Raw genomic sequence first — 72,089 nt, forward strand, 5'->3', positions numbered from 1 at the left:
GACGTCTTGAGCTGTAGCCAAGATCGTGTAGACAACGCTGTACCGTTCTCTTGGATATCTTAATACCAGAGCTCTCCAACTTCTTAGTGATATCATCATTTGATGCTTGCCTATCTTCCAATACTATTTTGTTAAGAATTCTTTTACCTCGTGGAGTAAGAATTCTTTTTTTACCACAATTCCCAGTCCTTTTTGGAGTCAGGTTTTCCATGTTGACAATTTTTTTTTGGATATTCTGCACTGACACTCTAAAAACATTACATCTTCTGGCAATTCCTCTTTGGGAAAAACCAGTATTTGTAAGAAGTGCTTGGATTTCACTTTTTTTTTCTAGAGATAAGTCCTTTTTTTTGCCCATTTCTAAAATAATAACCAATTTTAGTACGAAAATTTCTATTATTACTTAAAATAATTTTAATCACAAAATACTGAGTGAAATAAAAATATTTTTATGTTAATTTATGTAATGTAATATTCTTAAAGTAATATTAGTCGATTTGAGTACTTACTTTAAGGATAACTTTGAAAAATATACCAAAACAAACAGAGAGTATTCACCACGTCCACTGTAAGAATAGCGGTCTCAAGTTGGCGTCACACAAAATGGCTGTCAAAAATGACAGTGTTTACACCAGCATAAAATTTTAAATAATTTTGTCAACGTATAATTATATTGCATGCATCCAAATAAATTAAATTATATAATTTTGAACTATAATGCCAAGAAAACAAAAGATAAGCAAGGTATGTTAAAATTTATTGGGTGGCCATAATAAATTGTCATACGACTGTATATATATATATATATATATATATATATATATATATATATATATATATATATCCCAGATAGCACATAGACGTTGGCCCAACGTTGGATCAACGTCGAAAAATTCGTTGGCCGTTGGTCGGCAACCGACATCGAGCCAACGTGGATTTGATAGTCGGCGCGACGTCGCAACCAACCGTTGGGCTAACGTTGGCCCAACGTCGGATTTCGATGCAGGGCGAGCGTCGCATTCTGACGTTGGTCCAACGTATAATTTAAATAATATTATTTTACTTGTTTGCAAAAATTTGATTCAAAAGGTGTGCTCATCTTTTCAATCAAAAAAAAGCTTTTGCAATCAAATTAAAACTATATATTTGATTAAAGTGTAACTTTTTTCAACTAAAGGGTAACTATTTCTTTAAATAAAGCACAACTATTTCTTTGTAATGTTGAATAAAATGTAATGTCCAAATAAGTTTGAATAAAATTTGACGCTGATGAACGAAAATAAAACATTGATTAATGAACCAACTTAAATTAAACAATTACTTAGAGAAAATCAATGTTTGTTGTAATAAACAATATAATTATATCATAATATTTGTACAAATGTTCAAACAAAATGTTCTTCTCGACTGCTAAGCATCCTTACGAATCTTGCATCTTTACTTCACTTGAGACTAACAACAACGTTGGAATGCTCCTCATTATACAATTTGGTAGAAATCTTTGAATTTGCATCTTTCGTTTGATGAGCTTTAGGCATTGCCATAACTACTGCTAAAATTATAGGTATTCATATATTTTTGTGTTTATATATATTATTAGCAAACTCAGTTTCTATTTTTTTACACTAAGTTTTGTCAATAAAGATTGTTCAGGAATCTGGAGGGGCAGTATATATATATATATATATATATATATATATATATATATATATATATATATATATATATATATATATATATATATATATATATATATATATATATATATATATATATATATATACACACATATATAAATATATATATATATATACATATATATATATATATATATATATATGTATATATATATATATAAATATATATATATATATATATATATGTGTGTGTCTGTGTATATATAAACACACACACACACACACATTGAATATAAAATCTATATTTAAGTAATAAAATAGTTAATAACAAACATATGTTAAATATAAGCACAATATACAAATAAAATGTCCATAAATAAAAACAAATTTTTTTTTGGATATATTACCTGCATTAACATGGCGACAAAATATTTTTTTTTTAATAATTACTACATTCGTTGATATTTCGCTTTCATTTTTTAATACCACATCTAAACAAGAAATTATTGAAATATTAAAATTATTGAAAATTATTAAAATAGTATCAGTATTTTACTGCAAAAACTAGAAGTAATATGCTTCAAAATTCTCTTATACAAATAATATATGAATTCCAATCACCATTAAAATGCTACAAATGCATATAAAATACATTACCATATCCCTTTTTAACAGCTGTTAAAGAGGGATATGGTAACAAATGACGAATTACAAAACAAATGCTTCACAAAGACATAATTGAAAAAAAAATTAAACTAAAGTTTCATTCAGTAAATAATGACATGTGTTAGTAAATAAGAATGAAACAATGAACAATCAAAACTTTTTCATCAGGATTGCTATTCAGATCACTTTCATTTTCTGAGTCTGATGTGAAATAGCGTTTATCCTGATCATCGTCATATTGATTATTAGGAATTTGAAAAGGAAAATTATTTTCATCATTGTCATTATCAACCTCATATGCATTGTCATCATAATAAACATTTTCACAATCATTAGAAATGCTACAGGTAGACACATTACTTTTCTGATAATAACTTTCACCATAAATTTCTTCCATATCTTTATCAACTTGCTCTCTCACTCTTCTTCTGTTTGTTGCATATGAAGCAGCCATCTAAACAATTATCAGTTAAATTATAACGTATAATATTAGTAGCATAATATTATTAATCATTGTTAATACAAAAAAACAAGATTTTAAAAAGATTTAACTTGACTACTTTAAAAATTGGAAGAGCAAGAGGTGATTTGATTTAATTTTATAAAATAAGTAAAAATATGGATAAAGTTAAATGGAATGATCCTCCTAAAAGAATTAAATATGCAATAACGAGAGGTCATACTCAGAAAATGCAAAAGCAATTCACACATAAATTCACTACCACAAGATTTAACTTCTTCACAAACAGAACAGTTAACAATTGGAATAATTAAACAGGAGAGATAATCAACTCTAATAATGTGAATGTCTTCAAAAACAAGTTTGATTGTTTCAAAAACAAACAAAAGAAAATTAAAAAAAATAATGAAAAAATGAAAAATAAAAAATAAGCGCTTTTCCAAATGCTGTCAAAGTTTAACATCTACATTGTATGTTAGATTCACCACATTGTATGTGCACAGTAAAAAAAAAGTTTATTATTATTATTATTATAACATTCTAGCATTTTACATCTTTTACCAATTTTACATCCTATTATAAATATATAAAAACAGTAAATTACTTAAAGTTTTTTAAGAACATTAAGAAATTTACTATCAATATTGATTAGTCCAAATATTGATTTATCAATTCAATTTTAATTAAGAAACATATATCTTTTAAATAAAATAAAAATCTAAGAGCATAAAATGTAGTCTTGATGCATGATATGGTAGCCTAATAGAAACGTTATAGCACAATTTTGTAGATTCTCCTGCAATCAGTGCTGCTCTGAGGAGAATTCGGTGAAGCAGCACAAACTTCGTTCAGGCCATGATAATAAATGGGGTACTCAAGTTCTTGATATGAAATTAAAAATGCTACTATCTTTAATGTAAAATAGACAAGTTTATTTACAAATTATGTAGCTACATAACTAGTAAACTACTAGTATAAAGTTAAATAAACACAAAAATGAAAATAAATACCTGTATCTCTTTAGCCAACTGGATTCTAACAAAGGGGATTTTTTTCACAACCACTTCTTCGCGTGATTCAATCTTTTTTGATTCTTTTAATACCACTTCTTCTCGTGATTCAAACTGTTTGTTTTAGAATAATTTCTTTACAACTTCTTTGCATAAACCACAGCTAACATTAAACGGGATTTTTTTAAGAACGGCCGAAATTTTTTGTAAAACCTGTAACACACTGAACGTATTCAAAAAAGCAAAAATTCAGTCGTATTCCGACGTTGGCCCGACTTTGGTTCGACGTTATGAATTGAGTGATAAAATAAACCAACGCCTCCGACGTTGTGCCGACGTTGGCCCAATGTACGTGTGCTAGCTGGGATATATATATATATATATATATATATATATATATATATATATATATATATATATATATATATATATATATATATATATAAGAGTTATATTGACAGTTATTGTTTTTTATACTATATATTATTATACATATATTATATTTTATTTAATGAATGCTAAAATGTTAACTTGTTAAGGTTAACTTTTTAGAAATCATTAAAATTGTTAAGTTTACTCTCTTAAGTTAATTGCCACATATTTAAGTGGCCGTTTAGCAGTCATTAAAACGGCAACACACAAATAATATAATACTGATGTTATATTCCATTAGATTAATAAATATTACTTATTTTATTCTTGTTTCTTTTTATAATAATATTTTAATATTATTAGTTATAATACTTAAGAATAGATGGCATATTATGGCTTATGGCATAAGTAGAATTTTTATTAGTAGGAATCCTGGATTTATATCAGTTATAAAGTTTACTCAATTAGGCTTATTCTGTTGGATAAACCTAATTGAGTTAACTTCATCGCATTCTTAGCCAAAGCCATATTCTAAAATATTAGCTTATATTAAGTTATTTTTAGTGCAATGATTAAACTTATTGTTAGTATTGTCATGACATACATTACAAGTTTTAAATGTCTTAATTTTACTTATATATATCATATAAGTAATAAATTTAAAATTTTATATTATCGTTTGATGGCTCCATTAGTATTTTATAATATAATTGTGCAAATTGTATAAGTAAAATATATTAATAACATATTTTTCAAACTGTCGTAATATTTTTACAACATTTTGAAAAATTCTAAGCTGATTAGAAAGCAGATTCTATAATAACTATATTTTGATAAACATTTCTTGTAATATTGATAAACACATTGCCATTTATTTACTTAATAATAAATAAGTTAACGATATGTAAATAAACTCACTACTCATTCTTTAGATATATACTTATTATAACTAATATTACCGACTTAAGCAGGAAAATTACCGACGTTAAGCACGAACATGCGGCTACATATCTAAAAATTTCAAGACATATGTTAGATAAAAAAAATTTGTATCTCTATTCAAAGTCCATTTGCTACTCACGATGCATTGTAAATTTAAAAGTACTATATTAGTCTAAATGCCTGATACCTAAATTGTTTCTATCATTCATCAAATGTTTAATATATATCCGTTAAAGTCCTTAAAAGCAAGTATGAAACTCAGTGTCGCCGTATGGCAGCTTTTAATTGCTTTCTTGAAAAAAACTTGAATTATACATCGTGATTTTTACTTTTGAAATAACTTTTGAAAAAATAATTAACAGTGTTATAAACTTTTTTCAATGTTTCCTTAAACCGATATCTTTAATAACGCACACCGAAATATTAGTTTTATTAAGTATTAAACTCATAATTTCCGATTAAAACGTTGCGTCGACCGTAAATAGTACCCATAACACATCTGTTGCTTTATAGTACCTTTTTTTAGCACGATTTGTTGCCATTGCGCAGCTCTAGTGATATATATATATATATATATATATATATATATATATATATATATATATATATATATATATATATATATATATATATATATATATATATAAATAAAAAATCTGAATTAATTTCTAAATGCAGGCACGAAAATAAATATCTCTTTAAAAATTATAAAAACAAATGACCAAATTAAACTATCCTCATTCCAAAGAAAATTATTTCATAATTACTTTCTGTAACTTTCCGTTAACAAAAAAAAAAAATAAATAAATAAATAAATAAATATAGTAATTAAAAATTTTTTATAATAATTTATAACTTCCTGTAAAATATTTTTTTCTATAAATCGAATTTTTTTTGAGATTTAGTAACTCTTCCTGATGATCCAGCAATGGTGAAACTTCAAGTCGAAGATAAAAGTTAGATAAGTGTTTTTTACTAATTAATTAATTATTGCTCTCTTCTTTAAGAACATTGAGCACTCTATTTGTAAAATACACTAACATAATTTACATATATATATATATATATATATATATATATATATATATATATATATATATATATATATATATATATATATATATATATATATATATATATGTATGTATATATATATATACACAGCGGTGGCCAAATATTAAAGACCACTCATTTTTTAGTTGGTTTCTTAACCTTTAAATTAACATTAAGAAGATTCTAATTGACATATCGAATTTTTTTTTTAATATCTTGTTAACTAAAACATGCGGATTAAAGTGGTATATTTTTTTAATCTAATTCTAATTAAATAGCGTTTAACTTATTAAAAAACATATGAGTACTTATTAATCTTCTTTAAATAAATCGGACAAAATTTAACGACCACTTTCAAATCTTTAATTTGCTCTTCATAAAAATAATAATCCATTATTTTTTTTAACTGTCTTAATTGCTTATTACGTTGGCTATAAAATAAACATTTATTTTTTGAATTGCAATAAGGATATAAAAATATTGCAAAAATGCGTGCAAAGATCGAAGAAAAAGACAGATACGCGGCTCTTGTATTAAAAGAAGAAGGCTATAGCATCAGACAAAAAGCAGAAAAGCTCGGAAGATCTCACTCTTGCATTAATAACATAATTCAACGATACAAAGAGACCCGGTCAATTAATGATCGTCATAGGATTGGACGCAATAAAATTTCAAATGACCGTGATGTTCGCTCGTTAGTGAGATTAATGAAAGAAAACAGACAAACATCATCTACAGACTTGTCTACGAAATGAACACTGTCAAATGGTCTGAAAGCAAGCCCTAGAACTGTGCGAAGGGTCCTCTACATTTTAAACTATTTATGGCGTGCTGCTGCAAAAAGCCACACTTAAAAACAAAAATTTGCAAGGAAAGAGTGGTGCAAACTACATAAAAATTGGTCAACAGATCAGTGGAGCCGTGTGGTCTTTAGTGATGAAATGAACGTTGAGGTAGACAACAGAAAAGGTCGCGTAATGCTTCGATGAATCATGCATTTTGAAACGAACAAAACAAGGCAGTGGTTCAATAGGCAAATGGGCCTGTATGAGTGCCTGTGGAGTTGGCGTTTTTCGTATATTCAATGGTAGACTCAACAAAGAAAGGTACATCGAAATTTTTGAAACCTCGCTTATTCCTATCATTGATTTATGGCAGTTGCAAGATGGATTTATTTTCCAGCAAGATAATGCGCCGTGTCATAAAGCGCGTGTTGTTAGTGATTGGTTCAATTCTAATAAAATTCAAGTGCTTTTATGGCCTGCCAATTGTCCAGACTTGAATCCAATAGAGATTTTATGGTCGTGGCTTGATCACAAGTTTGGTAAAGAACAACTTTACAATTTGGAAGATTTGAAAACTCTCATCATTTGAAAAATGTGCCTGATGAAGTAATCAAATCTTTAATGAATTCAATGCCAGAACGAGTACAAGAGTGCTTGAAAACCAATGGAGGAACAACACGTTTCTAAATTATTTTTTTATTGCTTTTTGAAGTATTTTTGAAACTTGACTTAAAATTTTGTCCAATTTTTTTTCCCATTTATATTTTTTACTAGTCAGTTTTTTAATTTTTTAACATTATTTTGTAAAAAAATCATAAATTCTTTTATAATAAATATAAAATGCAATAAAAATTCTTTCTAAAAATGTTTTTCTTTTTTTGATACCTTTTTCCAAAATAAAATTATACTAAAGTTAAAAATAAATTTTGAAAAAAAAAAAGTGGCCTTTAATTTTTGGCCACCGCTGTATATGTATACATAATATATACGTAAACATTGATATCTTTTAAAACATTATCAATGTTATGTTACATAAATCAGTTAAGTTACTCTAATTCCAACAATTTTCAAATATTCTTTTTCAATTTATTTACTTCAATTAATTTAATATTGTGAAATCGCATTTATTTCTTTATATCTTTACTTTCTTTGAGAATTAAATTTTATATAAAAAAATCATTTTGATTTCTAAACAAATAAAAACTTTTTTATTTTATTTAAAACTAAGTAACATACATCTAAGAGTAAAAAAGTCATGTTCAGTTTTGTAAAAACATGATTCAGGGTTCCAAGGCAGAAAGAAGCTGCAGAAAAAGTTGTAAAAGAATACAAGAACAAACGTACAAAGAAAGAGTGTGGCTTCAAAAATGTTTAAAAAAAAGCATCTAATATCTCTAGATCCGACCAAGTAGTCAAGGTATAGGTTAACAGCTTTATTTTTTTATTCGCAATCTTATATTCATAACTTTATTCCAAAACTGTAAATGTTATTTTTTTTAAACGGATCATGCTACGAACAGTGTTGATAAACCCTTGAGTTCGAGTGAGCTATCTTAACCTTAAAATGCGGCATTTCTTCCTAGAGATTCTGCAAACAAACATATTTCTGCCTCCATTTTTAACGAAACTTCTCTCAACGGAGACCGCATTATTAAAGAGTGGCTCATCTGAAGTGGAACTGCAAAAGCTTTTCTTTGTTTACCCTGCTCTGTTTTTGGACAAAAGCATAATTTTGGCCCTAGATTTTCGTCTTGATGTAGAATGGCGGAACAAAAGATAATTAACGAAAGCTGGGAGAAATAAGTAAAAGCCATTTGTGTAATGTTCAACACAGAAATCACTACATCGTACGGAATATCAGCCTTTGAAGCCTTGAAAAACCAGACCGGTATTGATTCATAACTTGAAAACTCAATGAGAAATGAGGCATCTAAGTGGTACAAAAATTCACGCTGCCTCTTGGGCGTCACTCTCCATTTAACTTCGAGAAATTTAAGTTTTATGGAGGTGTGTTTGCAGTTTACGTTTACAAAATAATTTTAATACTGCTTGTATTTTTTTTATACATAAACATTTCACATTTTTTTATACATAAACATTTTACATTTTTTTATACATAAAAAAAAATATTTTTACATACATAAAAATATATATGTATAAGAAAAAAGAAAATAAATACAAACTTAAATGAATAAGCGAAAAAAAATATGTATTGCTTTTTAGAAAAGGAAAGAAAATTTAAGAATTAAAAAAAGAAGATATTAAAAATAAAATAGAATTTGAGATATGTCATATTCAAGTAACTGTTTTTTTAAAATAACTTTTAAAGTTTGAAGTGAAATTATAGTTTTATTTTTAATTAAAAGGAATGATTTCCACAAATGTGGCCCTCGGTATGTTATTGAGAAATTAGACTGTTTTAATAAGGTTTTTGGTACCTGATAGTTATGCAATGAATGCTTTGTTTGATATTTATGATTTATAATATCAAAAAGGTCGTCAAAAATATTTGGCAGCATACGTTATTTAAATTTAAACATGAATAAAAGAATACTGCTAATATTTAATTAATGAATATTAAGCACTCTAAGCTTTCTAAGCAGTGGATTGGCACTGGTGTATTTATTAGCAATTAATATAAGGCGGCTGGCTTGTTTTTGCTTATTTAAGATACGCGTTAATTTTGATGGATAAGTGCTGGCCCACGCAATTTTACAATAACTGGTATAGCAATGGATAAATGAAAAGTAGATAAATTTAAGCAGTTTTTATCCAACATATGTCTTGTACATAATTCCAACACTCTTTGAAATTTTATTTCCTATTAAATTAAGATGGTCTTTCCAACTTATTTGTTCATCAAGTAAAACGCCTAAAAATTTAATGCAGAATGTCCGTTGTAAATTAGTTTTTTCTATTGAAATATTTGGAAGTTTTAGGAGCAAATTTTTAGATTTGGAGGATATAGAAAAAAGAATATTTGCTTTTAGTTTTATTTAGAGATTGTTGGCTTTCAACCATTTATTGAGGTTGTCAATCTCACTATACATAGTGATAAAGATGGACTTTAAGTTTGAATGGGTATTAAATACCTGAGTGTCGTCAGGAAAATGATTGAAGTTTAAAACACTAGAAGATAAGTAAATATCGTTTATTTAGGTAATAAATAATATAGGCCTTAGAATAGATCCCTGCGGAACTCCGCAAGAAATGTTTTCTAGTTTAGTACAGGTTTTGTAACATAATGAAAAATAATTTTGTAACATTCTTTGCGATTATTAAGATAGAAAAAAACAATTTATAATTATTATTTTTGACTCCATAATTTCTAAGTTTGTAAAGAAGCATATTATGGTCCACAGTATTAAAGGCCTTTGAGAGGTCAGTAAAAACCCCAAGAGTATATTGGTTGTTTTCAAATCTGTTAAAAATTTCTTTAACTAATTTAGTTACTGCATGTTCTGTCGAGTGCCCTTTTCTGAATCCGTTTCTCATTATTATTAAGCAATTTTTTTTTTATAAAATTATTTTATAGCCTATTATGCATTACTCTCTCTAAATTTTTAGAAAATCATGGAAGTTTTGAGATCTATAGTTAGATCTATTATTAGATAATTTAGAAAAATCACCGTCTTCAAAAATTGGAACTACTCTTGCTAGTTTTAAAAAGTCAGTAAAAGTTTCATTATTAAATGAAAGAGTAAAAATAGTAAGGAGTTTTCGATAATATCAAAAACTTCCTTAACAACCCTAGGGCTAATGTCATCAAGACCTGAGCTTTTTTTTTGGTTTCAACATATTAAAAGCAAACCGAAGTTTATTAGGAGATACTTCAAGCTCATCCATCATTAATTACTGTCTTTCATATTTAGTGTATACATATTTTGGTAAAGTATTAACATGATTTTGTTTGTTATATATATCATCTTTGTATTACATATCACATTTAAAAACTGTATGATATAACATATCAAAAACTATATTATATAAAAGTTGTATCATATCACATATCACAAACAAAAACTATACAAAAATGTATATTGACTTGTATTTTATTAAAATGATTTCGTCTTTCGAAGTTAAATAATTTTTTTTTTTTTTAACATTATAATTTGCCGTTTAACAAACATAACAGCTTCCATAAATTTGCAATTAAGTTAATGGCCTGAGCAAGAAGAAGGTATGGATTTGCCTTCTCATTAAGCACCGTGTTACAATTTACAACTTTTTCAAAGGTGTTTCAAGAATATATAATATGGAAGAAAAGTTTGATTAATGTTTGCAAAAAATATATAAAAAATAAAGTAAGATATCGTTTAATACATAATATCATAAATAGATAGGCTAAAAGTAAGTGTGAATATATAAAACTTTATATAAGTTTAATAAACTTTGAATAAAAATATATAAAAGATAAAGTAATATATCGTTTAATACATAATATCATAAAGAGATTGGGTAAAAGTAAAAGTGAATATATAACAACTTTATGCATACATATATATAAATATATATATATATATATATATATATATATATATATATATATATATATATGTATATATATATATATATATATATATATATATATATATATATATATATATATATATATATATATATATATATATATATATATATAAATACCCACACAAAAAATAAAAAGCGAGAAAATATGATTTTTGATAATGGCTGTTGTCATAAAATTTTAACCGTTTTTTAATGATTTTAAGGAATAATTAATTGCTTTGTTTTTTAGTTTTTTAATTATATATCTGATCTATTTTTAAAAGAAAGACTTATAATAATATTAATCAAAATCTGTGTTTAATAAAAGCTGTTTTGAATCAGTTTTATTTATGGCGTATTTCTTTAAATTAAGTTTCAAATACTTTGGGGGACAGTCCATAAGCGTTGAGAGAGGGTTATAACCATAATCAAAAAAAAGTTATTAACCTCCTAAATGTCTTTGCTGCCTTGAGGAGGTGAGTTAACATATAAAAATTTATAAAAATTAAAAAAGTTGTTTTTAATTTTAATTAGAAAGGTCAAAATGGAATATTTGTTTCAAGTCTGAAATTTGAAAAATATGAGATTTCCAGATAGCTCATATTTTTAGTTTATGTTGGCCCATTGTCAAATGCCGACATAATGCCAATCAAAAATACAAACCTTGCGTTTTAAAAGGAAATATGCATTTTAAATTATTACCAAATGTTATATTTTACGTTTGAGCATAAAAATAAAATAAATTTTATTATTTGACAACCAATTTATACCGAATTATAAATAAATATAATTTTAGACTGCTGTTGGGCCAACGTTTGTCCTAGTATGCAAACATGATTCTTGAAACGTAAAATTTATAAAAAACGACCTTTTGGACCAACAATGGTCTTTCGTTCAAGTTAAAAATACTCCATGTTGTAGATACACGTAAATAGTTTTAACGAAATTTAGACTTTTACTTAGGCGTGCTGTTGGCATCCAGCATATAAAATTTACTTTATTATTTTAAAGTGCTTTTATTGAGACATATTTTTATTTAGAATATACTAAAATAAGAACAATATCAAAGATGTGAAATCAAAAATTCTGAGGTTTTGAATCTATTCTTTAAGGTACTAAACTTTTTTTGTAAGTATATATATATGCAAACATTGATTTTTATTTATATATGAGAGTATATTAAATACTTTATAAAAATATATATATATATAATATATAATCATAATAAAGAATATAAAATATTTAATATAATATGATATATAATAAAAATATATATATAATAAAAAAAAATATATATATATATATATATATATATATATATATATATATATATATATATATATATATTAGGGTGGTCCTTATTTTCGAAAAAGTCATATTTTTTCAAAATTATTTGTAATTTTGTTCAGTTACACCAAAACATTAAAAATACAAAATTTCAGCTCAATCCGATAATATTAACATGTGCCGCATTGGCCTTAAAGTTTCATTCATCTAACTGTCTAACATGCTATGACGATGCTATGCGCAACTAACACCTAAATGCATTCTGAATTCGCTACAAGCGCAACTACAAGTCTCTAAAAGTCAATTTTGTTTTTACATATTATTTGTTCAATGCTACATTCGTTTTAGTTTCGTACATGAAGTGCATAAGAAAAGAAGTGCTATATAAGTAATTGATAAAAGTGCTAAAATGTCCACTGTTCGGAAAAATATTTATCTAATTGGAGTGATGAAAAATCAAATCTGCGGTAGTAAATTATCATGTAAACGAGATGTTTTGAGTGTACTTTTTTATAACATGAGAGTGGTAAAATTATATTTTAATGACAGCAGTGCTTTAGTTATTGATGAAGTGGTCGTTTTTTGGAAAAAAAGCAAGAATCCCAGTTCAAAACCGTTCATACTGTATTTCGAAATTAAAATCATTGTGCGATGTCAGAAATTTAGAAAAATCTAAAAATAGAGATACTGAACGGCAGAGAGAAAAAGAAAATGATTTTAAAGAAGATTTAGATAACCTTTTCAATATTGCCACCTTAAATGCGTTAAATGAGATTAAAATCGCCGAAGATAGAAAATTTTTAATTAAGCAAAGGGAGAAAGGTAGAGTAGGTTGTATGTTGGGAGTAGATATCAAATTATTACGTAAGGAAAAGCGGAAAGAAGAACGCACAGCTGCAGAGTTGAAAAGAAAAGAAGATTTGTTGGAAAATTCAAGTTGTTCGATTGCATATTTTGAAATGGAAGATAAAGAAAACGAAGATTCACAGAAAAAAGTGATAAATCAAGACAACAGTGAAGATGACACATATTTAATATCGGAATTTGAACAGGGTCCATCTTCAAACCAGAGAGGACGAAAGACGTTAATGACACCTTGCCTGGACGCTGCCTTGGACAAATGTAAAGTGAGTGACAGGGATGCAATGCAGATTATTTCTGCCGTCCTAGAAGCTCCTAATATAGATATCACCGAGTTTGTTCTAAATAGGTCGTCTATCAAAAGAAATAGAGAGATTTTGCGAAAAATAAATATTCATCAATAAAATCGGTAGGAAATGATGCAAATTTTATTGAAGTGCATTGGGATTCCAAATTATTACCTGATATCACAAAAGCTGAGAAAATTTATTGGCTTCCAATGATCGCGGTTGGTTTAGATTTTGAACAATTATTAGGAGTACCTGGAATTGCTTCATCAGGAGGATCGAAAGTTTGCTCTGCTGTGTTCCATATCACTTATGAATGGAATTTAACCAAAAAAATTCAAGCCTTTTGTTTTGATACTACAGCATCAAACACTGGACGTATAAAAGGAGCTGCAGTTCTGCTTCAACAAAGGTTAGGGCGAGATATTTTGTGGCTTCCATGCCAACACCATATATTTGAAGTCGTTTTGGCTGATGTATTCACGAGGACAAAAGCAATTGTAGCATCCGGCCCTGAAATTGCTCAATTCAAAGCACTAAAAGAAAACTGATAAAATGAAATTTTTAGATTATACGGATCAAATGATATTTTTAGATTATGAAGCCGTTTATAATGCACTGAAAGATGTAGCGCCCGAAATTATTTATTTTGTGAAACAGAAACTTGCAGAAGAGCAACCACGTGATGACTACAAAGAGTTTTTGCAATTGACGCTCATTTATTTGGGAGATAAAACAAATGTGAGTTTTAGGGCCCCCGGCACATATCATTTAGCGAGATGGATGTCTAAAGCGATTTATTTTTTAAAACTTTTTTTATTTCGCGATCAAATGAAAATGAGAAAGGATAATTCAAAACTGAATGCAGAAATTTGCGTTTTCGTTGTATACTGTTTTGTAAAGGCCTGGTTTTCAGCAATGAATACTACACGAGCTCCCCTAAATGATATATATTTTTTGATAAAATTGGTTAAATTTAAAAATATTAATGAAAACATTGCAACCATTGCAATAACAAAATTTTTAAACCATTTATGGTATCTAAGTGAAGAGTGTGCTGCCATGGCAATTTTTGACGATAGAATTGAGAGAGTTGAAAAAATTGGAATGGCTCAAAAAATTATGGAATGTGCAAGTAAAAACATAGAGACTGTGAATGAAAAAGAAGAAGAAAATGAAGAGACAGAAGTCATTGAGAAAAAACTATCGTTGCATATCCGAGATGTCCAAAATTTTGTTGAAAAAGATCTCCCAACTGAATTATTGTCCACCAATTCACTACAGTTATTTAAACAATTCGGTATTTGTCTTGAATTTCTTCAGGACGATCCGCTGAATTGGGAAAACGGAGAGGATTATCGCACAGGAAAAAATATCATTTCAACCTTAAAATGTACAAATAATATTGCAGAAAGAGGAGTGAAGTTGATTGAGGATTACAATGAAAAAATGACAAAAAATGAGCATCAAAAACAATTTTTGATATAGGTATGTATAAGCAATTTAATTTTTTGTTATTTTTTTCTTGAACACATTCTATAGGCTAGGTTTAGAAAACACATTCAATATTATTTTTATTTTATTCAGGTTGTTCAGGAGTACCGGAGAGAGTTCCCAGTTGCCACAAAAGGAAGCTTACTTTAATCCAAAATATGTATCTGAAGTGGATGTATCATTTCAATAAGTAAAAAATATAGTATTAGGATAAACTAAATCTTTATTTTATGTTTTCATTTCATTTAGTATGTTTTTATACTAAAAACATTTTAAAAAATGCGTAATTTTATGTTTATAGTCGAGCGTACATTGTCATTCTTATAGGTAACTGCCTTGCATTGAATCTCACAACTTCAGCGTCGATACGGAACGTGTTAATATTAACCGATTGAGCTGAAATTTGGTATATTTTCATGTCTTATATAAAGGTACATTCTGGCAAATATTTTTAAAACAATTCGAAAAAAAAAAAATGTTTCCTTATAAATAAAGACCACCCTAATACATATATATATATATATATATATATATATATATATATATATATATATATATATATATATATATATATATATATATATATAACATAACTTAATAATTTTTTTGCAATTTTTGCACAATATTATCTTTTGGTTATGGTATTAGAGTTTGATTAGGTCACTTTTTTAAGCCAGTCTTCTTTTGCTCTAACCCTTACCCTATTTTACTAAAATTCAAAAACATAGATAAGTTAATTTAGCCGAAATTAGTTGTTTATATTATAAACCTAATAAATGTGAAGAAGTTTTTCTAAACATACTTTTCCTAAACACTTTAATAATACGTTATCTCAAATTGAGGATAAATTTTAGAAAAGCATCTTTATTTGCTATAAGTATAAGTATATCATAACATCATCTACATAATCCAGTTTAACTGGATGAATAAATTTTCAACTGCATTAAATCAAGGTGAAATGATCTTGATAATATGGTCATCATTGCAGCATAAAGTTTTAATTTGTTAAAAACGTTTTGAAATATAAATTTAAAAAAAAAAAAATTAATCTGCAAAACAGTGCATTCGAATTAAACTTGCAATTCGTAAATGTTTTTTGAAATGTCTTTCACTAGCTATTATCAGTAAAATAATTACAATTGGCATCCTCAACTAATACGCAAAACTTTGTCACCCAAACACCACTGAGCATTTTTTCAAATACACCAAGCACACACATCTGCCCCAAACGTAATTGCAAGAAGTTGATAAACTAAAACTTTAGTTTATCAACTTGTCGCTATTACGTTATGGGGAGTTGCGGTCAAAAGTTTTTGAATTTTTTTTTTCCCGACTCCAATCAATGATATTTTCTGTGAAGCATTTTTATTTGAAAAAAGTGCATGAATATAATTATTTTGTGTTTGCTCCTTGGCAGGAAGCAATTTTGAACACCAAAAACTTTGAAAACATCTTTTACATTGTAAACAGGTAATTTTGCAAGATCTACACTTGATTATTTTTTTAACTATTTTGTTGACTCATAAGACTTTGATAAATATAGCATTAAAGCAAACGCCTGCTCCGTAAAATGTGTTATTCAAAGAACTGATTTAACACTAAAATGTTTTTGTTTACCGTATCTAAGTAGTTAAGTTATAATATCTTTAATGTTATAAAATACAGTGGTTATGCTTTGTTCAAAGGAACTCCAAAAGACGTTAGACGTCCGTCAGCAGGACATCTCATATGACGTCCTCGTTACTTCTGTAATTTGTCATATTGGGATGGATCAAAAACGATTAAACTGATACGCTTTTTTAGACGTTTCCCCTTCGTCCAATTAAAACTTCTCCTGGTTTTAAAACGGATGTCTTTTAGGCGTCTCGTGAACGTTCTTTTGCCCACTGAAAACCCAAAGACCAAACCCATACTTCAGAAAAAATTATTTCAAGGTTTTGAATAAGTGGCATTTATTAATGCAATCCGTCTGCTTTTTCATGCAGAGCTTATTTTTCAAATTCTGCCTATTACATACAACTGCTACTTGACTAGAATGATCTGCTTAAATTAAATATACCCCCCTTCCCCCACCTAAATAAAATAAAATAAAAACTGACACTAAAGCAACATCAAAAAATGCAATTGAACAGGAAACTAATTTTGGAATAGAATCAAGGAAAAAGAATATTATAAATATATCTGAATATGAAAAAGAATGAAACTGATTTGGAAGACCTTGACAGTCAGGCGGCTTGTCTGGTATGAGAATTCCTTTACAAATGAGCAGTTCAGTACTTTTACTTTATCAATTCAAAATGGCTATGGTTTCCAAGATTATTTTCATTAAGAATTTAATGAGTTCAAATAGAAAAAAAGTTCTTTAGGCAGTGGCAGACTTTGTCCATAGGCAAAAAGGGAGGCGAAACTAGAAAGCAAAAACTAAAAAGCTAAACTTTCTATGGTTATTTGTAAGTTTTTTTTTAAATTTAGATTAAAGGAAAAAACATGTTTTAGAAAAACACTTTGTCTTTTGGTTGCACATCGTAGACCAACTTTTTAAAAATATAGTTTAACATTGCTTTGTAATTTAGTAGTACATTAAAGTTACTATTTAATATAAAAAAGTTTTTCTTATATTTTAATTGTGTTCGCAACAGAGTTAAAAGTCCTTGCCTTAAGACCTTCGTCTTGAAAACAATTGGCTTTGGCCTTGGTCTTGGCCTTGAAAACTTTGAAAGTGAAATTTCAAAGTGTTTAAAAAAGTACATAAAATTAAAGAATTAAAATTTTCATTCTTTTTTTGCTAATGTTTTTTTTTTCTTCTTGTTTTTGGCATTCAAACATATCTAAAAATATATATTTTCATGGAGTTCGTTGAATTCTGCGCATATCTTTGGTTTATTTTTCAACGTGGTTTTATTGTCACAACAAATCCTGTCTACAGTATTGTTAATAAGTGGTCTTAACGTAATAAAAAATGGCCCTGCCCTTGAAACTCTTACTCTTTGCCTTGACCTTAAAACTCTTGGTCTTAGCCTTATCCTTGGCCTTGTAACTATTAGCCATGATCTTGGTCTTGGTCTTGTAATATGTAGCCTTGAACTAAGTACTTTTGGCTTTGTTAACAACTCAGGTCTCTAATAGCAACCTTGTGATTAGCATTTTAATCATACTGTAGTTAGTTTCTATCTATTCCAACATCTTTGAAAAGATATCCAGAGTTATGTAACTAGCTTGAGTAATGGTACTTCACAGTTTATTACCTTAGCTTATAAGCAGTCTAGGCGAAGTAGTAGCGCAAATGCGTCAGGAACAAAGGATCTGTGGTTCAAACCCCTCCTCTCGGCAACTTTTGCGACATTGGTTAGGAAGGAGACGTGAACTTCCAATTAACTGTTAACCCACGGTGCTCTGTGTTAAGAAAGTAAGGACTTCTGAGAGCACCAAAACAAAATTAAAATTAAAAAGAATAAATAATAATTAAAAAATAATTGGAAACATTTGCAAAAAAAAAAGTTATAAAAAGTTTTATAAAAGCGTACTGAAATCATTATATATAGAAATTTATCTATATATTTCTCGGACAAAAATCTATTAACATTCTTACCCATATTTGAATGCACGGATTGAGCACATTAGTAATTTAAGACCAGAAACCATTTACAATTTAACATTTGGTATTAATCTTGTTCCGAAAGCTGACTTGTCAAAGTTGTTCTAATGTATATAGGCAAACAGTTTTCATCTATTAGCTTGGGTAATGAACCTTCTTTATTAATTTTACAAACTGTGTTGCTTTTAATTGCGAAATTTACAACTTATATACCAAGTTCAGGATTAGGATAAAAAAAGACATTTTTTCATTTTATTTTGATTACTTTAAGACCCACTCATAAATCACAATTATTTTATTTGTGCAGTGACGCTGAAGATAAAGACAAAGTGATAAGAACAGCATACTCCTGCATCGGTAGAATTTTATATCTTTTGAGAAAATAGTCATCTAATGTGCTAGTGGCACAAATGTAAACGGTTGTACCATCTTGAAACATTCAGGAAGTTGTCTATTAATTAAAAAAAAAATAAAAAAAAAAGTCCCCATTCAAAAATATTTTTTTGATACTAGGGCAATCCTTAACTGAATAGACTTTAAAAACAATACCTTCAAACCGATGATACAAGGTTTGAAAAAAAACCATAATTTAAAGAAGAAATAATTTCAAGAAAAATTTCAATTTCAATTATTTCACAACTAAACCTCATTACTAGTTAAAATATAGTTAAACGCATAAAAAAGTGTTATTTATATTTCAAATATTTATGTTGTAAAGAAATAAATCGAATTTATTTCAAAATTGGTAAAAACTTAATAAAATTGAGATTTGTTCATTTATATTTGAAACACTGACCAGAACACTCGCATAGCTCGATTAGAGTTTGCGTTTGACAGAGCCTACAACATGGTTTCAAAGTGAAGAAGCGCGATCGTCAGTTTCTGAAAAATGATCTATATCTAGAAATTTAACAAAAAATTAAAAAAAAGTTTCTTTACATAAAAAGTATGGGAGGAACGGGAGCATATTTATTGTGGCACCAAGGATTGTCCTCAAATGATACTATTTAAATAATTATATGAAATACTATTTTTAGAGATTTGAATTAGAAAGCTTTTTTTTTTTAAATATTTTAATTCAATTCTAAAAGGTTAATAAGTCTATTATTTTATTTAAGAAGTATGTACCTGTCTTAAAACACAGCTCATTTCAAATGCTGAAAGAGTGTGCCTTTTATATGTGGTAACCCCTCACTCTGCCGTGGCGTTTTATTAAACAGCATTTTTTGAGCATACAGCGAAGTCAGAAGTGAAGTTTCTCTTATCGTAAAGTAGAATTACGTAGCATTTAAACTTCCACTGTCAACTGCGTTTTTAAAATGTAGCAAAGTTCTAGTTTCAGGTTTCTCGTGGTTACAAGGTGAAAAGTTGAACAAAACAGTCTCCTATAATGTTGATACTTACATTAAGTTAAATGTTGCTTGTACAAAGTTTATCTCAAGCATTTTAAACAAATCATTTTGCTAACATTCAATAGTAAGAACCGTGACCAGTTTTACCAAACGTGAGTTGAATTAGAAACACATACTTAAATACCATTCCCACGACATTCCCTGGTTGGAAATATCAGCAAGAAAAATAGGAAGCCATCTAGCATAGTGTAAGAGCGTGTGAATTAAAGCAAGCATACAAGGAACAATATTTTCTTAGGGACTGACAAACATCATTAAGTTCATTCTAAAACTCTTAATAACCAGCATGACTATTGAACCAGTTCTGAAACTCTTAACAAACAACATGACTATTGAACTAGGACTATTAAACTATTAAACAGGACTATTAAACTAATAATAAACTTGGTTCTATCCTGATTTTCGTTAACAGATCCACAAGTCAAAAGGAGTCGTAGATATTTTTTTTAATGCTTCATTCATTACTGAATATAAACCAGCGAATGAAACTTGTGTCACATACCTTGAATATTTTACTTTTTGACCAGTCATCATAAATTCAGCTCATCAAAAATTCGTTATATCAGCTTTAGTTATGTCATCACAGTAACCACTGCCTTCTAACAAATCTCCAACCAAAGATAAGGAGGACATTCCAATGTGTAACCCACCCGTCATCATTAACAGTTTATCTTATAGTTTTATGGGTTGTGATATTGATCTTGTCCACGAAAAGTATAAACTAGTTTGTTAGCAGTTATTATAGAGACTTATTACAATTTATTATTAAATGAAGATAACTACTTTCATTGTAAAGCTAGCTATTTTCAGTTCTTTTGTTCAAGCTTTTACCAACATTATAAAGTTTACCATGATGGTAAAAGCTTGGAAATAGTTAAAAATTAACAAAATAAAAAAATTCAAAGGGAAATTCATCAGTAAATTATAATAACTTCTAAAAACCTAAAAAAGCAACACGTTTTTATGCATTTATAAAAGTTACTTTTTGTAAAGGATACATTTACTAACTTATGAAAAAAAAAAAAAAAGATATATATATATATAAATATATATATATATATATTTATATATATATATATATATATATATATATATATATATATATAAATATATATATATATAATTATATATATATATACATATATATATATATATATATATATATATATATATATACATACATATATATATATATATATATATATATATATATATATATATATATATATATACATATATATATATATATGACTTCAACTAAATCATGTGCTACTCGTTTCCTTTGATTTCTTTCTGGGCCCTCCCCATGAGCACAACCAGTATAAATTTTTGCATTCAAGACATAGCTGGTAGGAAAATCACATAATAGCCATAGCTTTAGCCCATATTTAGTTGGTTCGGATTTTATATATTGTCTGAAGGAACAATATCTACGAAATGGAACCAGCCGTTTATCAACAGTAACGTTTTCATATGGTCTAAAACTATTTGAAAGTGTATTTACCCAAATGTCAAAAACCTCACGAACAGGTTCAAATTTGTCATTGCTGCGTCTTAATAATTGAGTTGCTTTCTCGTCAAATCTCAAAACTCTTGAAATGGTTTGAAAACGCTCACAATTCATTACAGAATGAAAAGTGTGGCGGTCATCACTTATGTCCCTTAGCTTACCTGTAGCTTAACCTGCTGATTGGTAAACAACTGCTAAAAATTAAGTCTAAAAAATCCTATTAGTTCGTCCTCAGATATTGGTGCCCAATTTTCTTTAAAAATAATTCACCTTCTTTATTTGATTTAGTTAGAACTATCTTGAAGATCTTTGGGGTAAAAAAAAGTTGAAAAGTAGCATTTTTCAAAATTATCATACGTGCTACATATGGTGTTAATCCTGGTTTTAATTTCATGACATTTTGTGCTGCAAATTTTTTATAATTGTTTAGTCATTGTTTTTGCCTTACTTCATTACTTTTTGGGCACTTTATCATTGATATAGCCATAGGAGAAACATAGTGTACATATAGTGACTATATATATATATGTATATATAGGGTAGATTAGGTAATATGAGCCTTAAGCAAAAATTGGAATATTTTTAAAAATAACTATGCTATATCCAAAATTTATGCGAATAAACAATTTTTAGGGACCTCATGATCCACTTAAATATTAAAAAACATTTGTTGCATTGCTAATTTCTACTTTCCACAGTTTCAACTATTTTATTAGTTTTATCTGAACTTATTTTCTCAGCTCTATTATTATGTATATTTCCTCTTTCTAATACCTGATTTGCATAACTTATTCTCCCTTGACTATTTGTACCATAAATGCTGCTAATGCCTCTAACTTCACCATGAGTTCTACATCTTCTAGCTCCCAATACTGATTTTGATTTGTTCTCTACTTTTAAAATTGCAGGAGTATCTACTTGAAAATCAGCATCATCTGATGATTTAGTATATTCTGAGCTAACGGCTGTTACTTCAACAACTTCTTCTTCCTCTTCATCATCATCATCATCAGATTTTAACTCTTCTTCACTTGATGGATCTCTATCAAGCGATGCAAACAATAGTTCTTGAGCCTGTTCAGCAGGTTGTATTCAAAAGGTTGAAAACAAACTCTTATTTTTATTGTCAGCCATAAGTTCTAATATTTGTTATGAATTCTAAATTTATCAAATTAATCTAAAAGTATCATTGATTGATTTACAATTAAAAAAGAAGCAGTTTCAAAAAGCATAAGTTATGAAAAACAATTTTGTTGGGGTTTATATGGACCACATAGACATCATTGATGTTTATTTCGAAAAAAACTAAAAAAGGAAGTGATGTTCAAAAAATGTTTATTTGGTCTTTGTACATCTTCTGATATTTAACAGATACACAAAATTTTGAAAAAAAGTACCAAATACATAAATATATTATGCAAAAACACTACTCGTGGGGTCCGTTTGGACCCCAAAATAATAGTAGGGTTAAAATTGTTTTTTATTTACTAAATGAAATAAAGTAAGATTTTGTTGTAAAAATTTAACTTAGAAAAAAAAATTTTGAATTGAAATTAGATTTAAAGTTAACTATTCATAATAATAAAAAATAAGTTTACTTTACACGCAACTAGTTAAAGACCTTCTGTGGTAAACCAGTGTTTTTCATTAGAAAATCAATACGTTTTGTTTGACATGCCTTCTAAAGTGAACTTTTGAGTTCAGAGTTAAAAAAAAATTTAATAAGCTTTCATGTACGAGAGTAAAAATAAAAAAACCTTATTATAAAAGTTTAAAACAATAAAATATCATTTGGAATAAAGTTAATTAAAAACTCGAATAAGAAAAAGTTACGTAAATTATTAAAATCATTTCTAATTAAGTTAGAACAAAGCAGCCACTTTAATTTGAACTGATTTACAGCCGTGCATCGAATAATATTTATTCGGATCGTAAATCATTTCATCAGCAACGGATTCCAAATTGAAATTGTTGACTTCTATATTAGAATTTCTTAATTCTTTTTCTGCACATTGCTTAACATGTTTCCTCTCCAAAGGTATAAAGGGAATATAGAAACCTATTAATGCTTTTGAAATAATTTTGGAGTTTTTAAATCCACCATATGTATTATAAGCAATAGTAGGTAGATCATTTGCAATATTTTTTAAAGGTATTGTCTCTCTAGTTTTATTATTTTTGTAATGATTAACAAAACGATCGATTAACATGTAAGCACCAACATTGCTTATAAAAATAAATGTACTTTTCCGATAATCTTGATCACCAACTTTATCGTGATAGTCCAAAAATGGAGTCAAGACGTCAGCAAGACCTTCTGGCAAACTGTTAAATTCTTCAATGATGAATAATGAGCGCTTACATAACTTTACACTTTTTACAATGAAATCAGATAATTCAGTTTTGAACTTCGTCAATGAATGCTGCGTGTTATCTATATATTCTTGTACTGCAATTTTATGATGAACAAATTCACTATTGATGCCATTTTTGAATAAAGACTCGGCAACTAACTTTGACACAAAACTTTTACCAGTTCCAGTCGGTCCGTGAAAAGACATAACCAAAGGTGCTTTTGGATCTTTATTTTTAAAATGAGATCTAACAGCATTTGCAACACGTTCAATGGCGAAATCCTGGCCAAAAACATTTTTATCTAAGTTTTGTTTCAAATTTGAAGGTCCGTTGATAAAGTTTACATCATCGCACTCTAAAATATAAATAAAAACAAATATTTTCTCTTTTGAGTTCAAATCAAAAACATTGAGTCTTAAAAAGAATACAAAATCCTTGGTTCAAAGATAAAATAACAGGATTTAATAAGTAAATTACTAATCGTATTAACAAAATATTTTAAAACTTCGTGCTGCGGTTAAAATAAAGTATAAGAAAATGAAAAGCTGTAGCTAGTAAAATATTCGTTGATTTATAATTTTTTTTTTTGTTTGTACTTTGCATTAAGGCTTTGGTAAAAGTTTTATCTGTTTTAAAAGTTGCAGTAAATAGAATAGCCAAAAAACTAATCTGAAACATTGAAAATTATTTTAATAAATGTTCACTTCAAAAAATTGAAAAATCAATTCAAATGCTCCCTATTTAGTGCAGCAGGACTAAATGGGGAGAATTTGATTTTGTCAATTTTTAAAGTTAAAAAAGCGATGCAGAATAGTTTGTTTAAAATACATTTTATTTCAAAACTTTTTATTTTAATTAAAGAACTTATATGGACGATAACACATTGGTATTTTAAGACATTTATTAATAACATTGCAGGTTAGAAAAATTATGAGCCTAGACCTTTAATCCTAAAATCTCACGAGGCGCTGTTAATTGACTAGCGGTGAGGTTTTCAAATCTTAATTTTTTTATAAATCTTTATAATTCTCCTAAATATCTTTCAATATTTAAAGTAAAGAAGATAATTATGGCAGAGTTTTGTTATGTTAAATGTTCAATTACTTTTTACATGAGTCAAAATATTTAGTTTAGTGTTATTGTCCAGCAGGATTGAACACGTAATTTTTTACGTTTTTCATAGAGTTAAATTAAAAATTTCAGAAATGCTCTGAAAAAATAACGCTATGCAAAACGTAACGTGGTAGCAGGGGGTAAAAAAAGGACTTATTTAAAATTTTTCGAAAACTTTAATCATTTTTTTTTTGAGAACATTAAATGACTTTTTACATGAAAATTTGGTGTGATTCAAAAATTTATGAATTCAAGCAAAAGTTATTTTCTAGATAAAACTGTTTGAGTTCTAAAACCATAGCAACCGTCTTGGCAACGACTTTTTTTCAAATATGTTGTGATAAAAACCTGATCTTATTATCACGTTGTTACCTTAAGGCTTCTTTTTATTTTTTTTAAATACTCTTACTTTATTTAGTGTATATGCTATTCGCTGAAGCTCCTAAACTAACTGATCTAAACTTAGAGCTTCTAAATAAAGGTTGTGCTAATGATGTTTATTTCCTTCAGGTAAAAAAACCAGAATTCTTTCAATTAATAAAGTTATCATTACTTGGAATAGGTCTGAAAGAAGATATAGTATATAGCAATCAAGAAAAAAATAGGGTTTGCTACAAAAGCCAACACATCAACAATATTTAACAATAAATTGAGTCAAAACATATCAGCGCCTGGAAAAAAAAACTAATGTTTCAATTCTAAAAGTGATCCTCCAATTTTTACTTCTCAATGCAATTTTTTTAAAGACAGTGATCCTTTTTTTTTGTCTGTTGTAAATATAGTTAGACAATGCCCTGTTTGTGTTGCAGCAATAGACATTGAACATCTTTTATCAAAAAAAATGAGTCTTGCCCAGTTTTTAATGTTTCATGCACTGAATGTAATTGGAAAATAACATTTTATTCTTCGCAGTAGATTACAGTCTTTGCCAAGGAAAAAGAATTTTGAAATCAAAATACAAGCAATTTTAGCGCAGCAAAAACATTTTTTTCTTGCATGAATATGCCACTACGAACGGGCAAAATAAAATACAATTAAATTAGTAGTGAATTGCACAATGCTTATGTGCAAACAACACAAAAGTCAATGAAAGAAGCTGCGAAACAAATACAATTTAATAAAACTTTAGATGACTCTGTCGTTATTGATGCTAAAGTTAGTTGTGATGATATTTGGTAAAAAAGAAGATACTCTACCTTGAATGGTGTTGTTACACTAATTTTAGTTTGCACAAATCTTGACGTTTTATCTGAAAGTTGTAAACTGTATAAAGCGTGGAACTGAAAAAAGTTGATTGAGATGCATGTAACAGCTGTTCAATGAACTATGTGGAGGTGCTGGAAATATAGAAAATGATGGAATGATCTATCCATTGTCTTGGAAACACACTTTATATTGGAGGTTGTGGTACAAAATTTTAAAAGAAATTTGTAAATCAGATCCATATCCAGGTCATACCATCACTAAAAGAAAATCTATAGGATATGTCCAAATGGGTGTCGGAACACGCCTTCGTAAACTTAAAGACGATTACAAGGGTAAAAAGTTGATCGATGGTAAAAACATTAGGGAGGTAAAAGTTGTCTAACTAATAAAGTGATGACTACTCTTCAAAACTATGTTAGAATTAGCATAGGACAACTTATTGAAACCTTTATAGGATAAAAAATGCTGATGCTAAAATTTTACATCATACAACAGATCAGTCAAATTTGCAATTGCCACTGCTTTTATTGCATAAAACTATGGTACCTAAAGATTGCTCCAAGTTTTTAAAAAACTACGGCTTAAAAACTAGGTATTTTACTAAAGAAGGTTTAAGAAAATTTGATATCTATAATTTCATATTGAAAAAGCCAACCAGCTCAGTAAAATAAAGAAGAAGAAAACTTCTTGTAATCAAAAAACGTATTAGCCATAAAATAAACTTGAGGAAAAGAAATATATGCATATGGAGCATTTTTATTTTTTTTTTATGTTTTATTTTTAGTTTTTTTTTAATGACTTATTTTATTTAATTTCGAGATAAGATTTCTTTTTTACTTTTATTTTTAACGATGTTTGTGGTCTTTTAACAAAGGATTTGAAAAGCTACTGAGCTGGATTTTTTCAAAGTTATTCCTAGTGTTATTTATTAAAGTGCTCTGTGCAAAGCACTTTTTACAATTTTATAAAAACAAGGCAAACAATACCATGTTTACATGAACATATTTTTACTTTTATCTTGAAATTAAAAGTTTGATCAATCTTGCGCGTTTGAAATAATTTTTTTTTTTTGCTGGCTCAGAACATATTATTAGATCTTAATTTTTAAATTTAAAGAGAATCTGATCACGTGTTTAGCATGTGTTCTGATCATTTTTCAATAAGTTATCTTTGTTGGAAGAAAAACACCAAATTAGGTAAAAAATCTGTTTATCACGTGTACTATCAATGATGTCATCATTACGTTTTTAAGTAAGTGGTAATTTTTTTTTAAATGTATATATACCATTAAAATAAAACATATTATTTTATTTTGATTTTTTTTTTTTTAAATTCTAGTTTAAGGTGTAAGCAGGCACTAATATATAAAACTCAAGAAACTCTTTTAAAACTAAAAAAACTCAAAAACAATTATATAAAAACTCAATAAAAATTGAGTTTGAAACAAATTACTAAAAACTTTTTAAACATTTTATTAAAATAATGCAAAATGTTTTTACATTAATTTTTATATATATTAAATTTTTAAAATTTATTTTTCCCAAAAACTGACACAAAAAAATGTTTGAAAAAAATAACGAAATCAATTTAAAATGATAATGAACTTATTTAAATTCAACTAATTAGTTTGAACTGATTCATGTCTATTGTAAAAGAAAGGAAAAAAAATTTATTAATGTTTTAATTTCAAAAATTAAAACATTAGTTTAAAAGAATAAAAAAACGTTTAATAAAACATTACTTTTAAACTTGAACATTATTGATTTTTTTGTTATGAAATTATATATATTACAATAATACTGGTTTTACGTTTTTATAATTTTATTTCAAATATATTATATGAATCTTTGATATATGTACATATATATATATATATATATATATATATATATATATATATATATATATATATATATATATATATATATATATATATATATATATATATATATATATATATATATATATATATATGCGTGTGTATATTAAATATATATATATATATATATATATATATATATAAATATATGTATATATATATATAAATATATATATATATATATATATATATATGTATATGTATATATATATATATATATATATATATATATTTATATATATATATACATATATTTATATATATATATATATATATATATATATTTAATATACACACGCATATATATATATATATATATATATATATATATATATATATATATATATATATATATATATAATCATATATCTTTTTTATATTATATAATATATCTTTGTACAGATGTATGATATTTTTAAATTTATTTTTTCTTATAAAAAATGCATTTCCATCAAAATGTCGATCTTGTTCGTGTTTAATTGCCTGCCTGAAAAATAATTAGTGAATGTTTTTATAAATATTTGTTATTATAGAATGTTCGAGTTTTGATACCAGGTGTTCGCATATAAAGATTATGTCAGGGGAAATTATTAAGGTTTCAGTATATTTAGTATTCGATTTAATACCCTGACAATTAAAAGTACACATATCAAACGGTTTTCGATTTTTTCTTTTTTTTAATATCTTATATATGAATACGGTAATGAATAGTGCGCATATTTACGCCTAATGTTAGTGTTGTTAATGACGGTTCTGTATTCTGTAAAATACACCATTTCTTAGTTTTTAAGTAGTTTCTAGACTTTTTTATGCGCGGTTACATTTTCCATGCTGTCTTTCGCAAGCAAGCAAGCAAGCAAATTAGAGCTGATATATTGCAAATAATCATTTGTTTGTTGTTGGTTGTTTTTATTTTTCTAATTTTTATAGCCTGTTTTCATTTCTTAGAAGAAGTTTATAACTAAAATTTCTGTTTAAGTAAACTGTTTCAGTTTTGTCGTTAGTCTTTTTAGAACATTTTAAGCAAGTATTGTTTTATTTTCTGGAGCAATTAAGAGGAGCTGATGGCTTTTTTAGTAAGTTCAATTCATTTTCTTATATATAGATTAAGATTACTTTTTGTAGAAAGAATAATGAGTATAAAATTTTATTTATGTGTTTTATATGAAAGTTAAATAGAATAAGATTGTTGTTTGTGTTCATGTAAGTTTATATGCATAAGTTTGCGTTTATTTCAATCTATTTTATATTGCTCTATATCTATATGTATATTTTATATTCTTAGGAAAAATAATAAGGAATAGAAAAATAAATAAAAATTCTTCTGGAATTTGTCAAAAGAATGTTGTGTTATGCTTCATTTTAAGGTATCTGAATATGTATTTATTTGAAATTTATAATTTTGTTCTTTAATGGTTTCATCTTTTTCATTACAATGTTGTAAATTGTAGTCTGCATTCTTTGTTACATTAAAAATATTAAATGCTAATAAATGTCGTTTTATAGCTGTTAAAGGTTTGCTTATATGTTTATCTTATGCTCAAAGTTAAAAAGTTTTTGATAAATATGTGGATGAGATGATATATGTAGTTTGATAAATACGTGTATGTAGTGATATATATAGTTATTTTATAAATGTGTTTATATAAATGTGTTTTTATAATAGTATGAAATGTATTTTATCCAGGGATGCGGAGTCCCAAAAAGACTCCAGCTTTTTGTATCTACTTTTTCCAAGTCTGTAGTGTCCAGAAGCTCTAAACAGGTTTATTGACTTATTATCTGCTATAATAATTTCATGAGATTTGATGACTTGAAACTTATTGTTTATAAGCCAGGAGTCATTGCCGCCATAGTACCTAAGAATTCTGGGCTAACAAAATGATTGTTCCTCTAACCTAATAGTCTTAATTTTTTACCTATAAGTAGTCCATAAACTTATTTATATTTTTAGTGCTCCTGTATACCAAAAACTAGGATAAAGTAATCTTAGTTAATAATTTTAGTTTAGTTTTAATCTTAGTTAGTAATTTTAGTTTAGTTTTAATTAGTTTTAGCTTCAGTTGTCTTTTATCTTACTTTAGACAACTTCATGTAAGAAATGAGGGGAATAGGTAAAAAAAATTATAGTTAAATATTTATTTATATGTAAATATAATTCTATCAATTATTCTAAGGTATATTTTTTGTCTTTAGTGTCTGGTAGAAGCATAACTGGTAGGGCTGTGTTTTAAATTTTATATATTTTTTACGGAGAAATATGTGCAATCGGTGAAAGAATTATTTAATATAAATATGGCATTTTTAAACTGTTTGCATTTTACTCATATTTTTATTAAAATTAAATTTCTCACAAGTTTAACTTTTTTTAATTTACTTTTTTTTAATTTATTTTTAGCATCATCTTCATCCTGTGAAAATGGTGAGGTTATGCTTTATATTTTGATTAAAAAAATTGTAAATATTTTTAAATTTTATTATATCCTTCTATTTGTAATTTTAGAGTTGTTAACATTTTTAGGAATACAAAAGATATCGCTCCCAACACCCAGGGCTTCTCTCAGAGAGGTCTTTCAATAAGTGGCAAAGTAATGGCGGTATGTATGAGCCATCCTTCAAATGGAGTGCTCATCCATACCGGGGTGTTGAGAGACACCGAAGAAAAAACAGCAACCAAAAGGTTATAAATATCTTCTATCAGTGAAGATATTTATAACTTTTTTGTTGCCGTTTTTTTTTTGATGACTTTTTTTTATTTTTTTTAATTTTGTAATTTTTTTTTTAGTTTGTAATTTTTTATTTTTTATAATATACTATTGTTTGTATTTGGTTTGTTTTTGTCTTTTTTAATTGAAATTTTATTCGTTTTTCACCTATTAAACTCAAATATAGTTGAATTGATTAAAATTTTTCTAATAAAATTATTATTTATGAAGCAAGCATTTTTTTCTGCTTTTTTTGAGTCCAAGGTTGATATGGTTTAGAAAAAAAAAATTCAAAAATATTAGGACCTGTCAAGAATTTAAATTCCAAAGAGGACCCTCAAGATCTCATCAAAATCAAAAAATATTTTTTTACTTTTATCTTATAATTAATAGACATTGATTCATGTCTCAGTAATATTGGTTTTTAAACTCTTTTTTTTTTTTGCTATGAAAATCGCTCCACCCTAATACACATGTTTGATTGTAAATCGACTTTTTTTTGTTTGAAACGTATTTGTACTCAATTGCTTAGTTATTTATAATAAGTTTATTTAGATGTGTGCATTTATCGTTTTAAAGACAGTTTCCTTTTTTAAAAAAACATGAATCAAGGGGATACCAAAAAATTAATAACTCATAAATAAATTACTTCACTTCATATTAATCTTATTAATTAAAGTTCATGTTATAAAAAATATAACAAGAATTTAGCTTTAATCTTTCGTCAATTTAAGGCATGATGAAGTGTTATTATTTTGTGTCAGTAACTAAAAACGTATTGTGTTGAACTTAGTAATGTCTAGGAAAATGGTTCGGCCATACACTGATATGACCTATATTAGTTGTAAATTACTCAAATAACGTTAAATAATTGGTAAATTAATTTATTTTAATTTTACAGATAGTTTAATTTTTTAATTTGAAGGAGTTTTTCTTACAGGGTATTAGTTAAGGTATCGCAACTTTAAATTGTGGAAAACAGCCACTATAAATTAACAGACCGACCGAAACCCGTATTACGGGTTGCTTTCTGCTAGTAATATATGAAGCCTCATTGAGTAATATAATTTTCTATGGTATGCGTTAGTTCCGAAATGTTGGTCATCAATGAAATATATACGCTTTTTCCGGAACGGTTTAATAACAATATTATTATCCCAAATAGACAGGGTAAAGGTTTTAATTTTTTCTGAATTATTTACATAGACTCTATATGATCTATAGTACTGGTTTTCTCTACTTAAGGTAATAGATATAGACGTGATGCCTATCTCAATTTCCGTGTGCAGTTTAAGCTATTCTTCGTTAGTTTGGTTGCTTAGAACACCTTCAAAGACCTCAAATTCAAATATTATTCCATTACAAATTACACCAGAAGTTTGATTTCCGTGAAGTTTCGTTCCAATTATAGGTTCCTTTATTTTATGTTTATTTTCTAAAGATAAATTTTTTGTTTTATTATATTTGCCAACTAAAATAAAAGTATTTAGATTATTATCAATTTTTGATGGTACTTCTTTAATTTCAAAATTTGGTTGTTTAGTTTTATCAGTTGTAATTATGGTCTGCTTTAAACGTTGTTAATCAATAGTAATTTTTGCCTCCTATTTCATTAAATACGATTTTGGTGCATTTTTTTTAAAACTATTTTTATAGAATATCTGCATAATGTAGTTACTTAGTGACTATTACTGCATAGCAACAAATTTGGTTAAAACTATTTAGGTTATGCGTATCAAAAACCAATTTTTTATTTAGAAATTTAAAAAAGTAGAATGTAATTGCCTAAAAATTAGTATATTGGCTATATAAGAACACGTTTATTAATAAACTATTTATATAAATAAAATAATTAATATTCATAATTAGTAAGATTAGTTCCATGCTTAAAAAATGCGGTTTTGGGATTTTGCCGTTTCGAAGTTGCGTAAATAAGACGTGGTATAATTAAAATTAAAATAAAAAAGTTAATGACAATAAAAAGTATCGTCGCAAATAATCTAGACGAACATTATTTTTTTTTAGTTACGCGTAAAATTTTTAAAGACAAAGAGTAAAAAACACGTTTTTAATTTCGTGCTCTCCACGCAATAACAAATTAAACAAAAGATTTTTAAACGCTGCGTTTCAATATCTTTGCTACCGTTAACAAAGCTTAACTAAATGATTTTTACGACGCTGACGCCTAAACTTTTCGTAAAAATAATTTTGATTCGCAATATTTCGAAACAGAAACTTTTAAAACTGAATTTTTGTAATTTAAAAAAATATTTTTGCTGAAATACAAACACTAAAAACAGAAATAAAAATTTTGACAAAAACTAAATGATTGTAATTACTTAGTATGATTTGTCTAACAAAAAAGCTGGTGCTCTGATAAATCATCACAAACACTTTCAAATTTTCGAGTTTCAAACTAATATCTTTAAAATGAAGAACAATAAAAAGTGGAAAATGGACTGCAACATCTTAGTGGGCAATTGTCGTCCGGAGGTTACGGACGTCCAGCGAACGTCCTCCGGACTCATGCCCACTTGGATGTACTTGAAACTAGTATAATCATTTTTATTTAGAAGAAAATATATATCATTTTTATTTAGAAGAAATATATATATATATATATATATATATATATATATATATATATATATATATATATATATATATATATATATATATATAGAATATATGTAACATAATAATATTGTTATGAGTATATAATTCATTTAAAAGCATATTTTAAATATTACAATAAATTATATTATCTCTGTTTTTTCTTGTATCTACTATTTTGTTAGTCACGACTACGGCTTTTTTAGGCATTCACACAAGAATTCTTTCGCGCGGAATTAATATCCAAGGGAATTATATCGTTGTAATTGTTAACAGTTGTCCAAAGAGAATTATAAAAATCGTCAAGAGTTGGACAACTCTTGACGATTTTTATAATTCTCTAACGGTTTAAGGTTAAACAATTCAATATATGTCCGAAGGTTTAAAGTTAAACAATACGCAATAGTTAAACAGTACGCAAAAGTATTCGTAATTTTAAAAGGTACTTAATATGCATTAAGTTTGTATCATGTATATTTTGTTTTCAAAGGAAAAAAGTATTTTTAATCAAAGTTAATACTATGTACTTGCTTTTTTTAATGTTAACTTGAGAAAATATTAGAGTTTGATTTAGACTACTTTGATTGGTTATTTCATTAGTCTATGAATCTAATGAAATATAAAATGTTTTTATTTGTTGTTCTTGTTATTGTTGTTAGAAAAAACAAAATGTCTGAATGTAGTAATGATTGCCACAAGACCCTGCGCATAACTTTGAGTGGAGCACAGAAACGGAAAAGACTAAAACAACAGTCAGAAAAGAATCTAAGTTAGATTTCAAAAACACGATAAACCACTGATTTTATACAAGTACCACACGGTGTTTAAGAACTTCTTGTTCTAGCTGTTTAGCTATTTCTCAAGAACATGTGGTGAGAAGAAACGGCACCGCAAATGCAAATTGAGAATGTTTGTTAGACAAAACCAAAATGATGAGGTCGTGCAGCAATAATTTTTATGTTTCTCCCCCGTTTATGGCAAACTGTACTGTCTGCTTGCAAGCTGATTGGACCGTATGACATTCAATTTAATAATAATGGGGTTTTGGGCTTACTTATTTATATATATATATATATATATATATATATATATATATATATATATATATATATATATATATATATATATATATATATATATATATATATAAATTAGTAAAAACACTTATCTAATTTTTGATTACTTCAACACTGTGTTTCACCATCAGTAAGTTTTCAAATTATAGAAAAATTATTTCACAGGAAGTTGGGAATTGTAAATATAATTAATTATTTTATATATATATATATATATATATATATATATATATATATATATATATATATATATGTGTGTGTGTGTGTGTGTGTGTGTGTGTGTGTGTGTGTGTGTGTGTGTGTGTGTGTGTGTGTGTGTGTGTGTGTGTGTGTGTGTGTGTGTAATCACTGGTTACATGTTCATTTCATTTTGCATTCATGCAATAAACATAACCATTGCTACAATGTTCGATACCTATGGACATATAACAATTGCACTAGCGGGTAAAGTTTGATACTAAACATCATTATTACATGAAAAAATATGTTAGATTTTGCTTCAACTTAGAGTACATGATTGTAAGCTTTTATATAAAAAAATAGTACCTTTCTCCATTGTTATTTGGTCCAATCTTTGTATATATATATATATATATATATATATATATATATATATATATATATATATATATATATATATATATATATCCCAGCTAGCACACGTACATTGGGCCAACGTCGGCACAACGTCGGAGGCGTTGGTTTATTTTATCACTCAATTCATAACGTCGAACCAAAGTCGGGCCAACGTCGGAATACGACTGAATTTTTGCTTTTTTGAATACGTTCAGTGTGTTACAGGTTTTACAAAAAATTTCGGCCGTTCTTAAAAAAATCCCGTTTAATGTTAGCTGTGGTTTATGCAAAGAAGTTGTAAAGAAATTATTCTAAAACAAACAGTTTGAATCACGAGAAGAAGTGGTATTAAAAGAATCAAAAAAGATTGAATCACGCGAAGAAGTGGTTGTGAAAAAAATCCCCTTTGTTAGAATCCAGTTGGCTAAAGAGATACAGGTATTTATTTTCATTTTTGTGTTTATTTAACTTTATACTAGTAGTTTACTAGTTATGTAGCTACATAATTTGTAAATAAACTTGTCTATTTTACATTAAAGATAGTAGCATTTTTAATTTCATATCAAGAACTTGAGTACCCCATTTATTATCATGGCCTGAACGAAGTTTGTGCTGCTTCACCGAATTCTCCTCAGAGCAGCACTGATTGCAGGAGAATCTACAAAATTGTGCTATAACGTTTCTATTAGGCTACCATATCATGCATCAAGACTACATTTTATGCTCTTAGATTTTTATTTTATTTAAAAGATATATGTTTCTTAATTAAAATTGAATTGATAAATCAATATTTGGACTAATCAATATTGATAGTAAATTTCTTAATGTTCTTAAAAAACTTTAAGTAATTTACTGTTTTTATATATTTATAATAGGATGTAAAATTGGTAAAAGATGTAAAATGCTAGAATGTTATAATAATAATAATAATAAACTTTTTTTTTACTGTGCACATACAATGTGGTGAATCTAACATACAATGTAGATGTTAAACTTTGACAGCATTTGGAAAAGCGCTTATTTTTTATTTTTCATTTTTTCATTATTTTTTTTAATTTTCTTTTGTTTGTTTTTGAAACAATCAAACTTGTTTTTGAAGACATTCACATTATTAGAGTTGATTATCTCTCCTGTTTAATTATTCCAATTGTTAACTGTTCTGTTTGTGAAGAAGTTAAATCTTGTGGTAGTGAATTTATGTGTGAATTGCTTTTGCATTTTCTGAGTATGACCTCTCGTTATTGCATATTTAATTCTTTTAGGAGGATCATTCCATTTAACTTTATCCATATTTTTACTTATTTTATAAAATTAAATCAAATCACCTCTTGCTCTTCCAATTTTTAAAGTAGTCAAGTTAAATCTTTTTAAAATCTTGTTTTTTTGTATTAACAATGATTAATAATATTATGCTACTAATATTATACGTTATAATTTAACTGATAATTGTTTAGATGGCTGCTTCATATGCAACAAACAGAAGAAGAGTGAGAGAGCAAGTTGATAAAGATATGGAAGAAATTTATGGTGAAAGTTATTATCAGAAAAGTAATGTGTCTACCTGTAGCATTTCTAATGATTGTGAAAATGTTTATTATGATGACAATGCATATGAGGTTGATAATGACAATGATGAAAATAATTTTCCTTTTCAAATTCCTAATAATCAATATGACGATGATCAGGATAAACGCTATTTCACATCAGACTCAGAAAATGAAAGTGATCTGAATAGCAATCCTGATGAAAAAGTTTTGATTGTTCATTGTTTCATTCTTATTTACTAACACATGTCATTATTTACTGAATGAAACTTTAGTTTAATTTTTTTTTCAATTATGTCTTTGTGAAGCATTTGTTTTGTAATTCGTCATTTGTTACCATATCCCTCTTTAACAGCTGTTAAAAAGGGATATGGTAATGTATTTTATATGCATTTGTAGCATTTTAATGGTGATTGGAATTCATATATTATTTGTATAAGAGAATTTTGAAGCATATTACTTCTAGTTTTTGCAGTAAAATACTGATACTATTTTAATAATTTTCAATAATTTTAATATTTCAATAATTTCTTGTTTAGATGTGGTATTAAAAAATGAAAGCGAAATATCAACGAATGTAGTAATTATTAAAAAAAAAATATTTTGTCGCCATGTTAATGCAGGTAATATATCCAAAAAAAAATTTGTTTTTATTTATGGACATTTTATTTGTATATTGTGCTTATATTTAACATATGTTTGTTATTAACTATTTTATTACTTAAATATAGATTTTATATTCAATGTGTGTGTGTGTGTGTGTTTATATATACACAGACACACACATATATATATATATATATATATATTTATATATATATATATACATATATATATATATATATATATATATGTATATATATATATATATTTATATATGTGTGTATATATATATATATATATATATATATATATATATATATATATATATATATATATATATATATATATATATATATATATATATATATATATATATATATATATATATATATATACTGCCCCTCCAGATTCCTGAACAATCTTTATTGACAAAACTTAGTGTAAAAAAATAGAAACTGAGTTTGCTAATAATATATATAAACACAAAAATATATGAATACCTATAATTTTAGCAGTAGTTATGGCAATGCCTAAAGCTCATCAAACGAAAGATGCAAATTCAAAGATTTCTACCAAATTGTATAATGAGGAGCATTCCAACGTTGTTGTTAGTCTCAAGTGAAGTAAAGATGCAAGATTCGTAAGGATGCTTAGCAGTCGAGAAGAACATTTTGTTTGAACATTTGTACAAATATTATGATATAATTATATTGTTTATTACAACAAACATTGATTTTCTCTAAGTAATTGTTTAATTTAAGTTGGTTCATTAATCAATGTTTTATTTTCGTTCATCAGCGTCAAATTTTATTCAAACTTATTTGGACATTACATTTTATTCAACATTACAAAGAAATAGTTGTGCTTTATTTAAAGAAATAGTTACCCTTTAGTTGAAAAAAGTTACACTTTAATCAAATATATAGTTTTAATTTGATTGCAAAAGCTTTTTTTTGATTGAAAAGATGAGCACACCTTTTGAATCAAATTTTTGCAAACAAGTAAAATAATATTATTTAAATTATACGTTGGACCAACGTCAGAATGCGACGCTCGCCCTGCATCGAAATCCGACGTTGGGCCAACGTTAGCCCAACGGTTGGTTGCGACGTCGCGCCGACTATCAAATCCACGTTGGCTCGATGTCGGTTGCCGACCAACGGCCAACGAATTTTTCGACGTTGATCCAACGTTGGGCCAACGTCTATGTGCTATCTGGGATATATATATATATATATATATATATATATATATATATATATATATATATATATACAGTCGTATGACAATTTATTATGGCCATCCAATAAATTTTAACATACCTTGCTTATCTTTTGTTTTCTTGGCATTATAGTTCAAAATTATATAATTTAATTTATTTGGATGCATGCAATATAGTTTTACGTTGACAAAATTATTTAAAATTTTATGCTGGTGTAAACACTGTCATTTTTGACAGCCATTTTGTGTGACGCCATCTTGAGACCGCTATTCTTACAGTGGACGTGGTGAATACTCTCTGTTTGTTTTGGTATATTTTTCAAAGTTATCATTAAAGTAAGTACTCAAATTGACTAATTTTACTTTAAGAATATTACATTACATAAATTAACATAAAAATATTTTTATTTCACTCAGTATTTTGTGATTAAAATTATTTTAAGTAATAATAGAAATTTTCGTACTAAAATTGGTTATTTTTTTAGAAATGGGCAAAAAAAAGGACTTATCTCTAGAAAAAAAAAGTGAAATCCAAGCACTTCTTACAAATACTGGTTTTTCCCAAAGAGGAGTCGCCAGAAGATGTAATGTTTTTAGAGTGTCAGTGCAGAATATCCAAAAAAAAATTGTCAACATGGAAAACCTGACTCCAAAAAGGACTGGGAATTGTGGTAAAAAAAGAATTCTTACTCCACGAGGTGAAAGAATTCTTAACAAAATAGTATTGGAAGAAAGGCAAGCATCAAATGATGATATCACTGAGAAGTTGGAGAGCTCTGGTATTAAGATATCCAAGAGAACGGTTCAGCGTCGTCTACACGATCTTGGTTACAGCTCAAGACGTCCGGCTAAAAAGCCAAAATTAACGCCAAAATGATGGAGAAGCGATTAGAATGGGCAAAAAAATATAGAAATTGGACTCAAGAGGATTGGAAAACGGTATAACTGTTTATTTTATTAAATAATACTTTAAATATTTTAGATAATCCATGCATTGTGGTCAATGAACTATCGTATAATATTTTTAAGTTGCTTAAGTGATGAGAGCACGTTCCAAATCTTATCACAAAAAGCACAATACGTGAAATGGAAGGTTGGAGAGAAATATTTAAGTAGCTGTATTATTCAAACGTCAAACATCCAACCTCGGTGATGATTTGGTCGGTCATTTGTGGGAAAGGAATGGGAAGGCTGTACATTGTTCAAGGGATAATGAACCAGGTGCAGTAAAAAAATGTCCTGGAACAAAGATTGTTACCCCAATTGACGGAATGGTTTGGTCCAGAGGAAAACAAAACATTCATGCAAGATGGAGCACCATGCCATACGGCTAAGTCTATCAAAATCTTTTTGAAAGATAAAAATATTCCTTTGTTGGACTGGCCGGGAAATTCGCCGGATCTCAATCATATAAAGAATGTTTGGGAGCTATTAAAAAAAGAGGTGGCCAAGGAAAATATTAAAAACAAGGTGGTTATAATAGAAAGTATTATAAAACATTGGAACCACAATGCAAGATTGCAGGAAATGGCAGAAAACTGCATAAAAAGCATGCCTAAAAGGGTACAGGCAGTAATCGATGCAAAAGGGGGGGGGGTTACAAAATATTGATTGTAACTAAGATATTATATGAATATTTTTTATTAAAGTGTATTTATTCTTATAAAATGGTAATTTTTTATTAACAAACAACCTGATTTTTTATTAGAATACGTCTTTGGTAGATAAAATTGTAAAAACTGAAAGAAAATCACAATTTTTCTAGAGTTTTTAGAAAAAATGTAGGTCGCCATAATAAATTGTCATACGACTGTATATTTATATACATATATATAAACACACACACACACACACACACACACACACACACACACACACACACACACACACACACACACACACACACACACACACACACACACACACACACACACACACACATATATATATATATATATATATATATATATATATATATATATATATATGTCATAGTTAGGTTTTATCATAACAATAAAATTTAATACAAGTTTTAAAATTTATAATGCGGCATTATATATTATACAATGAAGTATAATATGTTATAATTATTTATATCATTTATATATAGCTAGCAATATAAATGCTATGATATATGTATATCAAACAAAATATTGCAACTTCATTAATAATATATATTTAAAGCAGGAAATGTGAAATGAAACTTTTATAAAATTTTATGCAATCCTTTTTTTCTGATATACATACAATATACTGTATATATACTGTATAATATTTGGTAATTGTATTATTCATAATATTATTTAATTTAAAATAAGTTAACAAGCAAATAATAGAGGGTGTCCAGTGTGCTAAAAAACCTAAGGAAAGGGCTGTTTTTAAAAAACATGGTTGAAAACTACAAAATTTATAGCTTTTAGCATAGTCGATGTTAGAAAAACTGGTAAATGTTTTTTTGTCAATAAATGCTGTTTAGTAAACGTTGCTGTATTCTATAAAACCTATGATCTTTTAAGATTATTTAATTCAACTCTATTTTTAAAATAATATTTTTATTTAGATTTCAGATTATATACTTTCATGTTTATAAGGTTATGTTTGAGACAGTTTTAGTACCTCTGCAAAAATATCTTAAATGCTGGAATTTAAGTGGTTTTTCAATACTAAGGCTAGAAAAAGATATGGTTTTCAGGGCCAAAACACTGAAAAAGCATAGAAAAGCAAACACTAAAATTTTTGAATGGAGACCCTGTAGTACACAAATATTTTTCACTTATTGTTTTCACCACACTTAAAAAACACTAAGGTAACAAAAGTTATGTAAAATGAAATACTCCATAAATAATTTGAAAAAAAATTTAAATATTTAAATTTTTCCTAGTTTTGAATTAAATAAATATATACATTTTAGTTCACTTGAAACGTCGCAAGAGAGAAGATATTGTAGCGAAATATGTAAACGCTAAAAAAGATCAAGAGGAATTTAGGAAAAATTAATGATGAAATACGTATTAGTTCCTTCAACTTATTGTATAATGAGTGAAAGTATTTATTTTTTATTGCAAATGTAGGGTAAAGGAAGGTATGTTCGTGATATATGTAATTTCGTGATATTTCGCTCGGCATTTGTAGCGAACATACCTATTAGTCAAAAACATCGAAATTGCGTCAAATGGTACCCCGGGGTACTACTGTCGATTCACAAATAGTCGTTGGGTGCGTGTGATACGTCAATTGTTTACTATCAGTTTGTACATTCTTTAGCATTATTTAACGTGCGTTCAGCACATTTGTTTGGAGTACTTGTCCAACATTTTTATTTCCAGACTTGTGTTTTAAGGTAAGTAAATTATTTTTATTAAATATTAAACTAGAAAAGATGCTTGATTTAATGGTAAAACTTTTATTTTTTTCTTAACTTCCTATAACTTATGATTCCTTATCGCAGTTACACATTTTCTTAACGTTTTCACCTCAAATAAATTTACATTTTTAATCATGTTTCTTTTATTAAATATAATGACATTAAAAATTGTTTTAAGCACGATATAACTATATAGTTAAATGATAATAATATCTTTCTCTATACGAATCTGCAAATATTTTCAATAGAATCAAATAGATTCAAGTGCAAAGTGTCTGACTCCTCCTGATCAACCTATTCCATTAACTTCAAAGGATTCTATTCCTGTATGTTCTAAAAAAAGTAAAAAAAATAAAAATGCTTCAAAAGATGATGATTGGGAGTGCGGTGTTTGTAAAAAAAGTTACAACAGTGATGTAAAAAAAAAAATGGAAAAAAATGGGTGCAGTGTTCCTATTGTTTAGTACCTTATCATGAGAGTTGTCAAACATATGAGGACATTGGTGAAGTATTTATGTGTGATACATGTTGTCAACAAGAATGTGATTTAGAAAAATAAGTTAATCAGATATAAGTATGGTTAATATTATAGTTATTATATTAAGAGTTTTTTGTAGGTCTGTTTTTTTATTTTCTAAGTTACCTATGTTAAAAGTATATTTTTTTTATATATAAATATAAAGTAATGAAAGTATTATTATAATTTTGTTAACTTATAAGCCTGACTATATTTATATTTTATGAACTTAAAGTCTGATTGAATAGTTATGAATTCAAAACAAGTGTTGATATTTTTTGTTATATTATACCAGATGTTATACTTAATTAATAAAGAAAAATTTTAATATTATTGTGTATTCACGAAATTACCTAACCACTATCACGAAATTAAATATCATATCACAAAATTACCTAACTTTTCTCAATGACTTTTGAGCTTTTATAAAAACTTATCAAAGGACTTAAAATCCCAAAACTGCATAGATTCTAGTAACTTTACTCTATGTACATCAAACAATTAAAGTAATTAAGTAAAATTACTGAAATTGACTTTGTAATTACACATCTAGTTAATTTATCACGAACATACCTTCCTTTACCCTATATAGTAAAAACTTAGTATAACAATTTAACATTAGAATCATGAGGTACAGAGTTCTATGTAATTTTAAAGAGTATATGATATTAATTTAAAAAAATTAATATCATATATACTTTAAAAAGTATACAGGGTGTTAACCCAATGTCAATGAGTATACTTCCGAATTCCCAATTGGTTTAAAATTACCAAACATATTAGAAAATAAACAATAAATATTCCCAATATTGCAAAAATTGAAAAAATTGCACTATTGCAATAAAGTATAAAATATTTTCCTGGCTAACACCCTGATATATATATCATATAAATTCTAATATAATTTATTGTTGAAATTTAATCTTATACATAAATGTCACCAAGAGAACATTTTCCTCATATCCAGATTTATTATACTTCAAAAAACTATTTTCAGCTCTAGTCCGCCCTCACTTAGAATACTGTGGATCAATTTGTAACACTGGACTTCTCAAAGACAAATGGCAAATAGAAATTGTATTAAGAAGAGCTTGGAAAAGAATCAAAGGATTGTATAATACTAAGTATAAACAAAGATTGTTTGCGCTTAATATGACAACTAACATAAAGGCTACTTCAAGCAGATCTAATTAACGTCTATAGACAGTGCAATAACGCAATTTATTATTCCTGGTCATGTATATTAACTAAAAAAAAAAGTTTATATGTAGACTTAATCCTCTCAATTAAGTCTACATATAAACTTTTTTTCTTTAAAAATAACTAATAAAAAGAACTCTCTTCCAAATGACACTGTAACCAGGTTATTTCTAAAAATGTTTTAGCGGCTTCTAAAAAATTATCTAATAAATAAATGGCTTCTCTAAGACTAATCTGGATTATGCATTCTATTAGTTAAAAAAACTCTATAGCTGTAGAACATTATACCCAGTGAAAAATAAAACCGCGTCCCACATGGTTTCCGCGTGGGTTCCGTGTGGGATTTATGGGATTTATGTGGGACGGATTTTCCCATGTGGTATCCGTATGGAAATTTGTCACCTTAAACCCATGTGGGTAATCCCACATGGGTTACATGTGGGAACCATATGGTATTTACACACATGGGAAATCCCACGTGGGTTTCCTGTGGGATTTGCATGGGAATTAATTTAAAAGCTGGAAACTAAAAAAAAACTAAAAAAAAATTTTTTAAATCGACATTGCATTGCGTTACGTTTATTTTGTGAGAAATTATTTTATATTAATAAAGAGAATGGCAAGCAAGTATGTAAGTACCGCGAATAATTTTTATCTTTCCTTATAGAAATAAGATTAAGATTTGTGCAAATAGACGTATTATTAGGATAATATTATAGTTATTTGAATATAGATCTTGAGTAAATTATTTGCAAACAATTAACTGATGCAAGTTGAAATGTTGTCAAAAACCAATCTTGCATGCATGGGACACTGCAGTGTCCCACAAAGAAATGCAGGTTTGAAAGTCAAAGAATTCCTAATTTTCTCTATTAAAAAAGAAAAAAATAGGATGGGTTTCTGTAACTTTTTTTATGCTCCAAAACTTTTAACTTTAGATATAATAAGGTCCTTAAGACTTAAGAGACTTACGAACTACATTGAGAAACAAAAACAGGATGTTTACAGAAACTTTTCAATTTTTAATCTGGAGTACCACAGTGTTATTGATAATAAAGCTTCTGGATCCAGTTTTCAAAGTAATATGATCTAAGTAATGTTTAAATAAAATAATATGCTTTAAAATGCATATAGTTATAGATATAACTCCTGATAGTTAATTATATGTATAACTATTTATACATATAATTTGTTATAAAAACTTATTTTTTAAGGTTATGCTTGAATAAATTAGTACCAATTAATTCAAATTCAAGATTTAGTTAAAGTTCAAGTTAATGTTTTTATTTATTCATTGTTTTTGTTAATTTTATATTTATTTGTTCAAATTTATCAGTTAGTACTATATTTTACTACAGTAAGAATGTTTATCATTGTTGAACGTGATTTTATGTTGTTATTGATGTTAAATTTATTACGTTTCAATAACTCAGATTGAATCTTAACTGAATTATTGAAAGCTTTGTAGGGGTTTGTTGTATATCAAATGGTGTTGTAAATAAAGTAAAAGTAATATATATATATATATATATATATATATATATATATATATATATATATATATATATATATATATATATATATATATATATATATATATATAAATATAACATTAAAACAATAAAATTGATACAAAATTTCACTTTAAAACGAATACCATTAACATTGTGATGATAATAGCATTAGGAAACTAGTATTTATGTATTATTATTATACTATAAATAAATAGTTTTTTAATTCATTTTATAAAATGGAGACTGACAACTGATAATTAATGGAAATAAATACAAATTATAAAAATCATGTATTATTACTAAATACTATATTAATGCTAGTCTACAAAGTTAAAATCAATTTAGAGCATTGTTATTAGTTCTTTTGCGATTCGCACTTCCAATTCTGTCTCTCAAATTTGTAAAATAGGTGGTCAAAGCTTGCTCAATAGGTAGGTTCTCAGCATAACAATGCTTTTTTCTTACACTTTCTAAAGAGAAATATGGCAAATTGATTACTTATTTTACTTAAATTGTAGGGTCATCTATGCATAATGATATCAGATGATGACCCGGTTTGTTGAACAACTTCACCCTTTATCAAACTCAGTCAATTTTTTGCCATTTCCCATTGAAAATGATGTCAGTTTTTGTTATCGTATTATGATGGTATATCTGAATTTTTAATATAATATAAAAAATGCATATACCATCAATTTTTTTCTGGTTCAGTTATACATTTATTCTCAACAGTACTAAAAGTAAAAAAAAAAATGCGTAAATTGTTCTTTCAGATAAGCAAGCTAATTTCTGAATTTAAATTGTTTTTCCTATGATCCTCTACAGTTTTAAGCAACAAAAGCAAGAAGTTTTTAGACCACATTGTTGGTGTAAATACCTCTAAAACCTGCTCATAGCTAGCATAAATTGTTTTACTTTTTTTTAAAATAAAATGTTTTACTTTTTTTTTTAATTCAATTTTTTAATTGACATTATTTTGGTCTCAACATCTCCTCCCCATTGTCAATTATTGTTAAACTCACACTGCCCCTCTATCTACTGGCATCATTTATGGATGATCCCATAGCCTAAATACTATATATATATATATATATATATATATATATATATATATATATATATATATATATATATATATATATATATATATATATATATATGTATATATATATATATATTATTTTTACTTTATTTACAACACCATTTGAGATACAACAAACCCTTACAAAGCTTACAATAATTCAGTTAAAATTCAATCTGAGTTATTGAAACGTAATAAATTTAACATCAATAGAAAAGTAAAGCTGTCATCATTTAAAATGTAAAGGGTGTTGTCAAAATATGTTGATAGTAAAATTAAGTTACTAATAAAATCACGTTCAACAATGATAAATATTCTTACTGTAGTAAGAATTAGTACTAGTTAAAAAATTTGAACAAATAAATATAAAATAATGAAAAAACAATGAACAAATAACTTGAACTTGAACTAAATCTTGAATTTGAATTAATTGGTTCTAATTTGTTCAAGCATAACCTTAAAAAATAAGTTTATATAATAAATTTTATGTATAACTAGTTATACATATAGTTAACTATCAGGAGTTATATGTATAACTGCATGCATTTTAAAGCATTTTATTTAATTTATATATTACTTTAGATCATATTACTTTGAATACTGGACCCAAAGACTTTATTTCCAATTACACTGTGGTACTCCAGATTAAAAATTTAAAAGTTTCAGTAAATATCCTGTTTTTGTTCCTCAATGTACTTCGTTAGTCCCTTAAGTTTTATGAACCTTATTATATATAAAGTTAAAAGTTTTGGAGCCTAAAAAAAGTTACAGAAACCTCCTTATCTCCTCCCTATTTTTTTTTTTTTTTTTTTAATAAAGAAAATTTGACTTTCAAACCTGCATTTCTTTGTGGGACACTGCAGTGTCCCATGCATGCATGCTTGGTTTTTGACAACATTAGAACTTGCATCAGTTAATTGTTTGCAGATAATATACTCAAGAACTATATTCAAATATCATATGAACATGTTAGAGAATGTTCATATGATATTTGAACATCACAAATTTAATAATATTGTTGTGATATGTTATATAAATAATTCCATAATAGATTATGATATGAAAATAAGATAGGATATGAAGGCAATGGTCAAAGAATAAATTTACTTATAGAAATTTAGATGTTTGTTTATTAGTTTCAGAATATTATATTATGTGTGACTGCGGCCTTCTATAATAACAGGCCTTGACATCGCGCAACAAAGTTGTTAAACTGAAGGCCAATTCCTAATACTGTGTTAACATTTTCATCTTTTAACATTAGATGAAAGTTTGTGTTCGCGCTTTTTTAATAAATCTTTAAAATGTGATTGGTTTATAAATTAGATAGCCCAACATCAAGACAATAACGTTGTTATTGTCTTGATGTTGATGTAAGGTTCAAGGCGTTAACTTTGTAAGGTAATAATATTGTCAAACTAACGATAAGTTTTTTTAATAATTAAAATGCCTTAAAAATGCCTTTAAAATGCTGTGTATCTCTTTGCAAGTCGAACTATCTCAACTACAACAAAAATATCAATTTATACAACTACAATATCAATTACAACTACAACAAAAATATCAATACTCAACTACGACAAAAATATTAATTTATAAATTCCCGAAGAATCTAGAGGAGAGAAAAAGATGTAGTGAAGCTATCCCAAGAACTGGTTTTATTGTTACAGACTATACAGCATTATGTCAACTGCATTGGCCAAATGAAGTACCTTTTGAAAGCAAATATGGGAAGCAACGACCTTTAAACCCACCATCTGTTTTTAAAATATTCCGCCTAGTTGTTTAGCCACACCAGCAAGTAAAGTTAGAAAAAATGTAACTTCAAGCGGTTTTCGAAGCATTTTACCAGATGAGTTAAATGATTTTCTAAAAGAGGATGAAATTATATTTGACGATATTCAATCTTTGTTAAGTGATAATAACGATGTTATTGTTTTCCAGCTTAATAAAAAAAGTTTACACATACAATCAAAAATGTACAAACTTGGTGTTTCATTATTTATTTTAGTAATTTTCAATGATTATTCATTTGTAGCTAACCATAATGGCACAATTTGTAATATTTCATATTTAGCTGTAAACAAATTAAAGTTAATAAAAACAAAATCAGCTTTATTTGAAGCAGTTAAATTTTTAAAAAATAAAGAAAGTTCGCTTCAATCAAATATTCTATTCGAACACCTTAATGCTATGAGAAAAGTTAATGTTGGTGAAGTTTTATATACTTCAGATATTATATGTAGAGCATATGAGTATTTTGCTATGCGACGAAGTTTATATGATTGTATGTGTATTGACTACAAGTTGCCAAGTATAAGGACTTTAACCCTGTTGAGATATATTGATAAAACTTTTTTTTTGCTTGAATCAACTTTTATTGGTGTTTTTTATTGTTGGTGATTTTTATTGTTACCATTTTTAGCAAAAAAAATTAAAAATACAGTTATCTTTCTAATATATAGATATATACTTTGTTATGGTTCTGCTTGTTATTGATACTATTTAATATTACATAAATATTCTTAATGAAATTTGAAATACGAAAAATATGATTATCTTTTAACAATTTTTTGGTTTTCTTTTTATATTTCCGTTTTTACTAGAGATTATTATTAGAAAACATAGGCTGCCATTACACCCTACCTAATATAAAAATATATCAATATAAGTAAAAGTGAAAGTTTAATCGGCCTTCAGTTTTTACGGCATTTTGCGCGATGTCAAGGCCTGTTATTATAGAAGTCTACATCATTGAAAAAGTAGGTTTTTACATTTTTGTTTTCGTTTTTTTGTTTAACTACTTTTCCTTATTGATCACTTTTTTTCAGGATTCTCCTCATGGGTTCAAGATCATTACGCATAATATGTGTTCAATTACGCATAAACGTTAGTCATTGTAAGTAATAAATTAGGAAATAATTATTTGTGAAATATTTTATTCATTAATGACTTCAAAGTGTCTAATAATTAAAATTGCTCGAATAATAATGTTCATTATTAAAATTGCTCTCTCTCTCTTTCTCTCTCTCTCTCTCTCTCTCTCTCTCTCTCTCTTTCTCTCTCTCTCTCTCTCTCTCTCTCTCTCTCTTATATATTATATATATATATATATATATATATATATATATATATATATATATATATATATATATATATATATATATATATATATTTATATTTATATTTATATATATTTGTATTTATATTTTTTTTTTTTTTTAGAAAATGTTTGAAGAAAGTTAGAAGATACTAAAAACCGATATATATAAGCCGAAGCGATTTAATTAATTCAATTGACAAAAAACGGCGTGTAAATCGCAAAAAAAAAAATAATATTTTTAATATTCGTTTTGGATGTATTGATTAATAGCATTTATTTTTAAATAAATTCATTTTGCAACACGTTTTTTAATTTTATAAAATTTCGTCATAATAGTTTAAGGTAAATCCCACATAGGTTATAGGTGGAAAACATCACATGTAAAAGATCAAAAATGCTACACGTTTTGAATACCGAATGGGATATAGTAGCAAATACCAGATTAAGTTAAGCCTCTCTGAAAGCTTCGATGATTAATTTTAAATTACTATTTAAGTAATTTTTAAATTAAAAGAATTTTTAAAATTATCATAGAAGCATTCGGACTTTCATTTGTCTAGTATTGACTACTTTTATACCATTTGGATTAAAATATGTGGCATTTAAGATCTATAGCATGTCGTATTTTCCACCTATATCCCATGTAGGATTTACCACATAAAACCCATGTGGGATTTACCATATGAAACCCACATGGGACAAAATAATAATCCCCATATGGATTACATGTGGTAAAAACCCACGCGTATCCCATATGGGATTTACCATATGGAATCCATGTGGGATTTACCATATGAAACCCACATGGGACAAAATAATAATCCCCACATGGGTTACATGTGGAAAAAATCCACGCGTATCCCATGTGCGCTTTTTCACTGGGTAGTTAGGATTTTAAACAAACATAAAAAATCGTCGACTAATAGGCCAACATAGTCTAATAAAAAAGTACTTCCTTCTTTATTTTATATATCACCTCATCCGATCCTTTTTAATTTGAAAAATCAAAAAAAAAATTAGATAAAAAGCTTAAACAAGTCTGCGAAAAATTATCATGTTTTCTTAAAGATTTTTATTCGAAGCAAAACTTTATTCTGTAAAAACAATAAATATATAAAACAAAAGAATAAAACCATAATAAAAAGTTCACAAAAAACATATCAAAACCCTCCAGGAATATATTTCGAGTTTTTTTCTTCATCATCTTTGTCTAAGTAACCCTTTTTAATTGTTCTTAGTTGTATTCTTCTCTTTTTGACACGGTCAGTGGACTTTTGAAGAGACCGCTTTATAGTTTCTTTCTTCTTTTCATTAAGTTTCATAGGCGTATCATATCCTGTTAGATGAAATTTATTTAGTACAGAGAGGATTCCATTAGGTCCTTCATTAAGTTCAATAACAGATGAATTTTCTTATTCCCATTAGCCATAATTTTAAATATAATTCGTTTGGTACCAATACAAATGGGGTTGCAATATAAACAAATATCCAAAAGCTCTACAAATTGACAGCACATACTTTTCATTTACGAACAACTTGTACAGGCTGTTTTTTAACTTATGACTTTAAGTTGCGTATAACCAAAACGAGGGTTTATATTCACATCAATTCTTAACAATAAAAAAGATGTACTAGTTATTAACCTAAAAATAACTCAAAATGTGGTTGCTATGGGCATTTCTAAGGATACTTTTTTAAGATACCTAAATATAACAGCTAATATCTTTTTAAATTGAGTTTGTTTACAATCCAATCAAATCAAGAAAGTTATGCACAAGTGATGAATAAATAAAATAAGCTTTTTAAAAAAAAAAAAAAAAAATTTATAAAAATAAGCTTTTAAGAGTGTAGGACCACCTTAATATTTAATTTTTTTCGTAAATTAATTAATAACTACCAGAAAGCAACCCGTAATACGGGTTACGGTTGGTCTGTTACTTAATTTATAGTGGCTGTTTCCCAATTTAAAGTTGCGAAACCTTAACTAATACCATGTAAGAAAAACGCCTTCAAATTAAAAAATTAAACCATCTGCAAAATGAAAATAAATTAAATTACCAATTATTTAACTTTAATTGAGTAGTTTACAACTGACATAGGTCATATCAGTGTATATGACAGAATAATTTTCCTAGACATTGCTAAGTTCAAAACAATATATTTTTTAAGTTCTAAACAAAAAAAATAACACTTCATCATGCTTTAAATTGACAAAAAAGTAAAGCTAAATTCTTGTTATATTTTTTATAACATGAACTTTAATTAATAAGATTAATATGAAGTATATCTTGACACTAATAAAGGACAGTATATTGACAGTGTAGTGTTTAAACATATATTTTCTCATATATTTTGACACTAATAAAGGACCTCCCTTCCTCGTTTTTGTTTTTTTAACATGAAGGTAAGCCAAACAGTCTATCAACACAAAACATCACAACAATTACACATAACAATAAAATACTAAAACCCTTGATCCTAAAATCCAGCGAAAATAACAAAACAAATTAAAATATGAAAGTCAAAATTAGAAAACCAATTTTAAGTTAACTATATTTATCTTTTTACTAAACATATAAATACATAAAAGTATATTTGCTTTTATATTCAATATTAGTTATTTAATTACTTCAAATTTAGGACATTAAAACGCCTAGATTTAAAGATCAAGGTTGCATACTCTCTCATTCACATTACGCTAAACATTAACAGATATAATGTGTTTCCAGAATAATTACAAAAGGCTAAGACAACAAAACCTAGCTCTAAAGCAGTAACACCGCCTGGCGCTAAATACTGCCAAGTCACACCTCTGCTATAAGTACACCACTGGCTGGCAAGGTTATCAATCTTGCTCAACATTATGTCAAGTCGCACCACTTTGAAAACATGAAAACAACATAGTTTTAACACATATATACAACTATAAACAAATATGGTTTTATATAACAGATATAAACACATTTTATAACAATATTAAATGAAAGATATATTTATAAAAAACTATTTAAAAAAGTATTAAAATAATAAATAAAGTTATAAATACAAATTGTGATCAAAACCTACAAACAATAAATTTTGGAAATGAAAATCTAAAGACTATAAACTAAGAACATTAGAAAATATAACATTATTTGTGTAACACTTTCCACCTACCATACCTTGAATGAGATGTTTATCAATTTTGAAAAACAAACTATTAAATGCTCTAGTTCTTGACCATGAGAGAAACATGCTTTTTTGAGATATACCCCAACTCTATCAAATGTTTGACCTTGACTTTTATTAATTGTCATTGAATAAGCTAATCTGATAGAAAACTGACGACGTTTCAGAACAAAAGGTAAGTTAGAATCTGATGGAGCCAAACGAATTCGAGTAACAAAAACCCGTTTACCACCGGAAACACCTGTCAAAACCTCTGCATCAATATATATATTTTGAAGAGCACTAACTTTCATTCGAGTACCGTTACATAGCCTAGCTTTGAGATCTATATTCCTAAGTAGCATAAATACACAACCAATTTTCAATTTTAAACAATGAGATGGCATACCTGAAGGAGTTAAGCTTTTCAAAAACTCAACAGGAAAGTTATTTCTTTCATTAAGGTTATCAATATCAGTTTGATCAGCACTTACATAAGTTTATGACCTCACCCGGCAGACATTCAAGCACTTCTTAATTGATTGATAATAAATCAACATTAGTTGGTGTTAAAATCACGCGTTTAGAATAATCATTTTGTTGAAACCTCACCCGGCAGACATTCAAGCACTTCTTAATTGATTGATAATAAATCGACGTTAGTTTGGTGTTAAAATACTCGCGTTTAGAATAATCATTTTGATCAGCATCTCCAAAAATCTTTGCAAAAACCAATTTATTTTCTCTAATAATGCACCGATTTGGCATTTCAATGCATCCTTTAAAAGGATCCTCCTCTTTGACAGGCATTGTTCCACTACCAAGTTTTATTAGCCATTGGGAAAATTCTCTTTCCCCATCATGTACTCTCATATTTTCAGTTAATGTAAATTTCTGCACCCATCGCCACTGTAAGGAAGATTTTATACACGATTCTACAATTTCAGCTGGTTGTCCTCTTTTTACAACTGGCAGTATTTGCCTGAAGTCACCACCAAAAAGAATGACTCCAAACGGAAAGTTGTTGTTGCAAACATCTTTTAACAACCTATCAGTTGCATTTAAGGCATGTTTAGGTATCATGAATTTTTTATCAAGCAAAACAAACTAACTTGTTTTAAAAAATGTCCATGTTAAAGAGTTTGGGATTACATTACATGTGCTGTTATCCAATATTGGGACAGGAATTTTGAATAAACCATGCAATGTAGATTCATTTGTAAGAAGAGTTGCTGCAATGTTAGTCCATGCAGCTGTAGCAGATTTTAAAACCCCTTCTTATGGTTTCAGAAACCAAATAATTATACCTAAACGTTTTTTCACTATCAGCTGGTCCATCCATAAAAAAAATCTAGAATGTTGATTTCCTACACTTAGTTGCTCGTTCAATGCAGCAAGGACAACATTACTTACATTTAATTGATTGACATTAGGAAGTGGTCTCATTCTATTAGCTTCGTCAATTAATTGCTTCAACATTATCATTTAAATTTTCTAGATTAAAATCTATGAATTAGTCAACAACAGGCAAATTAAAATCAGATAGCGTTTTACCACTTTGAATAATAATCTTTTTAATTTAACGAGGAGTAGCTTTTTAGCTAATATAAATGGAACTTGGCGATAAATGAAATCCTCCATCATACAAAGTTTGTATGTATTCCAAAGATACAAACGGTGTGTATCGCGTTGGGCAGCACGATGTAAAGCTACTTGTTCTTCTCCTTCTTAAAATTCACTATCTGATTCTGAGGAAGATGAATCTTAAGACGAAAAATAGTGTGTGACATATTAACTATAGGATACTCAAATATTCGCCACAGTGCCTCAGGTGCACTAACATAACGACAATCTAAAAAATATTTACTTCATTGTGATTAACCTGTTCATTTATTAAAAGACTCGCACAATCATGCCCTTTGTATATGTATTTGTACAAATATTTAACAGCCTTTACAGACATGCAAGTTTCAACATTAATGTGGGCTTCATATTCCTTAGATAACCAAGGATTGTAAGGTACCATCCAACGGTTATCTACATTGTTGCCTTTAAAATTGATAACCAACCCATCATCGTGACGTCTATATTGTGGATAACCATTCTGAACGGCTACTGTGTTGGCATTAAATTCTTTAGGATAGTTTTTGCTGCATACTTTATCTTTTATGCAGGGAGATTTAGGAATCAGTATCCCACATGGGCCGTGAATCATGCAAGCTTTAATAATATCATAAAGTTCACGATTAACAACCAGATCTGGAGTTAATGCACATATTAATTATTGATATCCTGTGCTGTTTCAAGTTTATCATCATTGGCTAAATGAAGTAAAATGTGGGCATGCGGCAAACCACGCTTTTGAAACTCAATAATCTGAACATGCGTAACAAATTTTGCCTAATACACCATGTTTGAATATATCATTGAGGTTATTTAACTTGAGTTTAAATACTCGAGTGACCAAATCAGGTCTATCATTTGGAGTCTGACCTGGATATAAATTTTCTGTTATTTCACACCATTTTGGGTTGCAAGTAAAAGTAATAAAAAGATCTGGTTTACCATACTTTTTAATAATTGCCATAGCATCTTCAAAATTTTCTTTTAAAGCTCTAGGACTTCCTACATAAGATGATGGCAAAATAACTACTCGCCCTGGTCTAACATTACGTTCGTTCGCAATTTTGTTAAGATGTTCATTTAAGGCATCATACTGCTCGCTTCTCAGTTTATTTTGATTATTTCTGATAAAAGCAAGACACTGGCCATCAATATTTACATATGCATCTACAGCATATTGCTGAAATAGTTTCTTGCCATAAAATAATAAACAGAAAAATTGCAGAATAGAAAGTCTATAATTGTAGAACTGAGATAATGTAACATGATTTCTAACCAGTGTGGCACGCTCAGGGTTATGCACTAACTGATTATGCCAACCAGCACCACCTCTTGGGAAAAAGAGAGGATAAATCATACGATCTAAATTGACTGACTTACTTGATACAATTTTTAAAAGATGACCTCTTGGGTAAATAAAAACATCCCTGGAAGTTGGGGGAGCACCAACTTCGCCAACAAATACAACTGCAACTTCATCGTGTGAAGGTAGATTATAGCGACGTCTCTCACCCCCTTCAAGTTAAGCGTACCAACAGAAGCTTGGCGATCTTCTATAGGCGCTTGACGAATTTCTTCATCTTCTACTTCAGCCATATTTTTAAATGCAAGAGCAAATGAACTTTGTTCAGTAATTATAGTTTGCGATTGAAACATTAAATCACGTAAACAAAGATCATTACCACTTGTGGCATTCTAAAATTTACTGCTGCAAGTGGATCATATATATATATAGCTGAGAATATATTGGTGGAATTTCTTGATCTGGCCTAAGATTACCTACACGATGATAAATCTGGCCACATATTTTAAAATATGGAGGCCCATGATTTATTGGTTGAACTACAGTTGCTTTAAAAGAAGCGAAAGAAAGATAGGCATTATAATTTCGAATATGTTTTAAAAAATTAACATTAGCATTACGATCTACATATTTCCCTGTAAATAAATCCTGTAAAACTTGTGTAAATGGTGAGAGTGGAGGTAAAGCTACCTTACCATTATGGCAACATAGAAAATGTGTTTCATCTGGAATTTTCTTAGCACCACAGTGCTGACAAATTTGATTCATTTCTCCTAAATAGTTTTAATCTGAAATAGCATTACTTCTTGCTATAGAATACATCGTCCTTGTCAACAGATTTTCTTACATTTTGGCAATGATTAACTTCACCTCGATTTAGCCTATTTCTTTCATTTTGTAAATGATTAATTTTCATCACCTAAGTCTATTTCTTTCATTTTCGTCTACGATTATTTTCAACACGCCTTATAGCACTTACATCATCATAAATACATAACTCTATGAGTCTATCATCCATTTCAATGTCATCATTATCATTAAACATATTTATCTAGACAAAACTAATTATTTCTTTGTTTTACTACCCAAAGTAAACAATAAAATAAAAAAACCTAATAAATAACTAAAAAAATCTTATTTGAAAAATTATAAAATAAAGAAGCCAAATAAATGCAAAATAAAATTAATTTGCCATCATCAAAAGTAATACACCTGTATTACTTTTTCTTAAGTTTATTTAATTAAAGTTAAGAAAAACCTGCAACCATATTAGCAAAGACTTATAAAAAAAAGTTAAAATTTATTTTGTTTCTAATAAAAAAAATTTAAAAACAAACAAATATACTTTTATATTAGAAACAGTAAAGTGTTTCTAATAAAACGCATAATAAAACTTATAAATGCGTTATATACAAAACAGGTTATTAACGCAGGTTTGTAAATCACCCCCCTCCGACACCCAAACTATGACGCTGCTGCAACTCCAAGGATATACATATATATATATATATATATATATATATATATATATATATATATATATATATATATATATATATATATATATATATATATATATATATATATATATATATATATATATATATATATATATATATTATTGTAAACCAATTTTTAAAAATTTTGAAAGTTGATTTGATTGAGCTGGGAATCGATGTCTTTTGGTGGAAAAAGAATCTTAAATTTTTTTTTTAATTTAGATAAGTTCTTGAGGTTCCTCTTTGGATTCTAAATTTTTGACGGGTCCTAATATTGTTGAAATTTTTTTTTTCTAAATTCTATCAACCTGGTACTTAAAATAAGCAGAATATCATGCTGACTTCAAAAAGGATCTTTGTTTTTATTTAAAGCTTAAAAAATATAAAAATAGAGTATTTTTTTCTATAAAAAACCCTTTACAATATTATACCTAAAACCCGTTTTGTTGAAGACAAAACGGGGGTTTTAGGTATAATTTTGCAAATATTTTTTTCACCAAAATTTTTTTTTAAATGAAATTATTTATAAAAAAAAAACATATTTTCCGGTTTTTTTTGAGTCTAAGGTTAATATGGTTTAAATAAAAAAAAATTAATAAAAGTTTAAAATCCAAAGAGGAACCTCAAGTAAAATCTAAAAATATTTTTTTACTTTTATCTTATAAATAATAGACATAGATTTGTGTCTCAGGAATATTGACTTTAAACTTTCTTTTTTTGCTATGAAAGTTGCTCCACCCTAATATATATATATATATATATATATATATATATATATATATATATATATATATTAGGGATATGACTTTTTAATTTTTTCAAATAAAATGTTTCCTGTATCATAAATCGATGAACTTTTACCTAAAATCATGAAAAAAGGCCCAAATAGCTTTCTGCAACAAAAAAAGGTCACCACAAAATAAAAATTTGATTTACCATTTTTATACATTCATTTTTGACCGATGTTTTAATCTTAAGCTTAATTCTCAGCTTAATTCTATTTATTTCATTATTTTATTATAAATTTATAAATATAACGCCACACGTTACCATGGCAACGAAACGGCCGTGTTCCGGCAAATACTTGGAATTGTTATGTGATGACGTCATTGTGTTACCACGGTGATATAGACGACTGTAACAGACTGTAGAAGTTTATAGAACTAGTAGAACATTCTGGAAGCTCTAAATAATTATATAAGCGAGCTGCTGTCAGAGCTCAGTGTTGATAATGTGAATAGTTCTATGAAGTACTCTGCGTGTAACTGAGCTAATAGAGGATTTTCTAGCGAACTAAAGACGCTGTAAGTGTACGAAGTATAAGTAGTTGTAGCATTTATGACTAGAATCCGACTGGATTATCGAACTGTTATCAACATTGACTGGATTATCAAACTATAATTGGATTACTATACAGTTAAAGTATTTTATTAATTAAACGACTTTATTAAACGGATATTTACGCTCAGCTATGCGTAAAGTCGTAACAATATTATATGATGTCTCACAAGAAAAGTCATACCACAGTAACAAAGAACAAGAAGACTTGGACTAAAAATTTGGTGAGATTTCAAGAGTCACACAAAAGAGAGAGAGGAAGCGTGGCTGTAGAAGAACATTCACTCGATGAAAAATCCAGAATACCACTTCGATTTACAAGATGAGTCAGGAAGTACCAGTTTCTCGGAGCATATGTTAAAGGAAGAAAAGAACGAATAGACCAAATTTCTAAGGAAATTACAAACTTGTGGGACAATCAACTGATATTTCCACGTGTGTCTGATCAAGTGATAAGAGCAAAGCTTATGAAGGTGCTGAAGGTCTATGATGAATGTGTCAAGCATAGAAAGTAGATGTTCTCAATGCATTATTTGACATCACGAAAGTGAATGGCCAGTGGTTATCCTCGGAAGATAAACGTCTATACCACCTACAAAAAGAAAGTAAATGACAGGTGGGGTACTCAACAGGACAAGTGGCAAGTAAAGAAACCATTCACCCTTCCAAGAGAAGGAAAGTCCAGTCTGGAACAGCAATACCTTCCACATCACAAGTCCTGTCTACCACAGACAGTGGTACTGAATCTGAAAACTGCAAAAGTAAGAGTGAAGATGATGAAGACGACGACGGTGATAAAGACAATGATGAGGACACTCAGAGAAAAACTAGAAAGCACTACAAAAGTAAATTTGCTGTAAGTATGGTTACATCAAGTGGAGTTTCCACAAAGAAAGCTTTGCTAAAATATGCAATGTATTATCACAACAAGGTATTGATATTCCAACTCCAAGTCAATCAGCAATTTACAAGTCCATATTCAAAGAGGCAGGTAAATTAAAAAAAGAAATGATACGAACAACTTAATAGAACAGTGGTCCTTACACTTTGACGGCAAACGAATAGATGATAAGGAATATCAGGTAGTTGTACTTCAGAATGAAAGAACTGACGTGAAACTTGATGCACTGCGTTTAAAAGATGGCAAAGCTGAAACTGTTGCTGAAAAAATTGCCAAACTTATTGATGAATACAATTTGTGAAATTCAATTAAGATGATCATTACTGATACAACAAACGTCAATACTGGGAAGAGAAATGGAGTTGTTGTGAAGTTGCAACGAATGTTTAAATTAAAGGGTATCACAATACCACAATTTATCGGTTGTCAGCATCACGTACTAGACGGATTCTCCGTCTGGTGATGGACGAAGAACTTGGGGGTGATACCAAATCTTCAAACATTGAATACCCATTTGTGTCTGAACTGTTGAATAAGTATGATGAACTGAAGGATAAGTTTGTGAATGGAACTGTAGAAATTCTTGATAAATCAGGGTGGAGAGACGATATGAAGTTTTTGTACCATTTAACAAGAGAGTGTTTAGGTTCTATGAAGAACAAAGAAACTTCCCTCTGATTCACTTTCAGAACATTCCTAATATCAGCGATGCACAGTGAACTCAAGAGCCATTCTCGCCATTCTGGCGTTCATTCTTATATGCCTGAAGCGAGAAAGAATTTGGAGAAGGTTTAGGGTTCATTTCATATGAGTGGGCAGAACAATGGTTTCATAGTCAAAAGTACAATGACGAAATAGCTCAAGAATTTATCTGATGTATTGAAGCCTTACAAAAAGGCATTGCAGTCATTCAAAAATCACTGGAAGAAAGAGCCATCCGTCATCGACATACCACGAAGTAATCCGATAGCTGAACGTGCAATCAAGGTGATGCAAGACCTGTATGCTTCCTGCAGAAAGAAAGACAAACTGCAACTTCGATTCATTCTAAGTGATGAGCGTCTAGACTCTTTATGAGACGTGAGCATCATGTGACCCATGTACTAAACACAGTAGGCCTATAGACACAGACAGTTATGTATATTGTTGTACTAGACGCTTTGACACTGTTAATTTTGAATACTTGTATAATTATGTATCACATAATGTTTTTTGTTATTTCACAGTACATGTTGCATAAATAAATAAAATAACAACAGGAGTATGACTCTTACAACATCTTCAGCCTTTAATATTCATTTACTGCAAAAGTGTACCTATTGAAAATTCGATTTTTTGGTTTTGGGGTGACCTTTTTTCAAAATATAAAAATGAAACATCTATTCGTTCTTTTTACATAAAAGTTCATTGAATTACGATACAGGCCTAGTAGGTTGCAAAAAAGTCATATACCTAATATATATATATATATATATATATATATATATATATATATATATATATATATATATATATATATATATATATATATATATATATATATATATATATATACAGGGCGTTAGCCAAAAATAAATTTTATATCGCGTTTTTGCCGTATTAGGAATTTTTATTGTTGTTCTAGAAAATATAAAGAATTTTCTAGAAAAGGTCCTAAAAAACTTAAAAACACACGAAAAAAAAAAAGGTCATCCACTTATGGAAGCTTTAGGCCCATTGGGAATTCCGCGTAATACGCGGCACCATTGGGCTAACACCCTGATATAAATACATACATATATATATATATATGTAATTTTTTTTTTTTTTTTTTTATTATTTACTTATTTCGCCGTTGATAAATAATACAAAAAAGAAATTACAATAAAAGAAAAATCCTGGCCGGAGCAAGAAAAAGACAGCTTGTCTTATCACCGAGCCCCGGCACACAAAAATTTACATGCACAATAAATGATAAAAGACAAAAAGACAGTATAAATATATAAACAAAAACAAATCAAATACTTCAACAATAAAATAATTTGTTGCTAACAATCTTCCAGCAGAATAATTTTAAAAATAAAAAGTAAAAAAAAGACAGAAAATCATAAAAGAAATCAAAACACGAATTAGAATTGCTTTTTTTAATTAAAAAAAAAAAAGCAATATATGTAAAAATAAGTATTTGGGCTGATTATTTAATATCATCAAACATAAAAACGAAAATAACAATTTTATTTTCGTTATCTTTTATACTAATGGTTACAAACCATTTTAATAAAAGTCAAGAAGAAGAAAGAAAGTGATAAAGATTTAATTTATTTTCAAGCGATTCAGTCCAAACCTTTAAATTGTTTTCAAAAAAGACACTTAAAATCTAATATATCAAATTCCATGTTCAGTAAATACCGTTTGAATCATCCTTAAAACTTTGCAAAGTGCAGTTTAAAACGAAGTTTAATTTTCTACTAAAGATTGGATATTAAATTCGGTACGAACTTAATTTAAGAAGGTTAATGGGAACCACAAAGTTATTCACTGTAAATTTGGATGGATATTTATGGGAGATTTCATTAAAGTAGGATTGAAATGCTACTGGAGAAAACCCAACTTTTGCTTTAAACATAAATAACATTACTTGATGAATATTAAGCTTATAAATATTTAAAGCTCCAAGCTGACGTTAGAGAGGTTCGCATTGTGTTTTTCTAATTGCCCCAAATACTATCCTTCAAGCATGTTTTTGATTACTATAAATTTTTTTGAGTTTAGCGTGATTAGTGCTACCCCAGAAAATGTTACACTATGAAAGATAAATGTGTATAAACGAAAAATATAAATTTTTTAAAGACTCGTTATTAAGAAAAGGTTTTGTTCGGTATGACACGGCAATATTTTTTTGAGATCATACCTTCAATATATTTAATATGAAATTTCTATGACAACTTTTCATCTAAGAGCACTCACAGAAAATTTGTAGTCAATTCCCTTTTAATTATTTTATTATTGATTAAAAGATTGGGTAGTTTAAGAGGAATATTCTCGGCTTTGTGGTTTATGTTACTAGGTTTATGGAATAGGATAAATTTTGTTTTCTCTACATTTAACGATAGTCGGTTACTTATAAACCACTCATTGATCTTATCTAATTCTTCGTTAAATATTTTAAAAAGAACAGTAATATCTTTGCGAGAATAAAACAAATTAGTGTCATCTGCAAATGAGATAGTATTTAATACTTTTGATGATAAGTATAAGTCATTTATATAAAGTAAGAACAATAATGGTCCCAAAATATAACCTTGGGGTACTCCACAAGTTATTAGGTCGTTTTTTGAGTCTTTTGTTTCTTTAAGTACAAATTGCTTTCTCTTAGTTAAGTATGATTTAAATCAAAGTAAACTTTGATTTTTAACACCATAGTTTTCTAATTTTTTCAAAAGAATTTCATGATTTACTGTGTCGAAAGCGTTGGATAAATCAACAAAAATGCCTATTGTATAGCAATCGCTATTAAATCCATTTGATATATGCTTGACCATTTCAATTATTGCATGGTTAGTAAAATGATTTTTTTAAAACCGTATTGATTTTTATATAAAATCTTATTTTCAGATAGATATTTATAAAGTCTGTTGTACATAATGCGTTCAATTAGTTTAGAAAAGCAGGGTAAGACTGAGATTGGTCTGTAGTTTGAAATATTGGTCTCATCGCCAGATTTGAAAATCAGTGTTGTTATTTTTGCAATTTTAAATTTATCTGGAATATGACCTGATTTAAGGGAGAGATTAAAAATATGGAATAATGAGGGTTCGATAATATCAAAAACAGATTTAATTACATTAACATTAATTTGATCTATACCTGCACTTTTATTTTTTTTCAGACTATTAAAAGCAGTATGTAGTTCACTTTTGGTTAAAATCACGGGTTCTTCCATAATTAAATCAGTTGTTGCAAGATATGAATCAATTTTTTTTTGACCAACTGGAATTTTCGCTGCTAGGTTTGGGCCAACATCAAGAAAAAAATTGTTTCATTATCAATAATAACTTCTTTATGATAAATCATTTTTCCCTCAATAATAAGTTTTTGCGGTAAGTTATCTTTTTTAATTTTATTTTTCCGAATTAAGTACCTAATAACACTCCATGTTTTTTGAGGGTTTCCTTTGTTTTTTTCAAGCAGTTTAGCATAGTAATTTACTTTTGATCGTTTTTTAGTTTTTTCAAATAAACTTATTTTTATAATTTTTGTAATTAGTTTCATTTTTATAGTTTTTATTTTTTAAATATTTATCATACAATTTTTGTTTTTTTCTTGATGATTTTAGTAGGCCTTTGGTCATCCATGGGGATACAACCGACTTTGAGTTTATTACTTTCACTTTTAAAGGAAATGCCTTATCATACATTTCAAAATTGGTTTAGAAATAAATCATAAACATTATTTACATCGTGTGATTGCAGTACAAGATTCGTATTGACGTAATTATTTAATAAATTTTTAAATTGGCATATGGAACTTTCATTGATTTGTCTCATGAATACTGTTGATTTGTGGGTAGCATTATTTAGAGTAACACTCTCAGTAATAAGGAATATAGGAAAATGATCGGTTAAATCAGTCTTGATTATACCAGTTTTAAAACGGCTATTATGAAAATTGTTAGTTATAACATTATCTAATAATGTCGATGATTTTTTAGTTACTCTTGTTGCTTTGTTTATAGTTGGGATAAGGTTGTACTCGAGAAGAATATCAATAAAAGTTTTTGCTTCACTATTTAAGGCATGGTTGAGTAAGTCAATGTTGATATCCCCAACTACGTAAACATGCTTTTGCAATATATTTTTTGTGTTTAGGAATGTGCGCAGATAAGTTTTGAATGTTTTAAATTTTAAACTACCAGCTGGTGTTCTATAAATAGCATTGATTATAAAATTATTAGCTTATTTATTTATTATCTCAACGCATAATGCCTCACAATCTGAATTGTTTACATTAAGATCTTTACGCTGAATAAAATCAATAGAATTGTGAACGTATATGCTTATACCACCACCAACGCAAATATCGCGTATTTGATGAACTGATGTATAGTTTCTTAACTCAAAATTAGAATTTGTTTCGTTGCTTTTAAGCCAAGTTTCTGTGAAACAAATTATTTTTGTTTCACAGAAATAAGTTTTTATTCATACTTCGAATTTAATACTTCGAAATTAATATGCAATATTGAAAATTTATTCTTTATCTCACAGAGATATTGAGTAGATTCAGGTATTGAATAGTACTCACTTTCTAATAAGGTTTCAGTATGATTATCAGAGTTATTATCGCTAAAAACAATATTTTTAGCATTAATATTAGAAGAGAGATTATTCTCTATTTCTAAAAGTTAAATTAAAATTTGAAAAACTAAAAAAAAATAAAAATAAAGTATCGTTAAATGAAATATAAAATATTTACGTTGCTTTTCGAGACCATTCGCGAACCACCAACTTGTCGTATGAAATATACGCAAACATTCAAGCTTCTCGTGCTTTTTTCATGCCCGCCCGTAATTCTTTTCTTATTAGCATCGTCTCCGCGCAATAATCCTCATTGATATATAAATATTTTCCCTTTCAATTTCCGAGAGTTTTTTTAGAATGTTTTCCTTGTCTTTATAATTGGCAACATTTCAAAACTATGAATCTGACTTTTTTATTGTCTCTAGAACCAGTTCTATGTTCCCTTTCTATTTTTATATCTTTTAACCCATGAGTTTCTTCAAATAATTTTAGCACTTTAGCCTCACTATCACTCCAACTTTCAATTTTGCTTTCCTTTAAACCATCGACTCTCAGATTGTTTCTTCTGGATCTATCTTCTATTTCTCTAAGCTTACTTTTTAGTTTTAATATCTCGCTGTTGTCTTTTAGCTTTGAACTTCTCTCTTTTTTTGATTTCACAAGTTCAAATTTTTCTGAAGCAATATCGTCATTGGTTGGAATAAATTTTTTCATTTCAAGTAAATCATTTTCTAAGAAGACGACTTTTTTATTTGTTTGTTCTAAATCATTTTCGAATTTATATATTTTTATTAGGTGCTTTATATTTTCTTTTTCGTACTTGTCAAGTCTCTCAGTGAACAAATTCAAGTTCGCAGCTGTTAAAGACACAAAGCTTTTCTCTGGTTTTTTTAAAATTTATTTGGTTTTATCTAAGTTTGCATTGCTTTGTTTTTCAAGTAAACCTGCAACAATTTTCTCAATACTTTCTAAATCCATATTATTATGTTATCTTGATAATGTGATATTTTTATTCAGTCTTCTTTTTTATTCTTATTTTAATTATAATGCCTAATAAAATAAAAAACTATTATTTTTTATTTTTCTATATTAAACTTCTTCAATTCACACGTCTGCTCTTGTTGCTTGCGTATGATGTATGTATGTATCATACATCATACGTCTTCAAACTATAAAGAACCTAATAAAAATATATGAATTCGAAAATGATTTAGAACAAACAAATAAAAAAGTCGTCTCCTTAGAAAATGATTTACTTGAAATGAAAATATTTATTCCAACCAATGACGATATTGCTTAAGAAAAATTTGAACTTGTGAAATCAAAAAAATAGAGAATTTCAAAGATAAAAGACAACAAGCGAGATATCAAAACTAAAAAGTAAGCTTAGAGAAATAGAAGATAGATCCAGAAGAAACAATCCGAGAGTCGATGGTTTAAAGGAAAGCAAAATTGAAAGTTGGAGTGATAGTGAGGCTAAAGTGCTAAAATTATTTGAAGAAACTCATGGGTTAAAAGATATAAAAATAGAAAGGGCACCTAGAACTGGTTCTAGAGACAATAAAAAAGTCAGATTCATAGTTTTGAAATTGCTCAATTATAAAGACAAGGAAAACATTCTAAAAAACTCTCGGAAATTGAAAGGGGAAAATATTTATATCAATGAGGATTATTGCGCGGAGACGATGCTAATAAGAAAAGAATTACAAGTAATAAAAAGCACGAGAAGATTGAATTTTTGCGTTTATTTCATAAGAATCTTTGGTGGTTCGCGAAGTGTCTCTAAAAGAAACGTAAATATTTTATATTTCATTTAACGATACTTTATTTTTTTTTTTTTTTTAGTTTTTTAAATTTTAATTTAACTTTTAGAAATAGAGAATAATCTCTCTTCTAATATTAATGCTAAAAATATTGTTTTTAGCGATAATAACTCTGATAATCATACTGAAACCTTATTAGAAAGTGAGTACTATTCAATACCTGAATCTACTCAATATCTCTGTGAGATAAAGAATAAATTTTCAATATTGCATATTAATTTCGAAGTATTAAATTCGAAGTATAATAAAAACTTATTTCTGTGAAACAAAAATAATTTGTTTCACAGAAACTTGGCTTAAAAGCAACGAAACAAATTCTAATTTTGAGTTAAGAAACTATACATCAGTTCATCAAATACGCGATATTTGCGTTGGTGGTGGTATAAGCGTATACCGTTTCACAATTCTATTGATTTTATTCAGCGTAAAGATCTTAATGTAAACAATTCAGATTGTGAGGCATTATGCGTTGAGATAATAAATAAATAAGCTAATAATTTTATAATCAATGCTATTTATAGAACACCAGCTGGTAGTTTAAAATTTAAAACATTCAAAACTTATCTGCGCACATTCCTAAACACAAAAAATATATTGCAAAAGCATGTTTACGTAGTTGGGGATATCAACATTGACTTACTCAACCATGCCTTAAATAGTGAAGCAAAAACTTTTATTGATATTCTTCTCGAATACAACCTTATCCCAACTATAAACAAAGCAACAAGAGAGTAACTAAAAAATCATCGACATTATTAGATAATGTTATAACTAACAATTTTCATAATAGCCATTTCTAAAACTGGTATAATCAAGACTGATTTAACCAATCATTTTCCTATATTCCTTATTACTGAGAGTGTTACTCTAAATAATGCTACCCACAAATCAACAGTATTCATGAGACAAATCAATGAAAGTTCCAGTATATGCCAATTTAAAAATTTATTAAATAATTACGTCAATATGAATCTTGTACTGCAATCACACGATGTAAATAATGTTTATGATTTATTTCTAAAACCAATTTTCTAAAATGTATGATAAGGCATTTCCTTTAAAAGTGAAAGTAATAAACTCAAAGTCGGTTGTATCCCCATGGATGACCAAAGGCCTACTAAAATCATCAAGAAAAAAACAAAAATTGTATGATAAATATTTAAAAAATAAAACTTATAAAAATGAAACTAATTACAAAAATTATAAAAGTTTATTTGAAAAAACTAAAAAACAATGTCGAAGAGTGAATTTATATGCTAAACTGCTTGAAAAAAACAAAGGAAACCCTCAAAAAACATGGAGTGTTATTAGAGACTTAATTCGGAAAAATAAAATTAAAAAAAATAACTTACCACAAAAACTTATTATTGAGGGAAAAATGATTTATCATAAAGAAGTTATTATTGAGAAATTAAACAATTTTTTTCTTGATGTTGGCCCAAACCTAGCAGCGAAAATTGCATCGTCAAAAAAAAATTGATTCATATCTTGCAACAACTGATTTAATTATGGAAGAACCGATTTTAACCAAAAGTGAACTACATACTGCTTTTAATAGTCTGAAAAAAAATAAAAGTGCAGGTATAGATCAAATTAATGTTAATGTAATTAAATCTGTTTTTGATATTATCGAACCCTCATTATTCCATATTTTTAATCTCTCCCTTAAATCAGGTCATATTCCAGATAAACTTAAAATTGCAAAAACAACACCTATTTTCAAATCTGGCGATGAGACCAATATTTCAAACTACAGACCAATCTCAGTCTTACCCTGCTTTTTTAAACTAATTGAACGCATTATGTACAACAGACTTTATAAATATCTATCTGAAAATAAGATTTTATATAAAAATCAATACGGTTTTAAAAAAATCATTTTACTAACCATGCAATAATTGAAATGGTCAAGCATATATCAAATGGATTTAATAGCGATTGCTATACAATAGGGGTTTTTGTTGATTTATCCAACGCTTTCGACACAGTAAATCATGAAATTCTTTTGAAAAAATTAGAAAACTATGGTGTTAAAAATCAAAGTTTACTTTGATTTAAATCATACTTAACTAAGAGAAAGCAATTTGTACTTAAAGAAATAAAAGACTCAAAAAACGACCTAATAACTTGTGGAGTACCCCAAGGTTATATTTCTGGATCATTATTGTTCTTACTTTATATAAATGACTTATACTTATGATCAAAAGTATTAAATACTATCTCATTTGCAGATGACACTAATTTGTTTTATTCTCGCAAAGATATTACTGTTCTTTTTAAAATATTTAACGAAGAATTAGATAAGATCAATGAGTGGTTTATAAGTAACCGACTATCGTTAAATGTAGAGAAAACAAAATTTATAGATGTATTTCCATAAACCTAGTAACATAAACCACAAAGCCAAGAAATATATTAAACTACCCAATCTTTTAATCAATAATAAAATAATTAAAAGGGAATTGACTACAAATTTTCTGTGAGTGCTCTTAGATGAAAAGTTGTCATAGAAATTTCATATTAAATATATTGAAGGTATGATCTCAAAAAAATATTGCCGTGTCATACCGAACAAAACCTTTTCTTAATAACGAGTCTTTAAAAAATTTATATTTTTCGTTTATACACATTTATCTTTCATACTGTAAAATAAATATAGAAAATGATAACGTTATTAAAGATAAGTTTGCTGAACTTGAAGATAGGAGTCGCAGAAATAATTTGAGATTTAATAGTATAAAAGAAAAAGAAATTGAAACCCGGCAAGAAACTGAAAATAAAATAAGGGAACTTTTAAAAACCAAATTGGGTTTAAATGGTAATATCGAAATTGAGAGAGCCCATAGAGTTGGAAAAAAGGTGATGGGTGTTAAAAGAATAAATAGAACTATTGTTATTGGATTTTTAAACTATAAAGACAAGAACGCGATTTCGGATAAGTTCGTAAAGGCAAAACTCTGGAATGAAAATTTGTTTATAAATGAAGATTTTAGCGAACGTTCTATGGAAATAAGAAGAAAGTTATTCGCGGAAGCAAAGGAGCTACGAAGTAAAGGAAAGTATGCTAATGTTACTTATAACAAATTATTCACACGCGATTTTAAGTAAATTTTTTTTTTTTTCAATTTATAGTTACAAAATTATTTAAATTCTGAAATGGATTCAAACCAACTAAATTTTGAGTCAATTTCATTTAACTTTTTTTCAAATTAATGATTTTTTACTTGATAATGAATCCGATCCTGACATAAATTATTTTAGCGAAGCAAGTGCTCTGCAAAACTGCTCTTATTTTTATAACAATGAATTAAAGATTATCTTAATAGGGATTTTAGTCATTTTAATATAAGAAGTTTAAAAAAAAACTTTGATACTTTTCATAGTAATATAGAAGAAACTTCTAATATTTTTAACATAACATGCATTACAGAGACATGGTGCAGTTCTGATGATGTTAAAAACTCAAATCTCCACCTTCCAGGTTTTAATTTAATTTCTTTAGCGCGTAAAAATAAAAAGCAAGGTGGTGGTATTCTTTTTTATGTGAATGAATACTTGCGGTTTATTAGGCCTAAGACTAAGCATTCTCGATGGCGATAAAGAGGTTTGAAGAATTGAAATTTTACCTAAAAATGCCAAAAATATAATTTTAAGTTGTTGTTATCGCCCACCAAATGGCGTAATTGAGGACTTTAATGCCTTTTTACATAATGATATAATTAAAAAAAGTTCACATAAAAAGAAACTAAACTACATAATTGGTGATTTTAATTTAAACTGTTTTGAATACCACACTAATACTAACATTAAAAAGTTTTACAATGACATTTTCGAAATTGGAGCGATACCGTTAATAAATAAGCCTTCCAAAATATCATCAACATCAGCCTCTATATTAGATAATATAATTACAACTGACGTTTTTAACTTATCTTTAAAAAAAGGTATTATTAAAAGTGACGTCTCTGATCACTTTCCCATTTTTTTTCTGCATAAACACAAACATCAAAAAAATTCTACACCATAATAAACCTTTCATCAAACGTTTTTTTACGGAAGCGAATTGCTCTGCTTTTAAGGAACAATTATCTTTACTTCATTGGAAACATATAGATTCTAATGATGCTAATTTAGCTTATAATTCGTTTTTAAAAACATTTTTCGAAATTTATGATATTAATTTTCCTAAACATAAAATACTAAAAAAAAAATATTTCACGTCATGGATTACAAAAGATCTCAGAAAAAGTTCTAAAGTTAAGCAAAAGTTGTATATAAAGTATTTAAAACAGAGAAAACATTCAGACTGAAAACAATTTATAAGAATTACGCTAAAAAATTTGAAATGCAAAGAAAAAATTTTAAAAAAAGATACTACATAAATTTACTAGAAAAATATAAAGATAATTCAAAGCCAAACATGGCAAGTTTTAAGAGAAATTACAGGCAGTAAGAAATTGAAAGCTAGTTCTTTACCTAAAGCTATTAAAATTGATAATAAAATATTTGATGATCCAGGAGTGGTAGCTAATAAAATGAATGAATTCTTTACTTCAGTTGGGCCAAATTTAGCAAAAAAATTTCAAGCATAAACAAAACAATAAACAGATGTAGTTTTCCTTTAATATCTTATCTAAATTCTTTTGAATTATCTTTGGATGAATTTGATAGAGCTTTTAAAATGCTAAAGTTAAATAGAGCAGTCGGTGCTGATGATATCAATGGAAACATTTGTCATTGATTCATATAAATACATAAAAGATACCTTTTTAAAATATTTAAATGTTCAATTCAACAAGGAATTTTTCCTGATGAATTAAAAATAGCTAGAGTTTCACCAATATTTAAAGGTGGAGACTTACTTAATGTTAGTAATTCCCGTCCAATATTTTCTCTTGTTCTACTCTGTTTTCTCAAAGATTATAGAGAGAATTCTTTATAATAAAATTTTTAATCATCTTTCTCAAAATAATATCCTATACAAAAATCAATATGGGTTTAAAAAAAATAACTCCACTGAAAACACTATACTCCAAATAACACAATATATTACTGAATCATTTGAAAGTTCCAAATTTACTTTAGGCATTTTTATTGACTTGTCTAAAGCCTTTGATACGATAGATCATAAAATTCTTTTTAAAAAACTTAAATATTATGGAATCTCTGGCAATGTTTTGAGGCTTTTAAAAAGTTATTTAAGTAATAGAAAGCAATTTGTTCACTATAGTATAATAGAAATCAAACTTGTTAGATGTAACATGCGGAGTTCCTCAAGGGTCTGTCCTAGGACCTCTCCTGTTTCTCATTTACATAAACGATCTTTATGAAGCATCTCATTTAATGACAATTATGCTTGCTGACGACACGAACTTTTTTCTATCTCATAGTAACATAATTACCCTATTTCAAAGTATGAACGTAGAATTATTTAAAATTTCAGAATGGTTTAAATTAAATAAGCTTTCTCTTAACATTGAAGAAAACAAATTAGTCTCTTTTTTCATCCATACTACAAAAAACATCTTCTACCAAGTGAATTGCTTGCTCTTTTAATTGATGACATTTAAATTAAAAGAGTAACGGCTACAAATTTTGTTAGAGTTCTTATTGATTAAAATCTGACATG

The 72,089-nt window shown here is 27.4% G+C and overlaps 1 protein-coding gene and 1 long non-coding RNA gene across 2 annotated transcripts; one reads left to right on the forward strand and one right to left on the reverse strand.

Annotated features, from left to right (window-relative positions):
• Window positions 1-23,198: 23,198 nt before the first annotated feature.
• On the reverse strand, window positions 23,199-25,647 carry LOC136091058 (torsin-1A-like). Its single transcript, XM_065818042.1, has 2 exons — window positions 25,628-25,647; window positions 23,199-24,649 (listed from the first exon to the last, which is right to left on the reverse strand). Exons 1-2 carry the CDS (start codon window positions 25,645-25,647, stop codon window positions 23,743-23,745), a joined length of 927 nt encoding a protein of 308 aa, XP_065674114.1. The 3' UTR covers window positions 23,199-23,742.
• An 18,549-nt stretch (window positions 25,648-44,196) lies between these two features.
• Window positions 44,197-49,806, forward strand: LOC136090758 (uncharacterized). The gene is made up of 3 exons (XR_010643696.1): window positions 44,197-44,483; window positions 49,279-49,346; window positions 49,673-49,806. It is a non-coding gene; the product is annotated as an uncharacterized LOC136090758 (long non-coding RNA).
• Window positions 49,807-72,089: the final 22,283 nt, after the last annotated feature.

This window comes from Hydra vulgaris, chromosome 14 (genome assembly GCF_038396675.1).
Source record: "Hydra vulgaris chromosome 14, alternate assembly HydraT2T_AEP".
Taxonomy (NCBI): Eukaryota; Metazoa; Cnidaria; class Hydrozoa; order Anthoathecata; family Hydridae; genus Hydra; species Hydra vulgaris.

What these genes read in the sequence shown, in the direction of transcription:
- LOC136091058 (XM_065818042.1), bottom strand. Translation starts at nt 25,647, where the DNA reads ATGGTTTTAGAACTCAAACA. An exon ending in ATGGTTTTAGAACTCAAACA is followed by an intron (nt 24,650 to 25,627) that starts GTTTTATCTAGA and finishes ATTCTTTTTAAG; the next exon opens with ACTCAATGTTTTTGATTTGA.